Source organism: Mesoplodon bidens, assembly GCF_964165515.1.
Source record: "Mesoplodon bidens genome assembly, chromosome: 14".
In the NCBI taxonomy this organism is placed as follows: Eukaryota; Metazoa; Chordata; class Mammalia; order Artiodactyla; family Ziphiidae; genus Mesoplodon; species Mesoplodon bidens.
The window spans coordinates 41,467,375-41,539,463 of record NC_138170.1 but is presented as its reverse complement, the minus strand read 5'-3'; the positions used below and the strand labels follow the sequence as shown (position 1 = coordinate 41,539,463).

Here is a 72,089-nt window from a genome sequence, read left to right as displayed (position 1 = left end):
GAAGGGAAAAAAAAAGAGAAGAACCTTTAGGCAGAGGCAAGAGAATGTTCTAGAAAGTGTGAAAGGACACAGTGTATTTGAGGAAGTCAGTTAGGCTGGGGCATAGAACCTATCACTGAAGATATGTCATGATGCACCTTCCCTGACAAGACAAAGAATCTGAACATTGGCTCGTAGGCAGTGAGCAGCCAATACACATGACCATATTTAAAATTTATGTATTTATTTTTAAAAAGATAATTGACAGTAGTACCATGAGCTATGAGTGGAGAATGAACTATGAGAAGGAGAAGTAAGTGTCAGGAAGTTGGTAATGAGGCTGCTTCAAGACCAATAAAATCGAATTCAAAAGCCTGTTAGGTAGGGAGGAAGTAAAGAATCCAGGCTCCATTTCTGAGGTGGCAATTAATGATTGATTAGGCATGAATGAGAAAGAAAAAAGTTAGAGATTAAGATTCTAGTTTAGGTAAGGACAGTGGTACAAATTATCAAACTGAGGGCTATTATAGGAGAAGCTGATTGAGGAGGCTGGGATAGAGAATGAAAGTAGAAATAAATGAGATCTTTGTACCAGTGGTCATTTTGAAATTCCTAAAGGACGCTCATTAGACATACAGGTTTGGGTCTTGACCCATAAACCCATAAATTCAGTAGTTGATGTTCTGTCAGCTGAGGAGCTCACCCAGAAACAGTATAACAAATGAGAAGAGGAAAAGTCAAGAATAAAACTCTAAGGAGCCATGGAGCATTTGAAGGGGTATGAAGGAAGAGGATTCAAAGAGGAACACTAAGAAAAAGTCATACAACTGTAAGTTGTTGCTGGTGCTGATAGCGTTCTAAAAGCCAAAAGAGATCATTTTCAATGATCAGTGTCAACTCTGTCAAGGGACAGCACATGTATCACAATGTTGCCATGGTAGTACTTTCATGGATGATCTGTTAAATTTTTGTTATTTTTTCAAACAACCAGGTGAAGATTATGTACTTAAAATGCCATTATTTTCAAAATGCCTTTTTTTAAATCTTGAACACATAAAAAAATGAATGTTGCATTTAACATTTTTTGGGGTTTTTTGTTTTCAATTTAGTGCTGTGTCAATTTTAGACTGAATTTGACTGAGTAACAGAATACCAAAAAATTATGGTTTAATCATTCAAAGATTTAATTTCTCATGTTAAAAAAAATGAAGGTAGCCCTCTCTGGGCTCCTACCTTAGCTTTACAGCCTCTTGGATCTGTCTCTTCCATCTTCTACTTCACCTCTTACCATGTGGCATCCATTCTCAAGGTCAAGATGGCTGCTGAAGCTCTAGTTATCACATCTGAATTTCCAGTCTAATAAAAAAAAAAAAAAAGAGGGGTAAAAATGATGTTCCTCTCAGTTGAGTCAGATCCGTTGAAAGAACCTTCCCAGAATTCCTTCCCAACACATGTTTTCTGGACTACATCTAGGTTCAGCATTGTCGGAAATGTAGCATTCATTTCTAGCAACAATGGACCAAGATAAAATTTGGAGTCTGGTAAAGAGAATGGATGTTTGGTAGGTTATTAGCTATCTTCGCCATGAGCTCCTAATATATGGAAAGGTTTGGTGGATTTGAAAAAAATATATTAAAAAAATTTAAATATGGTCCCTTCCTTTCATCAAACAACTAATAGTGAAGTAAAAAATCATATATAAAAACAAAATATATAAACAGTATTTTTGCCATTAAGAAGATAGGTACCAAGTGCAATTGGTTATAGTGGAGATGTAATCCCTGATGGAATGTAAATTTTCCAGGTGGCTAAGACTGGGGCAGGACATAGGAGGAAGGAAGACTCAGGCGCAAAGAAAATAATATGTTTTGGTTAAAGTACCAAAAATAGCATGATGAGAATAACACTGGGCCTCAGAAATTGAAATAGCAAATTCAAACCGACATTGAAAACTTAGGAAGATTCACTTATAAGAGAAATTCAGGCACTTGGGTATATGGAAACTTCTAGGTCCTAAGTATCAACTACTGAGGAATTTTACATGAAAGCTACTCCCCAAAACTGCAAGACAAATTCTTTAGTAAAGGTGTGTCACCTCTACTCAATTTGTTATTTTTTTAGAAATCCTTATGCTTCTCTAAGGAATGAATTGCCATAAGTAGTGTACAAAAGAAGAAGAGAAAGAGGTATGCTGTTTTATAAATCTTCAAGTATTCAATTTAGATAAGTTTAATTTTTGAAGAAGGCAAACACAAAATGTATTTTAGGTGTATATTGAATTTCATCCCAAATGAAGATGCAAGGTTGTGTTTAGAGAAATTTAAACACCTGATTGAAACAATTGATGTTTAATCAGGAGGGTTTTTTCAAACAATGTGCAATTTGGTTTTCTGAATTATTTTTTTAGAGATACTTGCCCTTTGATAATTGTTACTATTTTAAGCATTTTATTAAATTAGTGGTTTTCTGATGTTTTTCATGTATTACTTATTTCGATCATATAATAATACTAGCATTTACATTTTCTAACTTGCTTAAGCTTACAACCCTCTGTAATAGATACCATTATGAATAAAATTTTACAGACAAGAAAATGTAAACATTGTATGTTCTAGCCTTTCCTTTCAAGGAATAGGGAGATATCACCTTCTAGATATGGTAATTATTAGCTATTCGTAAACCCTGTCACTCACCAGGGTATTCTATAGGAGTATGAAAGTTATTTCTTCCCATGAATTAGTTTGATTTATAAAACCAATTTCAATGATTCTTTCCAAATCCAAAGAAACAAAGAGTTATGTACTGATGAAATCAGCATGGTCTTTTAAACCTCAGAGTTAAAATAGTGCTCATATTCTCAGTTAAAATAGTACTTATCCAGACTGATTTATGGAATCCTTCTCTCTCCTATGTGTCTTTTTCCTAGAATGTTTGCCTGTTTGGGGCACACCTCTTTATTGGGGCAGATAGAGTCCTGAAGCCCTTTGCTTATAAAGTGGCACACGTTGGGTATCATACGTTGTTTTTGTCAATAACACACGAGCAGCCTCCAAGAAGCTGATGCAAGATCTAGAGAATGAAGATGCACGCGATACTCGCAATTGAACTGAGCAACTACTTGAGACATTGCAAGTAAAGGAGAAGAGAAAAAGCCACAGGATTAAAAAAAAAAAAAAAGCCACTTTTTTTGAAGCAAAGCATTTTGGGAACAACTCTCAGTCTCAAAGAGGCTATGGCCACGTTATTTGCAGCTGCCAATTCTACTTTCTCCCTTTCTTTTCTGATTCCTTTATAAATCCAGAGAGCTCTAATGCTTCAAAAGAAAATTGTATCACTTATTGGTCTTAGGTATTATGTGGCAGGAGAGTCAACAACAGATTTTTAATCTCCCACTGTTGGGACCATTAAAACATCAAAATCGAAACTGCTTTAAATAGAACATATCGATTTCCAAGATATAATTTTTCAAGTACGTTGGAACATTACTGAAAGAAGTTCCCTTAAGCCAGGGTATGCTAAAGAGTGTATTTTTCTTAAACACCATCCAAGAATGTTAGTTAATTAAGAACGTGAAAGGCAGTTAGGTGTAGAAAATTATTTTCGACTTGGATCACGAATGTTGGAGTCAGACAGGTGTGCAAATAAATTTTGCTCAACTGAATATTGTGTACTCTTAAACCCTTTCCATTTCTGGAGCTTGATAAAATGCAAATGACACTTTGCATGACAGTTAAGAGAATTAAAATAGGTCATGGGCAGAGAATGTTGATCACATTGAATCTCTGTAAATAATATTTATTGTGCCTCTTTGAAGTGCTATATTAGTGTGGTAATGCTAGATAGATCTTGAAATCTTCAAATTAGCATCTATGTACTCTATCAACCCTGTGTTAGGCATTGTATTACTTCCTGGAGTTTCAGAGAAAGCAAAGACCCAGCCCCCATTATTGTCTACTCTAATGGGGTAAACAAACAAATAAACAGGTTGTTTTACCATAATTTGGTAATTTGTACCCCTATACTTAAGATGTCATTTTTAAAATCTAGCTGCTTTCATGATGTTTTTTCTTGCATTTGTTTTTTAAACAGTTATATTTGATTATGATGTGTCTAAGCATTTTTTTCTTAGAATTTATCCTGTTTGGGCAACTTCTTGAATCTGTAAATTTTGTAAATTTATATATTTCACCTAATTTGATAAGTTTTCAGTCATTACTTCTTCAAACAGTTTTTTTTTTTCCTCCTCTACGTTTGGAACAGCAATTACCTATTTATTAGCTTTTAAAAATTCTCCTACAAGTTACTGAGGATCTGTCCATTTTTTAAAAAGTCATTTTTCCCTTCTATAAATCTGATTATTTCTATTGGTGTAATTTCAAGCCTACTGATTCTATCTTTTCTTTGGCTTTTCAGAGATTCTAGGAGTAAGGGCCAGAAATCTGTGGGGTTTACAGCTCTTTGAGATATAATTTACATATCATGAAATTCATCCATTTAACGTGTACAATAAATGTTTATGGGGTTGTGCAACTGTCACTTCATCAATTTTAGAAGATTTCATCACTCCAAAAAGAAACCTCATATCCTTTAGCCCCAATTTTATCTCCCAGTTATCCTATGTGCCCCAGACCTAGGTAACCACTCCTAACTGTCTGTCTCCATAGGGCTGCCTATTCTGGATATTTTACATAATATATGTGGTCATTTGTGATGACTTCTTTCACTTATCATAATGTTTTCAAGGTTCATTCCTGTTGTAGCATGTATAGGACTTCCTTCTTTTATGGTTATGCAGCACATTTTATTTATTCATCAGTTGACAGACACTATAGGAAATACTCTAGTTGTGTTGAGTTTCTTGCTATTTATTCACAGTAAGATTCCTGGGTTTTGTTATACATTCCCATTTGCTGGCATCCTTGGAGGAATCAGGCTATTTAATGTCATCCCTTTGTGCATCCATTGGGGGATGGGGGGTTGTACAGAAGTTTTGTTTGTCATATAAAGGAAAATCACAAGGGAGAACTCAGGCATAGGCCCTATACAACTGTTGCTCAAGCCCAGCCCACTTCCTGTTGAGTTTGTTGTTCTCACCACATTTGGAAAAACTCTGCTATGGGTCACCACGAAAACCACATGTGACTATAAGTCAGTCACATAAGAACATATACTATATGATTCCACTTATGAGGTATCTAAAATATTCAAATTCATAGAATCAAAGAGTAGAATGGTGGTTGTCCCTTCAATTTTCCCCACATCCTCCATCAGGACTTAAAAGATCTAACTTTACCTCTATTATTCAGTTCTGATACAATAGGTAGATGTTCCACATTATTCAGAGAACATATAAGCCTGTAGAAAAGATTCCACTTATTTTTTCTCAGTCTTATCAGAAAAGGGACATAAAGTCTCAAAAGATAAATTACAATTTTGTCAAAACACAGTTCATTATTTAGGGAATGACTTATCTAAGGAGAGAAAAGCACTCTCTCCCGACAGACTAAATACTATTTAAACTCATCACAGACCCTACACACACAAACACACACACACATACACACACATGCACACACAGTGTTAGCCCTTGCTCAAAAAATTACACTTTCCTTACCACCCAAAATCTTCTGGAAAGGTTGGAAGGATCAATAGCATACTTAAATTAAAATCAGCAAAACTTTCAGAAATCCTTGAGTTCCCTTGGCCAAAGGTACTAGCACTACACCTTATAGCCATTTGAGCCACAATTGAAGGAACATATCAGTTATCCACTAATGAATTGGTAGCTGGTAGGCCATGGCTTTAGGAAAGTTATCTCTGACACTAGACTCTGCCGTACTGCATGCAGACAGGGCAAAGTATTGAAAGGAGTTCATGTACTATATCCATGTACTGTACACATTAAGGCTGCCTTTCCACATCTTCCTAAACAGACTCTTCATGAATGTCAACTAAGAGATTTCATCTGTTGGAGGAGAGATCAGAGAAAATATGTTCTTGAATGTTTTCAGGAGAGACTTTACCAGGTATTGGGAAGAACAAATACAGGGAAACTCCAGGGAATCAAACCTTGGGTTTGAATTTCACAACTGAGAAGAAATTTCAATTTCTTCACAACTGGAAGTCTACTCCAACAGAGAACCTCAAGCTGAGAACTGACAGAGATCCCCTAGAAGCAGCTGATATTTGAAAGCAAACAGCTGATCCAAGATCTTTGGAACAAGTGAATGACTTCAAAGAGTAAACAGCTTCTTCCCAAGATGTGTGACCAACACTCATATCTAATTCTTTTTTCTCTTTCATACGCTTGATCATAATCATTCTTCTCATTTCCTATAGACCCTTGTTTGTCATCCACTCATAGTGACCCTTTTCCTCTTTTCTTCCCTCCTTACTATAACTGTTAATTTAGAACATTCTCATTCTAGTGCCACTGACTTCAGTCTTGCTGACAGCTGAATTTGCCATCTATTCACAAGGCCCTAATGATAAATTAAAAAAAAAACCTCTGGGCAATGCTGGACTCATCAAATGAGACCATAAGGAATTATAGCCAATGGTATTTCTATTTTCACTTAACATGAACAAATGTTGTTAAACTAATCAAACCATTGTTTTGTTAGTGTCTCTCTCTCTCCCAGAAAAAAAAAAGCTATTAACAATCTATTGGCCAGACAAGAAACAGCTCTAAATCTGAATTCAATAACGTTCAGAGAACAATGAGCAAATACTTGCCATCTGGAAAAATTTAACAGAAGTCCATACATGTAACCCAGCTAATGTAAGGCCTTCATTCCAGTCTGTGAACTGTGAACACTTTTTTTTTTTTCCTGTATCGCCACATGCCTCTATTGGATACTATTTCCTTTGATGCCATGGCACTTATCCTGTTTGCCCATAATAACACCTCATGCTCATTAGGAATAATATTCTAAGACTTGTCTATACACTAAGATCCTGATTTTATAAATCACCAAGCCTAGAAATTGCAGCTCAGATATAAGCTCCACAATGAGGCCACCCTTGATTACTCAGGCAGTCTACCTGGGGGAATTACTACCTTATTATTTATGCAAAGAATCAGAACAGTGTTGCCATCAGTAGTATTAATACAAACAGAAAAGACTGTCAGAAACTTATCACTAACTCTGGGAGAAGTTATTAATGATATCATCTCTGCCTCACCTGGAAAAATGATCAGTCTCATGCAACTCATTGGCATAAGTAATGATGGACAATCACATTTCTCCAGGTTTTTTTGTTGGCTAGGTGTGGTGGCATCTGTGCCTTTGCAATATTTCTTGCTGTGCTTGGATCAATGGAACAGACAAGGTAGAACAGGTTATGCATCACCTTAGGGAAAAGCTACTTGGTTGTCTAGGGTTTATCTTCATGGCCTGTGGTATTTGTTTTCTTCACCTGGATTGAGCAACTGGGGGTCCTTATTCTGAGGCATCTTACAGGGATTGTTATTATAATTTGCTTATTTTTTTTCATATTGCTCAAGTTGCTGGTCCAGTGAATTCTATCCAGAGTCTTAAATGTTTCTGCACAGAGGGCTTCTCCTCAGATGATTGCTATGATGATGCAACAACAAAAAGATCAAGGACATCTTGCGACAGAGTTGGCTATGGAGATGACTGAACAATCTCTGAGTGGTAAAGATCTGCATTACTGGCTTTTCCTGAATTGCTCGACTTCTCACAAGCTAGAGAATGACCCAAAAAGGTACTGAGAGACTGAATATACAAATGGAAAATTTTTAGATCATATATGAAAACAGAACTCTGACCCACAATTTCTGCAGCAACCAGTCCAGGAAACCAAACCATACTTTTGCAGCAGTTAACTCATACTCATACTGTTCAGAATTTGTTTAGTAACTGTCAGCTTCCCTAATTTTTGGCCCTATTTCTACTTTGGGACCAAGTAGAGAACTGAATATGCTTTTGAAACCAATCATATCAGATGCTTTGCTCCTACGCAGAATACGTCCAGCTTCCCCAGGCCAACAATCTTCAGAGCATACCTAAATCCTTCCCTTTTACACTCTAAAGTTTTTCCACTCCCCTGCCTAGACACAACTTCTGCCAGACACAAAAATAGTGACTGATTCTCTTGCTATAGAAAGCTCTAAACAAACAGCCTCAGCTTATCCTCATTTGAGTGGTCTTCATTTAATTACATAAGATCTTTATTTTAAAAATTTCAAAATTTAAACTGGATGAAAATAGTTGCTGACATTGTAAACTTGTATCTGGAAAAAGACACAAAAAATAAGAATTGGGCTTCCCTGGTGGCGCGGTGGTTGAGAGTCCGCCTGCCGATGCAGGGGACGCGGGTTCGTGCCCCCGTCCGGGAAAATCCCACATGCCGCAGAGAGGCTGGGCCCGTGAGCCATGGCTGCGGAGCCTGCGCATCCAGAGCCTGTGCTCCGCAATGGGAGAGGCCACAACAGTGAGAGGCCCGTGTACCGCAAAAAAAAAATAAAAATAAAATATAAGAATTAACTCTTTGAATGGACTTCTTAGAGAAATTTACTGTATAAAATTTATAGCACTTTACCTGTTAGAATTGTATACTTTTCTATAAATATTATACATTCATACATAAATCATATGTTGGACTCTCCTTACCAGTATTTTGAGGCCATACACACACACACACACACACACATACACACACACACAATATGTATTTTTATGTACACATCTATGTACTAAATGGTCACTTGGTAAAAGAACACCCTATTTGTTCATGGATTGCTTTTTCTTTCTTTTTTTTTTTTTTTTTTGCGGTATGCGGGCCTCTCACTGTTGTGGCCTCTCCCGTTGCGGAGTACAGGCTCCGGACGCACAGGCTCAGCGGCCATGGCTCTCGGGCCCAGCCGCTCTGCGGCATGTGGGATCTTCCCAGACCGGGGCACGAACCCGTGTCCCCTGCATCGGCAGGCGGATTCTCAACCACTGCGCCACCAGGGAAGCCCCCGCTTTTTCTAATTTGATTTAGCTTTTATCTCCCTTGTAAGGGTTTACAAAAATTACAAGTAGAAACAAAATTTAAAACTTTAAAAATAAAAACTTTAGAGATATATTATCTATTTCATGGGTTTGTTTATTCACTTAGCTTTTATTTATTCCCACCACTTTCTAAGAACTCTGTTTCCAAAAAAAAGAAAGGCAAAAAGACATGGCCCTTAATTCAATACCCCCAGACTTCATTGAGGGGCCTATATATGTAATAAAAATCAGGGTGAAAATTACACTTTATAAAAAGGGAGTACACACAATTCTAATAGAGCACATTGAAGGGAGGTATACTCTCCCCACAACATCAAAGATGGCTTTGTAAAAGGATTGATGTTTGAGTTCCATCCTTAAAGAGTTTCTAGGTGGAGAAAAAATGGAGGATATGACAGGTACACAAATTAGAGTGTGCACATTTGTGCAGGTAGGAAAAACCAGTGCTTTCAGTGGGAAGTAAGCATGTCAGTGTGGCTATACATAAAACATGGTGCAGAATGTGGAAAATCTAATCTAGGAAAATACACAGAGTCTCAATTATGAAGGGCCTCCCATGTTATGTTAACACTTTATCTTAAAGGAACATAGAGTCATTAATCAGGGGTACAACACAATCATATTTCTCTGTTAGAATGTACTGCTAAAATTGAATAGTGATTAGTAATGCAGAATCTGAGAGACCTCAATTTATATTTGCATTAGGCAAAATAATGGTCTCCTAAAGATGTATATGTTCCAATCCCTAGAACCTGTGACTATGTTAGGTTACATGGAAAGACGTCATTAAGGTTATTTATCAGCTGACCTTAAAATGAGAGCTTATTCTGTGTTACCCAGGTGGGCCCAACGTAATCACAAGGGTCCTTTAAATGTGGAAGAGGGAAGCAGAAGAGTTAGTGTCAGAATAAATGCAAGGTAAGAAAGATGTGACTGGCCATTACTGCCTTTCAAGATGGAAAGGAGTAAAGGCTAAGGGATGAGGGCAGTCTCTGCAGACTTGAAAGGCAATGAAATAGATTCTACTACAGATTCTCCAGAAAAGCTCAACATCATGATTTTAGTCCACTGAGACCCATTTTAGACTTTCTAACCTCCAAAACTATAAGAAAACACACGTGGTATTGTTTTAAGTCACTAAGTTTAGGGTAATTTGTTATATCAATAATAAGAAACTAATATAATATGTTAGCCCAACTACTAGATATGTGTGACCTAAAGTTGAGTAAATTACTCAATGTTCTATTTCCCCAACTGTAAATAAAAGATAAGAATATTATCCCATTTGTCTTCCAGGAAAACTGAAATAGTGTACATGAAGCACTTTGCCTATTGTTGGTGTTATATAGCAGCCGGCAGCAGAAGCAGGAGTAACTGTAGCATTATCTTTATCTGCTTTGTCATTATTGGACATTCTGTGAAATAAATGTTTCATTGGTAAAAGAAGACAAATTTCAAATTTTTTCAGTAGATCTTATGAGACGTGAGTTAGGTTCTAAACAAAGGTAGTAGTGATGGGGTTGGTGAGAAGAGGATGATCTGAGAAGTATTTTAGGGAAGAATCAAAGACTTTTGGCCATTAGAAATGGATAGAAACATAAAAGGAAGACTTTTATCTTCTATCTTGGATAACTGAACATATTTCACAAATAGCAATATGGTTTAATAAATCATGCCACACTCTGAATCATGAGAGCCTGTATAAGTCAGGCTGAGAGCCATATGAGAGGTTGTTTAAAATGCACAGCCTTTTCCTACTTTCTTAAAGTATTAAAGACATTAAATAACTCTGCTGAGCTGCAAGAAATGCTGATCCAGTATCAGATAAGCCCTGCTGTCCATTGCACATACTCTGCAAGATCTTCAATAGCATCTTAAAATCTACCTGATAACTCCATTAACACCTTTTTCTCTGTGGTAGCCTAATCTCCCACATCTTTAATAAAATGCTTGTCCACACAATGATCACACTGCCCTCTGCTAATTTTGGGTACCTGAATGTTCTACCCTAAAAATTATCTTCCTCAAATAGCTTCCTTTTTAACTTAGGGTTTGAACAGCAGAGCTTCTTTGTTGCTCTGGATTCTGGACATATATCATTTTGTCAACTCTTGGACATAATCCTCTCCTTCCCATCAACAGTTACCCAAGTAGACATTTTCCTTTACCTAATTTCCTTGTTAATAGACAAACACTTATATACTGAGAACGTATCTGGAGTCCTGCTGAAATTAGTCCTTGGACTTCTGCTGATTTTAATCTCTATAAATGATCTAGAGAAAGAAAATGACTGTGAACTAGCTGGAGTTACTTATCAGCCAAAATTGCAGGGGAGGAGAGAAGTAGAGGAAGCTACAACCAAACACAGGTGGGGTTCAATATGCCCTGTAGCTAAGTGGGTATGTGGTAAACAAAATATAAAAGGGAACCTCATGAAGAGCTTTACACATTGGGCCTCAATGATTAAGAAATAAGTAATGCCAATCAGTTGAAATGTGTGATGTTTGGGGCCTAATTATGGATCAGTAACTCCAAAAGGGTATGAACTGTGTGAAGCTTCAATTAGACCAGAAAAAAGGATACGACCCACTAATATGGCACACTTGGAAATAGATTTGCATTTCAATTTGTTTTAACTTTCATAAAAAAGTACTGCTGAGAAAAGGAACAGAAATGAGATATCAGGATTTGCTGTCAGATTCACCTAATAAACTGGAGTGTGTACATGTGTGAGCATGCATGTGTATGTTTGGAGTTAAGTGTACCATTTTGTAAGTTTTGATACATGTATACACCCACGTAACTAGCACCTCTGCCTATCTGTCTATCTATTTATCTATATATCTATCTATCTTTCCATCAGCCTAGAGCCTAGGAAGTGTTCTTGAGTCCACTTAAAAGCAATCTCTCTTTCTCCATAGGCAACCATGGTTCTTATTTCTATCTCTACAGATTAGTATGGAATGTTCCAGAATTTCATATACATGGAATCCTATAGTATACACTCTGTGTTTGGCCACTTCCATCCAGTTTTAGGCTTCTGAGATTCATGCACACTGTTGGGTTTATTAGTACTTCATATCAGAATTTGTTTATCCATTCTCTGATTGACGGACACTTAGACTGTTTCCAGTTTTGGGCTATTGTTTAAAAAATGAAAACCTTCTATGAACTTTCTTCCACAAATCTTTTTTTAAGGATATATGTTTTGGGCTTCCCTGGTGGCGCAGTGGTTGAGAATCTGCCTGCCAATGCAGGGGACACGGGTTCGAGCCCTGGTCTGGGAAGATCCCACATGCCGCGGAGCAACTAGCCCCGTGAGCCACAATTACTGAGCCTGCGTGTCTGGAGCCTGTGCTCCACAACAAGAGAGGCCGCGATAGTGAGAGGCCCGTGCACCGCGATGAGGAGTGGCCCCCACTTGCCACAACTAGAGAAAGCCCTCGCACAGAAACGAAGACCCAACACAGCCAAAAATAAATAAATAAATAAATAAATATTTTTAAAAAGTCAACTGATATTTTAAAAAAAAAGGATATATGTTTTAATTTATCTTACAATTGGGTCATAGGGTTGGTATATATTTAACACTATAAAAAATAGACCGAAAGGTTGGCAAAGTAATTGCATTAATTTACATTCCTATAAGCAAAGACTGAGAGTTTCAACTATTCCATATCCTTGCCAACATTTTGTATTGCACATTTTTACATTTTAACTATTCTATTTGATGTAAAATAATTTCTTATTTTAAACTTTAATTGTATGCCCATGAAGACTAAAGATGTTAATAAGCACCTTTTCCCATGCTTTGGGGCCACAAGTGTTTTGATCAATATAATTACGTTATTTGTGTTTTCATTATTTATTAAAAGGGAGAGAAAACATATATATAGTATTTTGTCAGATATAAATATTGCAAAATTTTTTGTAGTCTGTAATTTGCATTTTCATATTCCTAACAACGTTTTTAGATAGAAGGGATTTTATGTCCAATATACTTTTTTTCTTCTTCTAAACAGTGTTTTTTGTCTTCTAAGAAATCTTTGGTCTATCCAAGGTCACAAAGATATTCTCTTACAGAGACTTTCTTCTATAAGTTTTAGACTTAATTTGTGTTTATATCTATGATACATCTGGAATTAAATTTTCTTTGTGATATGATGATGGTTTTTTAAAATTTTCCCTTTATGTTTATTTAACTTTTCCATTCACATCTGTTGAACAGACTACCCTTCCTCTTTCAATTGGTTTGGCACTTAGCTAGAAAAAAAATCAATCAACAGGATACATGTTGGTCTATTTCTGGAGCCTCTATTCTGTTCTATTCATCACTTTGTCTATCCTTATACCAACAGCACACTGGATAAGCTTACCTGTTTAGTGTAAGCCCTCCAACTTTAATATTATTTTCAAATTTGCACATAAAATTTTGTTTTCTCTTTTTTCTTTTCTCTTTTATATATATTCTAGAAATAACTTGTCAAGTTCTGTTTTCAAAAAGCCTGTTTGGATTTTTATTGAGATTATGTTGAATCTACAGATCAATTTATAGAGACTGGCATCTTAATATTTAGTTCTCCAATCCACAAACATATCATAGCTCTCTATTTACTTATCTTCTTTAATTTCTCCTAGTAATGATTTATGTAGTTTTCCATATAGAAATTTCACACATTTAAAAACTTTATTTCTAAGTATTTTGCATTTTCTGATACTAGTGTACATAGAATGTTCTAATTTTATTTTAAAAATTTTACTCCTGGTATATAAGTTTCCTGGCAAAGTACTGCACACTAGGTGACTTAAATCACCAGAAATATATTCTCTTAGACTTTTGGAGCCTAGAAGTCTGAAATCAAGGTGTAAATAGGGCTGGACGCCCCTTGAAGGCTCTAAGGAAAAATCCTTCCTTGTCTCTTCAAGCTTCTGGGGGCAGTGGAGGTTCCTTGCTTGTGGCAGCCTAACTCCAATCTCTACCTCTATCTTCCTTCATATGGCCTTCTTCTCTGTGTGTCTCTCTGTGTCCTCTCATCTTCTTATAAGGAAACTAACTGTAGGATTTAGAGCCCACACTAATCCAGTATGACCATCTCTTAACCTAATTAACTGCAAAGGCCCTAATTCCAAATAAGGTCACATTCTGAGGTCCTGAGTGGCATGAATTTGGGGAGAGGGACACCATTCAATATGTACAATACACTGAGTATATGGAAATACAATTTATTTTGTTTAATAAGCTAGTGTCCTGTGACCTTGCTAAATTCATTGATTAGATGTAAAAGCTGTTTTACAGATTTTTAGGGTTTTCTTTTTACAGCCATGTGTGGTCATCTGTGCATAAAAACACTATTACATCTTTCACTTCAGTCTATTCCTTTCATTTCTTTTTCCTGCCTTGTTTTCTCAAGAAGACGTCCAGTACAATGCTAAATAGAAGTAATAAGCATAATCATCTTCTCCTTTATCCAATTTTAGGGAGAGAGTATTCCGGATCCTTTTTATCATATTAGGAAAGATTCTTTCTATTCCTACTTTGCTGAAGTTTTTTAAATGATGAATTAGATTCATCATTTAGATTTTGGCGGTTAGATTTTGCCAAATGTTTTCATTTAACACATTTATGAAGATGATCATACTTTTTCCTTTACTTTGTTAGCTAGGTAAAGTACACTGACTGATTTTGTTGTTATTAAAGCACCTTACATTTCTAAGATAAATCCCGCCTGCTCTATTGTGCTTTATCACTTGTTCTTTGCTGGATTCTTTTTAATAATATTTTATTGAAGACTTTTGTGTTCTGTCCATGAGAAATGTTGGTCTATAATTTTATTTTATTGTCCAGTTTTGGCTATCAGCGTTATGCTGGCCTTGTAAAACAAATTACTCTTCTATTTTCTAAAAGAGTTTGTGTATGATTGGAACTACTTATTCCTTAATAATAAAGAAATTCACCAATAAGATTGTATGTACCTGAAGTTTTCTCTGAGAGCTTGGAAAAAATTGAGAATATGCTAAAATCTATTAGGGAGGTGTAAAAGAAGAAAAATTTATTTGAACTTCACATGGCTCATTTTTCATTGAGTAAGAGTATTTGAATCATAAATAAATTAATATAATCATAGCACATGGTTTCCATAGCAAGGAAAAATATTTATAGTGCCAATATAATTTGAAATTGTTTTTTTATTTTGTAACTTTCATATTCAGACATTAGCAAATCACAGAAGAATGAACTACAGCTATAAAATAAAATAGAGTTCTCTATAAAGTTCTCTGTGGAAAGATTAATGAAATGAGTTGAATGTAAACCAGACTACTAGAACTAAAATAGAATGAGGAAGACGTAGGAGTTTCACTCAAATTCCTCAAAGAAAGAAGAGGTGGTTTCATTCCTAATATCTGAGTGGTTCAGAGAAGGGATATGAAAAGGCTAGGAGGGGAGGCATGTTCAAGGTTACATTATCAATATCCATAACTTTGTGAATACTTTAGAGACAATAATCTCCTGCTTTCAAGTGCAGTAACTTGAAAAGGAGAATCATCTTACTGAAGTTGCTCAAAATGAACTTTTAAAGGACATTTTAGCATGGCAATAGCAACAAGAGCTTTGATTGATTGACTGATTACTATGTTTGAAGCATATAGTGATTTCTTTTTAAATTTCAATTTTCCCTCACAATAACCCTATAAAATGAGTATTACTACTTTAATTTCATATGTGGATGAAACTAAAGCTTGGAGAGCAATACTTTACCCAAGATTACACAGTTAACAACAAACAGAGTCAACATGCAAATCTAGGTTTTTGTGATTCCTGAGATACTGAATATACAAACAGAAAATGGCTAGACCATAAACGAATGTATGCCAATAGAACTCGGACCATCAACCTCTGCAGCAATCATCCCAGAATGGTCAAGACTAGGTCATTGCCAGCTTCCCTATTTTTCCCACTTCCACTTTTGTCCAACTTAGGACCAACCAGAGAAAGTAAAATAAGCTCAACAACCCAATTACATAGCATATCCCACTTCTAGCTAGCCCACCTCCCTCTTCCCCATGCCAACAACCTCTAATCAGAGCCTGCCTGCAGTCTTCTCTTTTTTACTATAAATCTTTTCCACTACCCTGCCTAACTTTGAGTCTTTGCCAAAACAATTGATGGTAGTTGAATCCTTTGCTATAGCAAGCTCTGAATAAATATCCTTTGTCCTCATTTGGTGGGTTTTGTTTATTTCCACATACCAAATGCTATAATTTCAGTAGCTATACAGTAACGTTTAGACTTCCAACGCAACAACTAGTTGCTAGTATTCTTAAAACTTGCTTTTGGAAGGCAAAACTTTCTAGCCAAAGATAAAAATAGAAAACATTTACAGGAGCTCCTCACCTTAGATAATTTGGGGTGGTAAATGATGGTAAAATAAAAACTGCAAATTATTGTTCTAACCCTTAAATAGACTTGTGTTCTGAACTCACAGTTGGAGGAAAAGATCCAGAGCCAAATGACCTTTTATACTGTATTCCTTGGTTCCATTCTACAGCTAGTATTGTTACAGATCAAAACAACCAGCAGTGCCCAGATGTAAGCTGCAGATGGTGAGTTAAAGCAAAGTGTTTTCTGGCTGTCTGATGGCTTTCCCTCTGCAAACGGAGTGAAACACAGCAGGGACCAGAAGTAAGTACCTACATATTTCCAATTAAAGCAAGGTGTATTGGCAAATAAAAAAGTTGAGGGGAAATGTTTAAAATAGTATCAATGTATGAGGTATGACTCAGACAAACTAGGAGAGGTTCTACAGCCATCATTTCCAAGTACTTTGACTTCAGCATAGGATACCTTAAGCCACTCAGCACTTGATCTATTTCCAGAGGCCACCAGTATTTATTTCTCAACTGTTGTTTCTGGGAAAATCAATTTCTCCAGAGCTTATGAAGTGTTCTCCAAAAAGCAGAGGGTAGTCTCTTTTCAAATGAAATGTGAACAACTGGGTTATACAACATTGTACAAGTTTCTTTCTCATACTACTTCCATAAGCTTTAAATATATAGGAGGCTGTGACCTAAAAGTGTTTCTAAATATTTTCACAGTTCATTTCATGGGAGTAGTGTTCAAAGAAACATAACTGAACTGATATGATCTTCATTGGAAGCCATCTTAAAGCTTTAAATGCATTTCTATATGCCATTGCAATGAAGATATTACAGAATGCTGAGTCTGAGAAAGAGCCAATGAATTAACTTTAGAATTTTTGAACTAGGATAAGGTAAAAGAAGGAAAGCTCTTAAATGACAGTATAGAACAGTGATTAAAGGCTGAGGACATGGTACCAGCCTGCTAGGTTTGAATTGCTGGATTTGCTGCTTTGTGGCTTTAGGCATATTATTAATTACATTATGCCTTAGTTTCTTCTTCTATTGAAAGTTATTGAGAGGACTGAATAAGTTAGCATAAGTAAAGTGCTAAGAATGTTACCTAGTTCATACTTTTCATTATCATTGCCATAATTTATTTACCATTCTCTAGGAAATTTGAGCAGTAGACCTTGGACTATTCTGGCCACACCCTTTCCTCTGAGTTTACTGTAAACAAGTTAATTTTTGATGTTATGAAAAACTGGGGTCAGAAAATATTTTTTAAAATCTCAATCAGTTCTGTTTGGGGAAGGCTGTCAAAGGAGGTAGGGGGGCTCATATGCAAGTCATACATTTCAATGCCTTAGCATTCTTACGCCCAATAAAGAGACAGCTTAAATCCTCTGCCAAATGAATACCCACTACATTATACCTCCCTCCTCAAGATGTTTTTCTTCTGTAGACCTATGCTGAAAACTGCAGCAAGGTGCAAGGTGCTCTGAGGGTCACCTCCCTGGGGTACCTCTGACACCATTAAGCATACAGAGACTCTAGGAAGTCTAGGAGGTTCATTTCCCTACCGCTGTGTTTACAATTAGGTCCCTCTCTCAACTGAAGAGTGACTCAATTTTCTATTGAAAGACTATCTTGATTTACAAATGTCTAATGAAATGACTATATTTTAAATCTGCAAAACATTTCAAATATAATATTCTATTTTCCCCCCAAAGTTCCTCCTTCACACTGGTACTGCATCAGGATAAACATCACTTCCCAAAACTGAGAGTTCTTTTGTCTAGCACTCTATTTAAATCAGCACCGATTTCACAATCTGGCTTATTCAGTTCCAATTTTAGTTAATAGTATTAGAACTAATGAGCAACATTTGGATTACACGTTTGTACTGTACTATAAAAATTCTCATTCTCCTAACATATTGTAAGCTATTTTTCTGGCTATTTGGCTTTTAAATACCTTCTTCACTGCAAGGTAATCCATTATAGCTATTAGATTGTTGCTGTGTCAGGGTACAGAGACTAATAAACCTTGAAGGATTTAGAAAGCTACAGTTTCTGAAGTTCTTTCATCAGGTTTCTTTGGCAGGTTAAATCACTTATTCTTATTAATATCAGAGAGCCGTTCAACCCAATAGTGAAAGGTCACCTTAAGTGTCTCTGTAAATAATTACCTAATTCTAAAATCTTGCAGTTGAAATACCCGTTTTTAATCATCCTACTCACTTCTAAGAACATATGAAGGCAATAAAATAATTTCAAAGGTGATGTTTTTAATATAATCTGCAGCTTAATCATTGCTCATGATAGGAAATGGTCAGTGACCACATCCAAAACCATTTTTAAACTAGCAACTTAATTTACTAAACTCATCTCTTTTTCATCCTTTTTTTGTCAATTCTATTTTCTAAAGAAGATGTGGTGAGAGTTATCAACTGTCTCATAAATGGTTATGTGTAAAATGTGTATTTGTACTTAAATTTTAACGAACAATGAAGTTAACCCTCACTGAAGAGTCAACTACTAAGTTTATCTAACTTCCCCACCTTGGTTTGTGGGTACTATACTTCCTTTTCCATAGTTCAAAAATTTAATAAACCTAAACAGTTGAAAAACAATAATTCATGCTTCTTTATATCATAACCATATGATATTAGCAGGGTTATAACTTCACCCACAACTATAATTTTGTTTTTGTTTCTTTGGCTTAGGGGCAAAAAGCCAAAAAACAAACAAAAAAAACATATACAAGCACAGAGCACAATGCAGGAGTGTAACAATTTAGAAAATAATATCCATTTGCAAAATACAAATATTTCTCTATAAATCTATTTAAATTATTCAAGAAAAAAATTTAGGTATTTTTAGTCATTTCACTCTTTATTAGAAATTACTTTGAGGGCAAATAAAATAAATAAAATGAGATGTTATATGTATCCCATTTAGTTCTCTGTAACAATATGACAGGGAAGAAGATAGAATAAACAAGCAAATATATGTTTGCATTATCCCAGTCTCCACTAATATACATAGGCTGATCTTCATTAGCAGAACCCCCCCCCAGATTTCTGCACTATAAAAACTAGAATCCATGTTCTGCTGAGAACCACAACAGACAGTATTCTTGCCTTCACCTTAAAAGATCAACCTGATCAGATTTATCTTATGTCCCCTCTTGATTTTTTCTTTTTTACTATTACTCTTCTTCGAATTCCCACTTGATCTGGCAAATTTCTCTAGGTCTCAATATTCATGTTTATGTTCCTCCCACCCTTGGGCATTCTCCTCATATGCTAATGAATTTACCTAAAATTGTACTTTTCTTCACTGTAAAAAGGTCTGAGCTCACATGAAAAATGTTTAAAATAAAAGGCTGTAATTAATGAGCATATTATTAAATTAATTTTTAAATGCAGTATAATGATCTTAGGGATTCAAGCCTTATGAGAGGTGTTTGACCTCAGATCTAAAAAAAAAGCTTGAAAAAGACTTCTAGAAGGATAGACTACTTGGTTTGTAGTTAACAAATAATTTTACATTATACCTCTGAGGAATATGTATGGGAAAAACATAAAAAAGGTTATGGTACCAAGACCTTTACAGGGCTGAAAAATGCATCTATAACCTAAAATATTAATTTAATACACTCTGAACAATTGGATAGTAGTATAAATATAGAGAAGATTCCTGAAATTTTGAATAACCAGCTGTATAAACTTCCTTATAGCAAGCTCATTACTACTGGATTAAGTTGCATGTTTGAGAAAGGAATTCATACAATTGACAATTTTAAAAAACTATTTTTCAGAATTCAGCTCAAAATGTATTGATTATAGCTTACCCTTAAATAATGAATACAATCATAGTGGCATAATATTATCATAGCACTTCATTCATGACTGTAGAGTTTACATTCAGAAGTACCTAGAAAAAATTCTGCAGGATTCTGCACAAATTTTGATAAAACTAGTTATAAATCAGTCAGTACCACAGCAGCTTCTACTGGTAACAATTCAAAGTAATAGCAAGTGAAACCTAGGATCTCAAACTCATAGCATAGTAAAGCACCTAGAAACCATGATAGATAAAAGCATGTAATTCACATTCTCTCATTTAGGAGGATAATTCACATTCTCCTCCTAAATGAGAACTCTTGTTCACACATACCTGAGTGTTACCATCTCTGACCACCCATGCTACAATTTAAAAATAATGCCTTGGTCTTCACTGCCAAGTCTGCAAGGGCTAATCCAGTTTTATGATGTAATGAGTCATCTAGAATAAATGCCAATCTCATTCTTCCCAACATTTGCTTTGGCAAGATAGTAGAGACAATAAGGCACTTCTCCGAAAAATTCTGAGGCCAAAATGAAAACCAAAGTTTTTTTTGTTTTGTTTTGTTTTGTTTTAATTTGGCCGTGCTGCGCGGCTTGCAGGATCTTAGCTCGCCAACCAGGGTCAGAACCCAGACTCCGGCAGTGAAAGCGCCGAGTCCTAACCACTGGACTGCCAGGGAATTCCCAAAGAAAACCAGAGTTAAAGGACAATAAATGTGTCATCTTTGTAGTCACCTCAGAAATTATTTGCAAACCAAGTATAAACTTCATGAAATCCTTAAAATAGGACACAATACACAGAAAACCATCTTATACCAACAGAGCAAGGCCAAAGATAATCTGAGTAGGTAAAAAAGCTACTTTGTGCTACTATGCCCTAGTCACATACTATGAAACACCCAGGGACTGATGTTCAACTACAGTCAAGACCAAAATGAGAACCCATTAACCCCTTACAAAGCCTTCATTTGTTTTTCTTTGTCTATCAAGTTTGACCTTGGAAAGACAAAAATATTAGGTGACAAACTACCAAGTATAAAAAAAATAAAGGACTGAAATCTAAATAGTTAATTTGACTGATAAGGTCCACTGCCTGTTGCTTACTTATCTCTTCTATTCTAATTAATAGAAGAGATAAATAAGCAAATAGGGCTACTGTATCATGACTGCTCTTAACTGAAACTGTGTAAAGATCAAATAGAAGGCTAAAATTACAAGGACTGGAGAGGTATCAGTTTGGAATAAGAAGAGACATATTTGCTAAGTTTTAAGATATATTTTTTTCATATTTACTTGTTGGTTTGCTTATTCACTCAGTGAAGGTCTATTGAACATCTAATATGTGCCTCTTTTAAGCTCTGAAGATACAGTAGTGAACAAAACAGCCAAAACTAGCTATCTTCTTGGAACTTACATTCTGGTTGGGGGCTCTATCTAACTGTACTTGATATCTGGTCTTGGATATCTAATGGGCATATCAAACTTGACAAGTCCAAAAAATTCTCAATCCCCTTCCCCTTCAAATGTATTTCTCCTCCAGTCTTTCCTATCTCAGTAAATGGCATGTCCATTCACCCTGTTGCTTATGCCAAAAACTAGTTACTCTTGTTTTCTCTCATTCCCTCATTCTACACTTACAATCTATCCATCATCAAATGCTGCTGGTTCTACCTTCCGAATATATTCCAAATGTGACTGTTTTTCAACACCTGCTACCACCCTGGTCCACCATTTCTCAATTATACTGCCATAGTAAGTTTTCTAACTTTCCTCATTCTGTAAGAGGAAGCAGGGGAGAGGGAGAGAAAGAGAGAAAAAGAGAGACTACAAAATAGAACAAATAGAGAAAGACTGTTTCTAGTTGTTTACCTAAGGTATCCAGGAATTAGGTTGAAACAGATATATACATATGTATGTGCATATATATATATACACATTTTAATATAGTCTTACAAGCTTGATTTTTAATTGTATAATATTTTAGTAATAATAAAACACAATTAAATTGAAATGCAACCACTAAACATAAAATTTAAAAAGTACTTTTCCAATCCACATCCATTGGAAAGTTCTTAAAACACTGGCAACCTCGTAGCAAAGAATATTTCCAGTGCTCAGACTTTGGTCTTAATTATCATTTTCCTATAAAATGAACCAAAGTTCCTTAAAAATGGCAGGAACTGTGTAATGTCTGCATGGAAAAACAAGCTTTTACCTTAGATAGCAAAAAAAAAAAAAAAAAAATCTCAAACTCACTGCTAGAGTCATGCCAAAGGACTCAGTAGTAACTGATGAATCTCACACTGGGTGAGGATAGAAAAATTTGAGCATCAAAAATAATATAATTTAAATACCTAAAATACATTTAAATACACCAGTTCATCATGATGCTTAAAAAATGCTAATTGCTCATCATTTGAAGATGCTGGTAAATGGACTCATTATGTTGTGAAATAAATGTAAAAAATTAAATATGTATCCTACTGTTTTCTGCCATAACTGCTGTGGGTTTTGGGGGGGTTTTCTTGGCTAATGATATAGCACATGAGAAGTTTATTTTTAAGGGAGAATTTCAGATAATAAAATAATATGATAGATGTACTATCATTTTATATACTCTAATGAATTAATTAAGCTAGATATTGATCAACAACTACTGTTAACATCAGAGAACTAGAAAAAACAGGTATTATGTGCTTCATTTTAGATAAACACAACACTATGAAATAGCATTGCTACAAAAAGAGAAATGAATAAATCTAATCACATCAAGCCTCCAGTTCTAATGGAGAGAAAAATATATATGAGTGTTGGTTTGCAAACCTGGGAATTTACCAGGTGAAATCTGAAACTGGCCCCTATACATGGAAGGCAAGAAGAGATCCAAGAAAGAGGCAGACGACTCCAGATTGGTAGGTGGCAGGTTTCATAAGCAAGGGGACTTAATTACCAGGTTTGTTTTGGGCAACTTCAAGATAAGTAGATCTTCACACCTGCCCACCAGAATCTTAAAAGTTGACACAGAGACTTTAACTGGGTTTGGTCATGTACACTGTCCAGATGTCTCAACAGCACATTACTCTCTCAAGGTTGCATCCTTGAAAACAGCTCCAGCTGTGGGATCAGTGGGTGGAACATATATTCCAAGGACAGAGGAGCGGGTGAGGAGCTTCTGATTGCCCAGGCCCAACTCGCAGGTCAAGGGCTGGTCATGACCTCTCAAAAACCCCTCCAACAAAGAAAAAAGAATCTGTTAAAAGGACACACGAGGGGTGCAACCAGCAAAAGCTAAACTGTAGGAAACTGCTGAACAAAGAATCTTGTTTCTGATTCAACAGATACGTTGCAAGTAATCTTTTTATCTTTAGTTTTGGTATAAATTTATTTATTTATTTTTGGCTGTGTGTTGGGTCTTTGTTGCTGCACACGGGCTTTCTTTTTAGTTGTGGCAAGCAGGGGCTACTCTCCATTGTGATGCACGGGCTTCTCATTGCGGTGGCTTCCCTTGTTGTGGAGCACGGGCTGTAGGCACGCGGGTTTCAGTAGCTGTGGCTCAAGAGCTCTAGAGCACAGGCTCAGTAGTTGTGGCACATGGGCTTAGTTGCTATGTGGCATGTGGGATCTTCCCGGACCAGGGCTCGAACCCATGTGCCCTGCATTGGCAGGTGGATTCTCAACCAGTGTGCCACCAGGGAAGCCCTAAAAATGAGATAGATGGAGAGAAACAGAAACCATGCCCTCTAAATTAAAAGGCCCATAAGGTAGAAATAAAATGATACATTGAGAATACCAAGCTTGTTTTGCAGAGGACCAGAGAAACCACAGACAAGGAAACAACTTGCTGACAGACCCTGACTAAGCATCACACAGGCTCAGGCACATTGAAGGACTAGAATGACATAGTAAACTTTAGACCTCAAATGACTAAAATCTGCCACGTTACATAATGAACCCTGCACATACAACCCATGATGAGGTTTGAAGAACAGTCACACCTGCACAGAGAACTCTAGAAACTTACAATTTGCTTTCCACCAATCATTTCTTGGCCCCCTCCCCCTCTTGCTCCCTGCTTCCACTATAAGTACCCCAGTCAACAGCCTATCCAGGAGACAGATCTGAGCTTTGCCTCTTGTCTCCTTGCTTGGCCGCCCTGCAATAAAGCCTTTTCTTTCTGGAAAAGACTATTGCCTCAGTATTTGGTCTTTCCATTGTGCAGTGAGCAACAAGCTACTTGCTCTGTTACAAAATCTTTTATATTAAAAGGGAATTAAGAGATATGTCAACTAATTGAAATGTTTAGAATTTAGTTGGTTCCTGATTTTTAAAACAACATATAAAAATAATTGTGGCATTTGTGAGAAAGTTGGAAAAATTTAAACGATTGGATCTTTTCTGATATTAAGCATTTATTGTTAAATTTTTGGAATAATAATGATATCATGGGTATCTTTAAAAAGAAAACTATTAACTTTCAGAGAAACATACTGATATATTTGCAGATGGAATAATACATCTTATATCTGCTCCAGAAATGATAAGATAAAGGGAAGTATGTAGGAGTATATAACACAAGATGAGCCAGGTACTGATAATTGTTGATGATGGGTCATGGTGAAGTACTTTATTATGCTCTTCTATTTCTATATATGGTTAAAGTTTTATACAATAAATAATTGAAAATACATATGCAAAGCAACATGATATAAATATATATAAGTAAAGTTTTTGAGACAAGAAAACATAACTGTGTTCCTTTCATTGTCGTGTCATTTGCTAAGTGTTTTGAATCATTTCAAATCGGATAAAAATGTCATATTTGAGGCTTCATGCTTTTACTGTATCTTTTGTTGGTAGAGGTGTTTTCACAGCAGCAGAATTTATATTTTCTGGCAAAACTTCTCATGTGTCAGTACTTTTAATATTGTATACATCAAATTATAGTAAAAAGACAGCTATAAACAAGATGCAGTTCCTCTACTTTAATTAACCACACACCTCTATTATAGTAGGCCAAAATTATATTCCACCATCAAGTGGGGTTCTTTTATTACATCATTTTGTGATGGATCATTAAAAATATCTTGAAAACCAATAGCTTCATCATTACCCCTCAACATATCCAGTGAAAGATTTGAGCTAGGAAAAAATGGAAGATACTGAACATGATCCACTGCACTGAATCCATTTGTAATTCTATTAGAGCAAATAGACCCTGGATGTCTCTTAATGTGGATAAATTCATTTTATTTTCATTGAGCATTTTATTTTGGTATACTACTCATCTGGGGCTGCCATAACAAAATACCACCAACTAGGTGGCCTAAACAATAGACATTTATTTTCCCACATTCTGAAGGTTGAAATCAAGATGCTGGCAGGGTTGGTTTCTCCTAAGGTGTCTGTCCTTGGCTCACAGACAGCTGCCTTCTCATTGTGTCCTCACTTGGCCTTTGTGTAAATCTCTGGTGTCTGTTCCTCTTCTTCTAAGGATATCAATCATTGGGTTAGGGTCCTTATGACTTAATTTAATCTTAATTACCTTCTTAAAGGCCCTATCTCCAAATACAGTCACCTTGGGAGTTAGGGCTTCAATATATGAATTTGGGTAATACTGTTCAGTATGTAAAAAGCTGAAAAGTTTTTTTTCTAATAATTCAAGAGGATGACTGGGCAAAAGTTAATTTTTCACATAAGAAAAATATTTTGAAATAAGATCATGACTTTCAAAAGGTCCACTTGCTGAAAGTTCAGTAACTGGAATACTATCCATTAGCTGAGATCCAAGTCCTCTGGCATTCACTTTTAGCCTGCTCTGCACACAGCCACTCAGCCCCCTGATGTCAGCCAGCCCCTCACTTCTAATTTTGGGAGTTGATTCCTCACATCTGCTGGCACATGCTTTTTTTTTTTTTAATATGCACAGATTTGTGGTCAAAAAGATTTAAAAGTTACAGATAGCAAATAAACATACGAAAAGATGCTTCACATAATATATCATTAGGGAAATGCAAATTAAAACAACATTGAGATACCGCTACACACCTATCAGAATGGCTAAAATCCAGAACTGACAACGTCAGATGCTGATGAAGTATGGAGCACCAGGAATTCTTATTTATTTCCGGTAGAAGTGCAAAATGGTACAGTCACTTTGGAAGACAGTTTGGTGGCTTCTTACAAAACTAAACATACTCTTACCATACAACCCAGCAAATGCACTCTTTGGTATTTACCCAAAAGAGTTGAAAATGTATATCCACACAAAAACCTGCACATGGATGTTTACTGCAGCTTTATTCACAAACGCCAAAACCTGGAAGTGACCAAGATGCCCATCAGCATGAGAATGGATAAATAAACTGTGGTGCATCCAGGCAACAAAATATGATTTAGCACTAAAAAGAAATAGCTATCAAGCCATTAAAATACATGGAGTAAACTTAAATGCATATTACTAAGTGAAAGAAGCCAATCAGAAAAAGTTACGCAGTGGACTTCTCTGGTGGTGCAGCGGTTAAGAACCCTCCTGTCAATGCAGGGGACACAGGTTCAATCCCTGCTCCAGGAAGATCCCACATGCTGCGGAGCAACTAAGCCCTTGCTCCACAAGTACTGAGCCCGCGCTCTAGAGCCCGCGAGCCACAACTACTGAAGCCCGCACGCCTAGAGCCCATGCTCTGCAACAAGAGAAGCCACCACAATGAGAAGCCCATGCACCACAACAAAGAGTAGTCCCTGCTCGCTGCAACTAGAGAAAAAGCCAGTGCGCAGCAACAAAGACCCAACGCAGCCTAAATAAATAAATAAATACATTTAATTAAAAAAAGAAAAAGTTATTTACTGTATGATTCTAACTATATGATATTCAGAAAAGAGACAAACTATGGATATGTTCAGTAGTTGCTTAGAGGGAAAGGAGACATGAATAGGTGAAGCACAGAGGATTTTTAGGGCAGTGCAAATACTCTGTATGATGCCATAATGATGTATACATTTCATTATACATTTGCCAAAATCCATAGAATGCACAACACCAAGAGTGAATCTTTTTTTTTTCTTTCTTTTTGGCAGTACGCGGGCCTCTCACTGTTGTGGCCTCTCCCGTTGCGGAGCACAGGCTCCGGACGCGCAGGCTCAGCAGCCATGGCTCACGGGCCGAGTCGCTCGGTGGCATGTGGGATCTTCTCGGACAGGGGCACGAACCCGTGTCCACTGCATCGGCAGGTGGACTCTTAACCACTGCGCCACCAGGGAAGCCCCCAGAGTGAATCTTAATGTAAACTATGGACTTTGGGTTACTATGATATATCAATGTGGGTACATGAATTATAACAAACGTGCCATTCTGGTGAGGGGTGTTGATAATGGGGGAAGTTACACATGCCTGTGGACAAGGCATATGGGAAATCTCCATACTTCCTGCTCGATTTTGCAGTGAACATAAAGCTGTTCTAAAAAACAAAGGCTATTTTTTAAAAATAATAAAACTTTAGAAGTTGTAAAAATTTGAATCCCACCCCTTTTATTTACTGTGTTATTTTGAACAAATTAATTAGTATCTTTGAAGTCCACTATACCTATCTGGAAAATGGAATAATAAAAGTATTTGCTTTTCAGAATGATTAAGGATAATTTTAAATGAAAAAATAAGGATTTTACAAAATGCTTTCTGATACTGATTTGTACTAAATTGATGGGAGGCTTTCAACTGGGACATAAGTGAAAAACAGTTCAGATAGGGGGCCATTCATTCCTTTATACTACTTCTATAAGGAGAATCATAGAAATATTTCTTTCTAACGATTATTTTATAGATTCTCGAGATCTATATATAAGATTTATGTCTATAATAATCTTGCTTCATTAAAAACTCATCACTGTTTTCATGAAGCAATATATATTCATGGTACAAATTTTAAACTTAACTAAATCATACATGGTGAAAAGAAATTCCCCCTAGTCCCCTCTTCATCATATATATGTATATATTATATATATAATATATATATATTATATATATATATATTCCATATAGATGACATAGTTTTATTAGTAGGAACTTTGGTAAAATTTGTTTACTTAAAAATAAAAGATTTAGAGATGGCGGAAGAGTAACACGTGGAGATCACCTTCCTCCCCACAGATACACCAGAAATACAGCTACACGTGGAACAACTCCTACAGAACACCTACTGAACGCTGGCAGAAGACTTCAGACCTACCAAAAGGCAAGAAACTCCCCACGTAGCTGGGTAGGGCAAAGCGGAGAGATTTCCGCACAGAGGATCGGTGCCAACCGGTACTCACCAGCCCAAGAGGCTTGTCTGCTCGCCCGCCGGGGCGGGCGGCGGTGGGAGCTGAGGCTCGGGCTTCAGTCGGAGCGCAGGGAAAGAACTGACGCTGGCAGCGTGAACACAGCCTGAAGGAGCTAATGCACCACAGTTAGCCGGGAGGGAGTCCGGGAAAAAGTCTGGACCTGCCGAAGAGGCAAGAGACTTTTTCTTCCCTCTTTGTTTCCTGGTGCGTGAGGAGAGGGGATTAAGAGCGCTGCTTAAAGGAGCTCCAGAGACGGGCGTGAGCCACGGCTGAAAGCGCGGACCCCAGAGACGGGCGTGGGACGCTGGGGCTGCTGCCACCACCACGAGGCCTGTGTGGGAGTGCAGGTCACTGTCCACGCCCCGCTTCCGGGGAGCGGGTGCAGCCCGTCACTGCCGGGGTCCCAGGATCCAGGGATGGCTTCCCTGGGAGAACGCACGGCGCGCCTTGGGCTGGTGCAACGTCACGCCGGCCTCTGCAGCTGCAGGCTCGCGCCGCACTCCGTGCCCCTCCCTCCCCCCCCCGGCCTGAGTGAGCCACGGTCCTCAAAGCGGCTGCTCCTTTACCCCTGTCCTGTCTGAGCGAAGAACAGACACCCTCCGGCGACCTACACAGAGAGGCAGGGCCGGATCCAAAACTGAGACCAGGGAGCAGTGAGAACAAAGAGAAAGGGAAATCTCTCCAAGCAGCCTCAAAAGGAGCAGATTAAAGCTCCACAATCAACTTGATGTACCCTACATCTGTGGAATACATGAATAGACAACAAATCATCCCAAATTGAGGAGCCAGGAGTCAGTGCTGTGCCTCTGAGGTGGGAGAGCCAACTTCAGGACATTGGTCCACAAGAGACCTCCCAGCTCCACATAATAGCAAACGACGAAAATCTTCCAGAGATCTCCATCTCAACACCAGCACCCAGCGTCACTCAACGACCAGCAAGCTACAGTGTGGGACACCCTATGCCAAACAACTAGCAAGACAGGAACACAATGCCACCCATTAGCAGAGAGGCTGCCTAAAATCATAAAAAGTCCACAGACACCCCAAAACACACCACCAGACGTGGACCTGCACACCAGAAAGACAAGATCCAGCCTCATCCACCAGAACACAGGCACTAGTCCCCTCCACCAGGAAGCCTACACAACCCACTAAACCAACCTTAGCCACTGGGGATAGACACCAAAAACAACGGGAACTACGAACCTGCAGCCTGCAAAAAGGAGACCCCAAACACAGTAAGATAAGCAAAATGAGAAGACAGAAAAACACACAGCAGGAGAAGGAGCAAGATAAAAACCGACCAGACCTAACATGAAGAGGAAAGAGGCAGTCTACCTGAAAAATAATTCAGAATAATGATAGTAAAGATGATCCAAAATCTTGGAAATAGAATAGACTAAATGCAAGAAACAGTTAACAAGAACCTAGAAGAACTAAAGATGAATCAAGCAATGATTAAAAACACATTAAATGAAATGAAAAATACTCTAGATGGGATCAATAGCAGAATAACTGAGGCAGAAGAACGGATAAGTGATGTGGAAGATAAAATAGTGGAAATAACTACTGCAGAGCAAAAGAAAGAAAAAATGAAAAGAACTGAGGACAGTCTCAGAGACCTCTGGGACAACATTAAACACACCAACATTCGAATTATAGGGGTTCCAGAAGAAGAAGAGAAAAAGAAAGGGACTGAGAAAATATTTGAAGAGATTATAGTTGAAAACTTCCCTAATATGGGAAAGGAAATAGTCAGTCAAGTCCAGGAGGCACAGAGAGTCCTATACAGGATAAATCCAAGGAGAAATACGCCAAGACACATATTAATCAAACTGTCAAAAATTAAATACAAAGAAAACATATTAAAAGCAGCAAGGGAAAAACAACAAATAACACACAAGGGAATCCCCATAAGGTTAACAGCTGATCTTTCAGCAGAAATTCTACAAGCCAGAAGGGACTGGCAGGACATAATTAAAGTGCTGAAGGAGAAAAAACTGCAACCAAGATTACTCTATCCAGCAAGGATCTCATTCAGATTTGATGGAGAAATTAAAACGTTTACAGACAAGCAAAAGCTGAGAGAGTTCAGCACCACCAAACCAGCTTTACAACAAATGCTAAAGGAACTTCTCTAGGCAAGAAACACAACAGAAGGAAAAGACCCTACAATAAGGAACCCAAAACAATTAAGAAAATGGGAATAGGAACATACATATCGATAATTACCTTAAATGTAAATGGACTAAATGCTCCCACCAAAAGACACAGATTGGCTGAATGGATACAAAAACAAGACCCATATATATGCTTTCTACAAGAGACCCACTTCAGACCTACAGACATACAGACTGAAAGTAAGGGGATGGAAAAAGATATTCCATGCAAAAGGAAACCAAAAGAAAGCTGGAGTAGCACTTCTCATATCAGACAAAATAGACTTTAAAATAAAGACTAGAAGAGAAAAGAAGGACACTACATAATGATCAAGGGATCGATCCAAGAAGAAGATATAACAATTGTAAATACTTATGCACCCAACATAGGAGCACCTCAATACATAAGGCAAATACTAACAGCCATAAAAGGAGAAATCGACAGTAACACAATCATAGTAGGGGACTTTTTTTTTTTTTTTTTTTTTTTTGCGGTAGGCGGGCCTCTCACTGCTGTGGCCTCTCCCCTTGCAGAGCACAGGCTCCGGACGCGCAGGCTCAGCAGCCATGGCTCACGGGCCCAGCCGCTCTGCGGCATGTGGGATCTTCCCAGACCGGGGCACGAACCCGTGTCCCCTGCATCGGCAGGCGGACTCCCAACCACTGCGCCACCAGGGAAGCCCCATAGTAGGGGACTTTAACACCCCACTTTCACCAATGGACAGATCATCCAAAATGAAAATAAGTAAGGAAACACAAGCTTTAAATGATACATTAAACAAGATGGACTTAATTGATATTTATAGGACATTCCATCCAGAAACAACAGAATACACATTTTTCTCAAGTGCTCATGGAACATTCTCCAGGATAGATCATATCTTGGGTCAGAAATCAAGCCTTGGTAAATTTAAGAAACTTGAAATTGTATCAAGTATCTTTTCCGACCACAATGCTATGAGACTAGGTATCAATTACAGGAAAAGATCTGTAAAAAATACAAACACATGGAGGCTAAACAATACACTACTTAATAACGAAGTGATCACTGAAGAAATCAGAAAGGAAATTTAAAAATACCTAGAAACAAATGACAATGGAGACACGACGACCCAAAACCTATGGGATGCAGCAAAAGCAGTTCTAAGAGGGAAGTTTATAGCAATACAATCCCACCTTAAGAAACAGGAAACATCTCAAATAAACAACCTAACCTTGCACCTAAAGCAATTAGAGAAAGAAGAACAAAAACACGCCAAAGTTAGCAGAAGGAAAGAAATCATAAAAATCAGATCAGAAATAAATGAAAAAGAAATGAAGGAAATGATAGCAAAGATCAATAAAACTAAAAGCTGGTTCTTTGAGAAGATAAAAAAAATTGATAAACCATTAGCCAGACTCATCAAGAAAAAAAGGGAGAAGACTCAAATCAATAGAATTAGAAATGAAAAAGGAGAAGTAACAACTGACACTACAGAAATACAAAAGATCATGAGAGATTACTACAAGCAACTCTATGCCAATAAAATGGACAACCTGGAAGAAATGGACACATTCTTAGAAATGCACAACCTGCCAAGACTGACTCAGGAAGAAATAGAAAATATGAACAGACCAATCACAAGCACTGAATTTGAAACTGTGATAAAAAATCTTCCAACAAACAAAAGCCCAGGACTAGATGGCTTCACAGGCGAATTCTATCAAACATTTAGAGAAGAGCTAACATCTATCCTTCTCAAACTCTTCCAAATTATAGCAGAGGGAGGAACACTCCCAAACTCATTCTACGAGGCCACCATCACCTTGACACCAGAACCAGACAAGGATGTCACAAAGAAAGAAAACTACAGGCCAATATCACTGATGAACATAGATGCAAAAATCCTCAACAAAATACTAGCAAACAGAATCCAGCAGCATATTAAAAGGATCATACACCCTGATCAAGTGGGGTTTATTCCAGGAATGCAAGGATTCTTCAATATACGCAAATCAATCAACGTGATACACCATATTAACAAATTGAAGGAGAAAAACCATATGATCATCTCAATAGATGCAGAGAAATCTTTTGACAAAATTCAACACCCATTTATGATAAAAACCCTGCAGAAAGTAGGCATACAGGGAACTTTCCTCAACATAATAAAGGCCATATATGACAAACCCACAGCCAACATCGTCCTCAATGGTGAAAAACTGAAACCACTTCCACTAAGATCAGGAACAAGACAAGGTTGCCCACTCTCACCACTCTTATTCAACATAGTTTTGGAAGTTTTAGCCACAGCAATCAGAGAAGAAAAGGAAATAAAAGGAATCCAAATTGGAAAAGAAGAAGTAAAGCTGTCACTGTTTGCAGATGACATGATACTATACATAGAGAATCCTAAAGATGCTACCAGAAAACTACTAGAGCTAATCAATGAATTTGGTAAAGTAGCAAGATACAAAATTAATGCACAGAAATCTCTGGCATTCCTATATACTAATGATGAAAAATCTGAAAGTGAAATCAAGGAAACACTCCTATTTACCACTGCAACAAAAAGAATAAACTATCTAGGAATAAACCTACCTAAGGAGACAAAAGACCTGTATGCAGAAAATTATAAGACACTGATGAAAGAAATTAAAGATGATACAAATAGATGGAGAGATATACCATGTTCTTGGATTGGAAGAATCAACATTGTGAAAATGACTCTACTCCCCAAAGCAATCTGCAGATTCAATGCAATTCCTATCAAACCACCACTGGCATTTTTCACAGAACTAGAACAAAAAAATTCACAATTTGTATGGAAACACAAAAGACCCTGAAGAGCCAAAGCAATCTTGAGAAAGAAAAACAGAGCTGGAGGAATCAGGCTCCCTGACTTCAGACTATACTACAAAGCTACAGTAATCAAGACAGTATGGTACTGGCACAAAAACAGAAAGATACATCAATGGAACAGGATAGAAAGCCCAGAGATAAACCCACGCACATATGGTCACCTTATCTTTGATAAAGGAGGCAGGAATGTACAGTGGAGAAAGGACAATCTCTTCAATAAGTGGTGCTGGGAAAATTGGACAGGTACATGTAAAAGTATGAGATTAGATCACTCCCTAACACCATACACAAAAATTAGCTCAAAATGGATTAAAGACCTAAATGTAAGGCCAGACACTATCAAACTCTTAGAGGAAAACATAGGCAGAACACTCTATGACATAAATCACAGCAAGATCCTTTTTGACCCACCTCCTAGAGAAATGGAAATAAAGACAAAAATAAACACATGGGACCTAATGAAACTTAAAAGCTTTTGCACAGCAAAGGAAACCATAAACAAGACCAAAAGACAACCCTTAGAATGGGAGAAAATATTTGCAAATGAAGCAACTGACAAAGGGTTAATCTCCAAAATTTATAAGCAGCTCATGCAGCTCAATAACAAAAAAACAAACAACCCAATCCAAAAGTGGGCAGAAGACCTAAATAGACATTTCTCCACAGAAGATATACAGACTGCCAACAAACACACGAAAGGATGCTCAACATCTTTAATCATTAGAGAAATGCAAATCAAAACTACACTGAGATATCATCTCACATTAGTCAGAATGGTCATCATCAAAAAATCTAGAAAAAATAAATGCTGGAGAGGGTGTGGAAAAAAGGGAACACTCTTGCACTGTTGGTGGGAATGTGAATTGGTACAGCCACTATGGAGAACAGTATGGAGGTTCCTTAAAAAACTACAAATAGAACTACCATATGACCCAGCAATCCCACTACTGGGCATATACCCTGAGAAAACCATAATTCAAAAAGAGTCATGTACCAAAATGTTCATAGCAGCCCTATTTACAATAGCCCAGTGATGGAAACAACCTAAGTGTCCATCATCAGATGAATGGATAAAGATGTGGCACATATATACAATGGAATATTACTCAGCCATAAAAAGAAACAAAACTGAGCTATTTGTATCTGAGGTGGATGGACGTAGAGTCTGTCATACAGAGTGAAGTAACTCAGAAAGAGAAAGACAAATACTGTATGCTGACACATATGTATGGAATTTAAGAAAAAAATGTCATGAAGAACATAGGGGTAAGACAGGAATAAAGACACAGACCTACTAGAGAATGGACTTGAGGATATGGGGAGGGGGAAGGGTAAGCTGTGACAAAGCAAAAGAGAGGCACGGACATATGTACACTACCAAACATAAAATAGATAGCTAGTGGGAAGCAGCTGCGTAGCACAGGGAGATCAGCTCGTTGCTTTGTGACAGCCTGGAGGGGTGGGATAGGGAGGGTGGGAGGGAGACACAAGAGGGAGGGGAGGGCTTCCCTGGTGGCGCAGTGGTTGAGAGTCCGCCTGCCGATGCAGGGGACACGGGTTCGTGCCCCGGTCCGGGAAGATCCCACATGCCACGGAGCGGCTGGGTCCGTGAGCCATGGCCGCTGAGCCTGCGCGTCCGGAGCCTGCGCTCCGCAAGGGGAGAGGCCACAACAGTGAGAGGCCCGCATAACCCAAAAAATAAAAAAAAAATAAAAAAAAATAAAAAAAAGAGGGAGGGGATATGGGAACATATGTATATGTATAACTGATTTATTTTGTTATAAAGCAGAAACTAACACAAAAGAAAAAAAAATGAACAGTAAAAAAAATAAAATAAAGATATACTTCCTTTACATACCTTTCCCTTAATTTTCAAAACATCATTTCTAATAAACTCATATTCCCACTGTGTAAAGAAACCGATATTTAAAGTGATTAAGGAGCTGCTCAGAACTGTGAGTTAGGATTTATCCCATATCTATGTGAGTGTGATTCCAAAACCAAAGGCTTTTAATTTGACTAATCAGCTTTATTAATGCTGAGTCCCTGAGTAAAGATTTAATTTATTCTCTTACCTAAAATAACATTTTCTAATCTTTAAGAAGTTTTACTTTGATTTTCTTTGTTCCCCATACCCATCTTTCTCCCTTGCCACCTCCCTAAACCTCCTAGGAATTGTCATTTTCTAGGATTTCAGGATGAGACTCTGTACAATCACATTTTTCACTTTTTCTAACTTTAGAAATGTGGTAGTCAATGAAAAGTTTAGACAGCTTTTCTTCAGATTCAATTTTGGTCATATACAAGACTCATTCAGCCTTCTCAGGTCCTTTCATGAACAGTCTCAGAAGTAAGGCACCTTAGGTTTGATGTATTTCAAGTCTCATAAAATGCGCTGTTCACTTTCATGTATGTTCATTCATAGCCATTCTCTTTCTATACCTCAAAGTCAAGAGAGGTATTCCTATAAAAGAATTTCGAACCTACCACTGTTAATTCCATATGAATACTGCAAGGAGATGATAGAAATACCCAAAGGAAGCACAATTGTAGCACTGGGATAAAACAAAATAAAATGTCAAGTCATATTTGTCTCCCTCTTTTCTTCCATCTATTTATTATTAAGCACAGATATTAAAAAAACCCCAAAAAATCCTAAGAGCTAATACGTGATTTCAGAGCTTTCTGTCTTTCAAATAACTTACGCTAACTGGTGTGTCCGTAGACAGTGTGATATAATGGAAAGCATAGTAGCTGGATGAGCTCCAATTCTTACTAATGGAAGATCCTAGGCATCCATTCACTAGTCTTCAGCTTCAACTTCCATAAAATCATTCTAATATCTACTGGGGCTATTTAGAAGCTTCAGTGGTAGGTATTAAATGTTTTATAAACTGTAAAACACGTAAAGTGGAGGATATATTATCTCTGAAAAAGGTATTTTTTTTGGTAAGAGAGTTTTGTCACAAAACCTCATTCCTTTTTCACTGCACATAAGAATCCATACAAATATTTAAAATTAGTTTCAAATTTGGCATATGATTTTTATCCATGGCTGGGATGGTGGAAAGGTAACATAATGACAGAGTCATGCAAGTTCCAGGAAGAATGACTCTGTGAATTTTAGCAGCATCTTCTAGAGTGCTAGGGGTAGAGTGATAAAACTCAAAGAAACTTTTTCAGAAGGGGAATGGAGAATAAGAGACATAAAGTTCCATGCCTAAAGCAACCAAAATAATCAACTATACGCCAATATAAAATAAAGATTTTTTAAAAAGCAACAAAAATAATTATTGGTGAAAACTCTACAACCCAAAACCCAAGGCTGCCAGATAAGCTTTTCCTTTTCTCAACATTGATATGTACTATCTCCAAAACTCTCATGCTGGAGTCTCAGGTAATGGACAACCCAGCAGTGGGAAATATATGGGAACAGACAGCTCTGACCAGCCTAACTCAATTCATACCATAAATGTAACTCTCAAGAGTAGTTCTGATGCTAACTAACCTTCTGAGATTTTCAGCTTGGAGACAGATGCCCAACAACCTGTGTCTATAAATAATCAGAATACACGTGGGAGCTAATCACTTTTTCTTGCTTCCACCTTTAACATTTTTGATATTTTATTTTATTGTTTTTGTTAATTGCTACTTTGAAAGCACATATGCAGAATAATACCTTTCAATAAAGAAATTTCAGAAAATCAGTATCAGGCCTGAATGTAATGTTCATTCACTGAGTGAGTGCTAAACTGGACTATTAATGAATGAGGAATGAAGATAGCTTTATAAGGTAAATAGTTCTTTCCTCTTTTCTAAAGATAAATGAGAGTTCTTTAAGTCTTAGCTGATGTCTTGGGACCAAAGAAAAATACAAATACAAACCTGTCTTTATTTTTTAAATAGATGTACTCCTAGCATGTGCAACTTACTACTTTATAAATCTAACATATTTTTCTGAGTTAATAGGTGCTTGATATTCACATTTCAAAAGTTGAATACTCTCTTAAAATTTTTTTTTTTATTTTTTAGCCACATTGCACAGCATGTGGGATCTTAGTTCCCCCACCAGGGATCAAACCCGCGCCCCCTGCATTGGGAGCTCAGAGTTTTAACCACTGGACCACCAGGGAAGTCCCTGAACACTCTTTTAATGTGTATAAATATTATTAAATATATCTTGTTTATAAATTTAGGGTTTTTTTTCTTAAATTGATAAAGTCTGGTAGTTTTACTAACTCTTCAACATAGACAAACAAGACTACTTGAGATAAAGCATTTTTGTCACTGGCACATTTATTCAGCATACTGTAAACTGTCAGTATGACAAGAGATAGTGAAAACAATTTTGGCATTCATCTTCACATTGCATAAACACTGAGGGAGTTGAAACCGGGAAGCTCTAATTTAGACAAGCTGACCAGCAGTTACCAATTTCTGAGGAATAAAGCTCCATTTTCATGTGTTGGACCAGAGGAAAGAAGTTCCCAGAAAACTTGACAACACCCTTAGATCTCATCTTAACTTCCCCCAAACTCTGTGCTGTGGATAAATCCTTTAATATTTGGGGGCCTCTAATGTGCCAAATGAGGAGGTTGAAGACATTGGTCCCCAAGTTCTTTACTACAAAGCTCCTTTTAAAATTTTATTTAACTACTTTAAAAGCTAATTTTAGACTTACATAAGTGTTCAAGAGTAGTACAAAGAGTTTTCTTCTACCTCTCACGCTGCTTCTTCTAATGTTATGTGACACAACCATAGTAAAATGATAGAGAACAGGAAATCAACATTGACACAATGTTATTAAGTAAACTATACCAACTTTCCACTAATGCAATTTTTCTTTTCCAGCATTCTATACAGGATCTTGTATTATATTTAGTTGTTATTTATACTTGTTATACAATCTGTAGCAGTTCTTCAGCTTTCCTTGCCTTTCGTGCTTATGACACTTTTGAAGAGTATTCATCAACAGTTTTGTAGAATGCCCATAAGTTGGGGATCATCTGGTGTTTTCACAGATTGAGGTTATACATTATTGTCAAAAATACTACAAACAATGTTGTACCCTTCTCAGCGCTTCACATCAAGGGCTTCGTAATGTCAATATGTCTTATTCCTAGTGATGTTTACCTGGATTGCTAGGTTAAGATGGTATCCGCTAGGTTTCTCCAATATAAAGTTACCGTCCTTTCCTTTGTAGTTGGTAAGTATCTTGGGGGACATACCTGAGACTATGTAACTCTTTTCCTCCTCAAACCTTTTCCCAAGATTTCCCTAATTTTAGTATTCATTGGTGGATTTTTGTCTGTAACAATTATGACTGTAGTTATTGCCTCATGATGATCCTTTATTTCCCTTCTTCCTTCTATACATTTTCATTAGAATGCTACTGTAAGGAAGGTTTGTCATGTTTCCCCCATTTTTTAGTTAATCTGATTATTTATTTACATTAGTAAGGATCCATGAATATGTATTTTATTCTATGAGTTATATTCCAATACTATCACTTTTTATTCTGTTGGGAAACATTCCAGTTTTGTCCATTAGGGCTCCTTCAGGGTGGCTCTTGTGTTGCTTTTCTTTTCTTTTTTTTTCCTTTGTAACACTTTCTTACTTTCTGGGATGAGAAGAAGTTTCAGACTCCTCTTGTATTGTCCTGCCCCAGTTCTGGAATCAAACAGTTATTCAAGGAGCCCTAGTTCCTTTAACTGGAGAATGGGATTTACAAACCAAGATCTGGATCCTTGGCATGCTAATTGCTACTGGGATGTCATGGCTTCTAGGCCATATTAATAGACAGAACTAGGAAATATGTGTTTGTGTACATACTAACCCCTGCATGGGTGGATGCACACAAACACACACCATGTCTATTGTTCTGCCTATTAATCTATCGAAAACCATGAGTTTATACTGACACCTCCAATTCGAATGCAACACCACATGGTTCATTCTAGCCTCCCTTCTTTCCATATTTAGAAATTCTTTCTCCAAAAGTGAGAAATGAGAAATCTGGCTTTCATTACATCTACACTACATTTTCTTACTTGTAAGTTTTAGCATACACATAAAATAGTTTCAGAATTGCTAAATCATACCCCTATGAAAAACATTTTTACTGACCAGAGTTTATCTTTACTTTACAGTATTTTCCACAGTTACTTATATTAGTTCTTGACTTCTCCACTCCATTCAATGTGGGTGTGTTATTCATTTGTAATGCAGTTAAGTTCACTTGTTAGTATCTGTATTCAATTTTTGTTTCCTACCACATCACGGTTGGTTTTAAATGTTTGTTTATTTTAGGGCACATGTGTATACTACCAGGGCCTTTTAAAATTATTATTATTTCCCCCAAAGCATTCATGTTTTAAAATTGTTGTCTATGAAAAAATTTCATTTATAAAGTGGTCATTTTCCGTTTCCCTGATTATTTTTTGTTTTAATTAAAGTCATAGAAAATTACAAAGAGAGTTTCCAATGTTATCGCTGAGTTGATTTAAATTCTGACCAAAAGAAGACAAATAATTAACAATCAGCTGTCTCATACAGCATTACAATTTCTCATAATTATAACTGTTAAGCATAATCTTATGACTATAATTAAAATGCATAATTTTAATTGTTTTTCAAAAAGTACAAACAGTTCACTTTACTACTTCCAAAGGCACGTAGACTAAAACACTGGATTAAAGGATTTCTAAGATTATATGCCCGTTTATGATTCAATCCTGAGTCAGAAGAAGAGGCCTGATTTTCTGCACCACACCTGACTCACAAAACCACTCTCCAGTGATAAACAGGGAAAGGAGGAATAGATGTAAATGACTAGGCTGGACAAATAATTTTCCTATCTGTCAAAGGTCAAAGTTGATTAAAGTATACCATGAAATTAAAAACACTGTATTTTGGTATGTGAAATGGAAATCACAATGATGCAAGTTATACAATACCTACAATTACACAAACTATTAAATTCTTAAAGTTAGAATTCCTCAGATTTAACAATATGAAGAGACTCTTAGAATGAAGCTGATGAGTTTGACAAGAAATTCTCTAAAAAATATGATTCATGTGTTACAGTTATTTTTAAGCAGAATATCCTCCCAAAAAATTCATTTCCACCTCATTTTTTAAAACATTTTGTGTACTTTCCTTTAAAATCTTTATTTGAATTTTACATCTTAACATTAGTCATGGGACAGTAATATAAAGAGAATACATTATCCTGATTGATAGCTGGAGATTGACAAGTCTCATTGTCAGTTTGGTAGAATTGTACATGTATCCTAGCTCAGAATTTGAAATCTCCCTCAGAGATTGTGTGCTAATTAAAAAGGAACTGCAATATATTTTCATAATTTTGTCATTTGGTTGAACTCAGGTGAATCTAAGGTGCCAAATAAAGTTGCGAGTTGTGTTGAATACAAGCCCTGGCATCTTAGATGTCACATGCCCATTAGAGAACACTCAACCAATAGATACAATGGTGTCATTTTGGAGCATTCTCAGTTGGTACACAAAACTAGCAGTGATTACAGCAGGTTTCCTGAGAGTAAAATATCATGATATTCCTAACAACACTGATAATAAATACACTCCTAGAAAAGATGAGTTACCTCAAGTCTGAGAATTGTGTTATATAGGAGAATATTAGTAGGATTTGAACTTAAGTACAAATAATTCAGGAAATATTTCCACTAAAATTCAAAGTCCCACAATAATTTTTGTTTTCTTTGAGTTTAGGTAGTCTGTATTTTTTCAGAAATAGATCTTAAATGAGTAAAATGTCTCACTTTCTTATAAGTTATATATATTATATATATATTGCCAGAGAGAGGTAAAATACTTGCAAAGCTCTAAAAATGGTAATTATCTAAAATTTTTACTTGCCCTGACTTATCATAATTTCTAAATAATGTCTAATATCTATGATTATTCACAGTTTTCTAATATACCTATTGTTACTCAATGAGTTCATTAATTCAGAGAGTCGTGAAAATAGTCTTGACACTATTTTATTCTTCTTATATTGATGTAAAGAATGTTCATCAACTAGCATTTTAGTGTTAGGGACCACAATATTAAAAGCCTTTGGTACTTGCATATTCACAGTAATACCACGTTCTCTATTTTCTCACTGAAAGGATGAGAACCCTAAACTTTCAGTGACTAATAGAGTCTCTTACATTAACCTATAATTACATTCTAATTAAGAATGTGCCCTGTTTTAGGTCTTACCCATCTCCTATCCTCTGATACATCAGAAGTTCAGTGACCTTTTCTTCCTTTACAAATGAAGTTAAATAGTTCCCGTAATGGATTTCTACTACCTTTTTGAGTTTTATTTGCCACTGTAAATTTCTCACACTGAGTCACATTCACACACTCATTTAGTGTTTTTGTAAAGTTTCTAAGGTTTTAATTCTAGAAAGTATTATTCTGAAGATGACTCACATCAAGGACCACATGTTTCTGACTTGAAGTCTCAACAATAAAGTCTCTAAAAGGACTACTTAGCCCAGACCTTGGCTTCTCAATACTATTCTCCAATAAAAGGAACTAGGTCTCCCTGGAAAATGGCTGATGTCAGAGATGGGGCACAGAAATGTACAACATGCCCCTGGAACATCTTGAATTGGCAATAAAAAAGTACATACGCAAAAAGAAATGGGGGGCATGTTGAAAGAACACAGGGGCCAACTCAAAGGAGCTGCCAATGGATAAATCTGGCACACAGCAACAAAATAAACAATGATAATATTGGATTACAAGAAATAAAGTAAAATAAATATGCATTTATCCATATTAGTATAAATGAATGGATGAATAAAATAAATAGATAGTTACATAAATGCAGGAGGAAAACTGCTCTTTTTTAAATAGGAAATTCCAATTAACAAATGTAGGAGGAATAAACAAAATAGAAATTTACCATTAGACAAATACCACAATAATAGTGGCAGGCAAGAACTATCCATGGATGATAAAATAACTGGATAGAAGTATTATGAGAAACAGGACATTTGGATAGTCTTAAAGTATCTCCTCAAGAGAGACTTGTCAATTACAAAAGAAGAATTATAACTTTACAGTGGAGAAAACTGACACCACCTTAACCATGTGATCAAGATTAATACTACCAGAAATAAGACATATTGACTTTATGGCCTTCCTGAAATGATGTGCTGAGAAGGGTATATCATTTCTGTGGTATTCTTGCCAAAAATGCATAACTTAATTATGAGAAAATATTGCACAAGCCTGAATTGAGAGGTATTCTACAAATAATAGGCCTAGAGTCTTCAAAAGTGTCAAGGTCATTAAAGACAAAAAAACAAAAAACAAAAACTGAGGAAATGAGGAACTGTCCTAGACTTAAGGAAGAGATCATGACAACTAAACAGAATGTGAGGTCCAGAATGGGATTCTGAGTCAGAAAAAGCACAATAATGGGAAAAGTGGAAATATTCAAATAGGATCAGTAGATTATTTAATAGAATTGTATCAAAGTTAATTTCTCCTTTTGATAGCTTTAAATGGTTTCTAAGACATTAACATTAGGGAAAACTGGGTGAACAATATACATATGGAAATTCCCTTTATTATGTGTGTAACTATTCTGTAAGTCTAAAATTATTTCAGAATAATTTTTTTAAAAGGTCTACGATGGTTTCTCTCCCAAGCTTCTGGAGTTCAGCTAGGATATTGAAAGATACCTTAAGAAAGTAAATCCACTGAGATAATATTTTCAATCTCAAGTAATATGAGGAGAACCTTGTAAATGAGAAAACAAAATCTGAAATTTTATTAATACATTATTGCTCCCTATTTCTGAAATGCTGTACTAAGATTGTTCAATAAAGTCTTTGGGAACCAGACTTTGAATCATTACTCTGCTAGTTGTCTCTTTAGCTCCTAACAGAAGCTGCAAGTCCATTGAGTCTCCATGGCTCAGGGGACATTCTTATACTGCCTAGTGGTGCCCTTGCAGCATGTCTCTCTCTCTCCCCTTGTATCTACATTTAGTCTCTGGAATATCTTTGTATGTAAAATGTTCCCCAAAGGAGAGGTGCAAATAAAATGGTAATTGTGTCCCCATGTCATATTAGCATTGTGCTTCAGCTTATCATTCCCATAACACATTTAGATATACTTTCCGCACATGTAGTTTTCTGAGTAAGATACATATTGGAATCTTTAAAAGCTTTAAAGGTCAGAAATATCTCATAGAATCCTGTATTTAAATAAATTACATTTGTTTGCTCTTTCTTTCCAGGAATTCCTAAAGAAGACATGTTCAGTAATAGTATACTCTCTGCTTTACATCCTTATCTTTGCTTAACAACCAACTACTTCAGAAAGCACTTGCGAGAATAAAGTATTTGATACCTATAGTGCCTGGTGGCTTGACTCCTACAAGCATATCTCAAAGTTCTGTTACAGCATTTTATTAGTGATGTTGAGCATCCTTTCATGTGTTTGTTGGCAATCTGTATAGATTCCTTCATTTAAATAAGGGCTGTGAATATGTTGATAACACTGTATAGTATAACTGAAATTTGCTAAGAGATTAGAACTTAAATCTACTTGCAAAAAAAAAGAGATAAATATGTGAAGTGATAGATGTATTAATTAACTAGATGGGAGGAATCTTTACAAAATGTATATGCATATCAAGTCACCGTGATGTATACTTTAAATATCTTACAATTTATTTGTCAATTATACCCCAATAAAGCTGAAAAAAAACAAACAGGGCTTTAAGAGAAAATGGCTGTAGAAAAGAAGAAACTTTAAAAATAAATAAATACTGTTAATACTATATGTCATTAAATCTAAGACCCCATTAATTGTAATTAGATGCAAATAGATGGAACACTATTTATAAGTGAATAAAATATACTGACACAATTTAACCGTGGTACGAAGCTTTCATCACATTTAGTATTTTTGCTTTGCACACATTTAAAGAGTTCTCTTAGACTTATTTACATTTACATTTTTATCATATATCACTCTCATGCATACATAAAACTCAAAAATAATTAAGATATTACTAAAACACTGTCACTTTCAATGTCCAATTTTTCTGAACCATTTTATAACTCTGCATCATAAATGTGCATGCTTTATCAGAAATATTGTCCTTTCTGCCATCAAGAGCATTTATAATGTGGCCTTACTTCAATAGGCTTTAAGATTTTCTTCTAATCCACTGGCACCCATATACAAGTTTTAATGTGCATGTGCAGGCAAGTAAGGATTGCCATTTGATCAAAGGGGATTGCAAAATGTAAACTGATTTGGAGATTTTTTTTTAACTTCTTCTTAGAATGAATAAAATGTGGCATAATATAAATGATCTAAACACAAAGGTATAAATACTTCAGATTTTTTAATATATTTCTTTTTCTAATTACATGTATAGTGTATTTTCCTTATAATTATGCTTTTCTTAGGTTCATGCACTCAACAGTTTAATAGTCAAAAAAGGAAGCCTGGAGAAGAAAGTTAATTTTTAATTTTTGAAAGTGGCTAAAAATAATTAATGGAGGTAGAGAACCAAAATTATAATTGTTTTATATCTATATTTTTATCTATCTTTTATATATACACACACATATATACCTCTTTATCTATATACATACATGTATACCTATATGTAAAGTACACACATATATACCTCTTTATCTATATACATACATGTATACCTATATGTAAAGTATTATATTTATGTATATATATATCAATAGATAATATAGATATAGATGATAGATATATTGATATCAGGGATATTTTTGTTCTCTTTCCATGCAAAAGCAATGAAAAATGAAGAGACATACTTGAAGATAAGTAGTATTTGACAGTCAATTGCTATCTTTTAAACAATTTGATAACTATGTCATTTAGCCATATTGTAGTGTTCTTAAATTTTTTTTCAAGGTCAATATTGAATCAGATGTGTACAGACAGTAAGACATATGAATTTATGAAGAAACATTTTGATTGAAGTTGGCTAGTGTGTCAGAACAGAGGAACACTTTTTGAAAATGGTTATCTAGAAAAAAAAATTGAATTAAAAAAAGCTGTATATGTATGTACTTTCTTTCTTCTTTTTTATCACCTCTAGGTTTTGTGGGCTTATATAAAATGATGGTCATATTAGGGATATACATTTTCTCCAAATAGAAATCATGGTTCCAACTAAGGAGGAGTTGAAAATTAGTTTATATAGATATTTGTGATAGAAAGTTAGTTCCAAAGAGTTTTTTCTTCTCACATAAACAAAATTTGAGAATTGGTGAATTATGAAGTATAATTGGGATACTGATTAAAATCAGTTTAAATTCATAAAAACTATCTTGTTTTACCTGTATCAGTATGAAATCGTAAAAAGAATTACACAGTTAACTTTCTCAAAATTAGTTTCTCATTCACTCAGCCAGCTAGGGTTATGGTTAACTCATCTAAGAAGACAAAATAAACTGTAAAGAGTCAGTAGATGTTTAAAAAAGTTAAACAAAGTTAAAAAAGTCAGTAGATGTTTAAAAATTGGAGGAAATCTACACTTATCTGAGTACATGTTCACAAGGCTTTCAGTAAGTAAAATCAATTTTAATTAAACAAAGAGAAGTTTAAATAAGAATTCCAGTAAATCTTGCAGCTTACTTCCTAGATAATCTCCTAAAAGATTAAAATATTTTCCACAAAGGATGTAACTCTTCAATGGTAATTATGTGTCATTTAAAAATAAGTACCTCTACAAAAAAAAGAACAGGAACAAGTAAGCAACACATAAAATACAGAAGATAAATGTAGATATAGATTTAAAATATGGTTCATTTTGACTTGGGCATTTATTGAAGTTTGACGACATGCTAATATTCTGTACCAATCTACCATTTGGCTTTGATTTGTAAGAAATTAACAGAAATCTCAATTAAATGAAGTCAGGAGACCAGAAGGGGGCGCTCTTATAGACTTTGATGATAGCAGATCCCAACAGGAAAAAGAAAGACTCCTTTTCCTGGCAACAGCTCAGCCCAAGAAAAGCCATGGACTCTGTTTACCATAGCTCTTCCAGCCCCCTATTCCTCTCTATAAAAGGTTACACCTCCCTTGCCCTGTAGGGATTTGCACATGGCTCACCATGGTTGCAAACCCCGAATTGCAATTCTCTGCTGCTGCCAAATAAACCCATCTTTTCTGGAGAAATGTCTCGCAGACTATTTATTTCAAGTCAACAGATTTTATCTTTTAATGATGAATGTCTCCTTCAACACTGTTAATGGCAGGTATAGAGTTTGCATAATAAATGTATAATCTGATAGGCTATAGCATCATATCTAACCACTGTAACAATATCAGTAATAAAATTAAGGCATACCATTCAGAATTATTATTAATATCTGAATATTCATTTTCCAAAATAGGTAAGCCTCTGGGTATCACGTACAGAAAAGTTCTTATATATTTTAATTGTTGATTTCTGTATATAATTTGAAGTATAAACTTAAATTTATCATTGCTTGGGTAAAATTCTGCAACAATTATGATCTTGAAAGCTGCTAATTATATATAATAAAACATTATTAACTTTTAAATAGTTATAGAAAAATGAATTAGCAGACTATACAAACGTTGAGAAAATGTGTTAACTAGATAATATTTGAAAGAATGTTAGATATATTTTTGAGCCAATAAATATAAAAAATATGTAGAAAATCATATTTATAAAATGTGAAAAACTACATGGCAGAATATGAGTACTACATTACTTTAATAAAAACTCTGCAGAATCTCTGGTATGCTATCATTCAAAATATCAAAAAATAATTTTAAAGACCTCCATTTTATATTAAGATACTGAATCTCATTTAGGTTATCAGCCTTTCTAAATAAAATCTTATATGAGAATTCTACATTTTAAAAAATCCTAAATGTATGTAACAGTTTATAATAAAAATATTTAAATAAGAAAAAATAAATATATAAACAGTATGAGGGAAAAACTACTTCTTAAAAATGAGATGCCAACAAAAATATCCTGCACTCCATTTATTTTGGTGAAATGGAGGCATCATTGTCTTACAGCAGAAGTGCAGTATACTTAATTTAGCAGCAGAAGATGCTGAATTTTTATTGTTCCTGCATAGTAATGCAACATTTTAAAAGTTGACTACAAAATTTTTAGTAATAAAGTCGTAAAAATTATAATTATTTTGATACACATTTTGATAACATTTTATTCTTTCATTTCAGAGTTCATTCTATGGGTGGATGATACTTGATTTCACACTAAACTTAAGCCAGATGTTATTTTTAACTATGAGCTTTCAGTGTTTGACCAACATGTATATTTGGTGAATCTCAAATATACAGTAAATTTTCTTTTAAAAAAATGAAGTTGTTGAGGGAGATGAGCAAAGATGCTCTGATACTTTGAGGCAGGAAGTTAAAATTTGCTCTACCTTCTTTGAAGAGTAGTTTGCGGAAGTGTGCTTTAAAAAATTTTAAATATGAGTACAAGTTGAAAGAAGAATGCAATGTGACATAAGTTATGCAGATAATTACTCATCTAGGAATTTGCCTAAACATAATATTACTTGATTGGTGCAAACATATGACTATAAGAAAATATTAAAAGGTACATTGCAAGGTTAGTCTTTAGAGTCCGAAAAACAAACAAAAATGAAAACAATTTTAAAACGCAACCATACTAAATAGCCAAGAAAACAATACTGTGCAGTCATTAAAAATGGAAGAATTTTCATTAAATAAAATAACGTTTCCAATATACTAAGGTGACAAAATACATTAAAAATAATATATACAGCACAATGTCATTTTTGTAGCTCTATATCTATTATTCTGACATTATTAATAATACCTCATTTCACTTAAACTGTTTCTTATTGGATGAATCTTTACTTATAAGGAAGTGATAGTTCTACTGGCCTCTGAGAAAAATCTTAAGATATTTCCTTACTTCAATCTAGACTCTAATTTATACAGCACCACTGATGACATTCATTCTGCACTGAAAAACGTTGCCTCCAAAAAACCAGAAAACAATATCTCTGTGTTATTGGTGCTGCATTTCTGCAACAATAAGGTCTTGAACACAGCATTTTCTCATATAAAATTTTCAATTACAGTATGTGCTGCATTTGGTGACCATATATCTAGTATTGTCAACATGATCACCAAGGGTACACTGAATCACATAGCTGAATGACTTTATAAAGCTTCTCATATCTTGGTGAAAAGAAAAAGAAAATCTGCAGGCTGTATGGTAAGGGTCAGGAACTTTCAAAGATAAATAAAAACTACTTTAGTATTGTCTTTATAAAGAAGAAAAATCAAACACTTTATTCTAATTCAGCCAAGACTAGGAACCTATGTGATATTTTATAAAGTTAGAGCAATTTCTCTAACACCATGTTTTCACCTCATGAAGTACAGAAGTTCCACGTGAATCAAAGACTTTATCCAAATGTAATACAATGACAGATGAAGATTATAAACATTTTTATATACATTATATACCTTATTAACCGTTTAAGTCAAAATGGCAGTTGGGAAAATTTACCCATTTAGAATAAAAAGGTGACATCCTAAATCCACAAAATGCAGACCAGACTTAGACAAGTAGGATCTTTTGCCCATATGTTCCCCAAAGGACTGATCTTGCTACATACAGTTTATTTATTTATTTATTTGCAACTTGTGTTACCTTCAGAATAGTTCTTTTAGTCATTATATTAGTTGAACAAAAGAAACGGAATAATTTCCAAACCTACACCGCACACTTTATTTACGTATAAATCACTTCCATTTTCAAAATTTTATTGGAATAGAAACCCTCTGGTAAAGTAGTTGAGTTTCTTATAAGGCACCTCTTCAGCCCCAGAACATTAATGAAAAACCTTTTGTGAGTGTTCAGGGAAAATAATTTCTAATGTGTACTCTAGGCTATTAGAAACTTGAAAAAGTCTTTTATTTTAAGAGAGTAGAAAAATTCTAACAGAGACTAAACTGTGCCTATTTATTCTCACAGCCATAGAATTTAACAAAAGATCCCTTTTCTTGGTTTTATATGCAAAAGAACCGCTTTAACTTTATCCCTTCTTGGAAATTTCCTGACAGTCCAGGGGTTAGAATTCGGCACTGCCGTGGCCCAGGTTAAGTCCCTGGTCAGGGAACTAAGATCCCGCAAGCCATGCAGTGCGGTCTAATTAATTAATTAATTAATCAATTAATCAATTAAATAATTTTAAAATTGAAAAACTTTATCCCTTCTCAATGAATAAACTAGTAGTTTAATCACCAGGCTGATAATTCAGACCTCAGGGAAAACTTACAAAAACACTTAATACAGTAAGTCCCCAACATATGAACGAGTTCGTAAGTCCAGTTTGTTCGTAAGTCCAACAAAGTTAGCCTAGGTACCCAACTAGCACAATCGGCTATATACCACTGCTTTTATGCTTGCTTCTGGATATCCTGGGCTTGAAATAAAGATACTGCACTACTGTACTCTATACAGTACTGTACAGTAAAGTATACAAAAGCACAACCACTTGTAGAGGATGCATGCACATGACAATGTATACCAGACGTGTGAACTAACTTAACATGATTGGACATGCGAACACACGTTTTCCTCTTTGAAAGTTTGCAACTTGAATGTTTGTATGTAGGGGAATTACTGTTAAGTAGTTCTATTAAACTAAATGAATGTTCATATTTTAGTGGTATTTTTCCTAATACAGTATTATAACACACAGACATTTCAACCTCTATGCCAAAGCTAAATAGGAGGAAATATGCCTAGAATAATGACTTTCTTTATAGAACAAAAAGCTCAGATTTCTTTAATTATTTGTGAAAAGGTAAGAGTTTTAAAAAAACTAAATTGAAATTACACTTACAATGAAAATTTCAAATATTAAATTTTTGTTAGAATTTTCTGAGATTACTAGTATCTTTAAAATGTAAAAGATTCAGGAAGGTGGCAGGGTAGTGCATCACCACATCATCATTTAAGTCTCCTGATGGTCAGAAAGATCTTGGAAAATGACTGTGGATTAATGTAAACTTACATGGTGGTGCCGATTAGAAATAGAACCTAGTACCTAGAACAGAGGTTAGCAAACTGCACCCTGTGGACTGTTTTTGTATAGCCCAAGAACTAAGAACGCTTTTACACTGTCAAAGTTCTACTAAAGGCAAACAAGACCAATATATGACAGAGATTCTATGTAACTCACAAAACCTAAAATATTTATGTCTAGCCCTTTACAGAAAAAGCTTGCCAACTTCCACTCCCCAAAATGCTTTCATTTCAATTCTTATCAAGTAAGATAATCTAAAAGAGTTTTCATATACGTCATAGGGACAGAAATGTACCTTCGCTGCTTTGCCTCCTGTTCTTTGACATAGTACAATAGTTCCCCCTTATCCACCGGGGATATGTTCCAAGACCCTCAGTGGATGCCTGAAACCACTGATAGTACCAAACCCTATACACACACACACACTCTCACACTCACTCGCACACGCACACACACTATGTTTTTTCCTGTACATACAAACCTATGATAAGGTTTAATTTATAAATTACGCACAGTAATAGATCAACAGTAATAACTAATAATAGAACAATTATAACAAATATATGGTAATAAACGTTACATGAATATGGTCTTTTTTCCTCTCTCTCAGAATACCTTATTGTACAAATGTAACGCCTTCTCCATGATAACTAAGCACCAATCACACAGTGTGGCTGTAACTTCTGCAGTTTGAAGAGTGGCAGCACCTCTTTACAATTTCACGGATAGAAGATTCATTCTTATTGTAAATCTTAGCAACTTCAGCATACAATTTCTTTTCCTTTCCTTATTAAATCAAGAACTTCCACCTTGTCACTTAAAGGAAGCATTTTACAGCTTCTTTTTGGCATATCTGAATGGCCAGCATCACTACTCTCGTGTTTTGGGGCTATTATTAAGTAAAATAAGGGTTACTTGAACACAAGCACTGCAATACAAGGCAGTCGATCTGATAACTGAGATGCTCCTAAGTGACTAATGGATGAGATATGCTGGAGAAAGGGATGGTTCATGTCCTAGGCAGGACAGAGCCAGAGTGCATGAGATTTCAGCACACCACTCAGAACAGTGCAAATTTAAGGCTTATGAATTTTTAACTTCTGGAATTTTTCATTTAATATTTTTGGACTGCAGTTGACCATAGGTAACTGAAGCTGTGGAAAGCAAAACTGCAGGTAACAGGGGACTACTGTATGTTCTTTGACATAGTGTCAGCGAAGTCTCTAGAAGTTTAGTGACCTGGGGTATAAGACACCCCTTAAAAGCAAAGAAAAATTGTTCCACTTGCACAGTCCACAGCTAAGAAGAGACGTAAGTACTTGTTGGGCCTTTAAGGATTTTGAAAGCAGCATCTACCAACTTAGGTGTGATGCTCTGGCCCAGCTGCCCATTATGAATGAGACCCAGCGTAGAAACCACTCTGCACAATCCCCAAGCTCAGATGCAAGGTACCTTGCTCTTCTGGCCTTATGACTAAATGACCAAATGCTATTCAAACTGTCTGTGGCAGAATGATTGTTATATAGAATTAAGTACTACAGTACCATAAGAAATATTAAAGAAATTAAAATTTTAACACTAAAGAATGTTTAAGCCATTAAGTAGATTGAAGATTGGCCTCCAAAATATTAAATGACCCATTTTCTATTTTGAAGCAAGTATGTATCTAAATGACCCATATCAAATTATTATCTATTTATTTAACTTAGCAATTTTGTTCAAATTTCACAGGGGTGGACTATCTGAGTTTTTTATTTTGCATACCAGATTCATGTATCTCTGGAATAAGTGAATATAATCTTATGACCTAAAAAGATAATCATAAGTAGCACATGTTCATTAAAGAGTTGCAGATAATATGTAGTCTACAGATCAGCTTGATTTAAAATGAGAATTTAATTAGACTATGAATTAAAACCAAAATTATAAAGCAGAGTAGGCGATGGAATGGAGATTGAAATGTTTACCTCCATTCTAAGTACCTCCATTCTAAGTGGCAGCTTTATCATACCACCACCAGCAAGATCTTATTCTTCATAATAAGAGAAAGTCTAGGCAAGCAATACTTGAACTTCCCAACATAATTTCTCTATGCAAGAAAGTACTGTGAAACAATAAAAACACGGAAACCAATCTAGAGTATGGTTCAGTAAACTGCAGCAATGATTGTGAACTAAAAACAAGTGAAGAGCCAAATATGGATTGAGTGATAAGAAAATTTGCTTGAGCCACATATCAGTGATGGTCTGCATATCTTACAATGACTTCTTTGCCCCATTGACAAATGGTTGACTACTGTCGGATTTAAAATTTTGCGTCTTTTTTTATTTTTTGGTTATAAGTATAGCATTATAAGAAAAGTTATCAATTCTAGGTAATATTTCACTTATTCACTGGAGAGCTTTTTTTTTCCAAAAAAATGTATTCTGACCCCAAAACCTTCACATTCTAAAAGATGGTTTCATAGAAACTATTTGCCAGCACTCACTGTGTTTTGTTCTCCAAACTTATCCGGATGGAGATAGGGTACCTATAAAAAATTTTCACTTGTTGATCATAAGTGTGATTATAAAATTCCATGAGCAAAATAAAATTCTGGGAAAATATTTATTTTAGAAAACTATCTGTCCTTATGTATTTGGAAAATGACAAATATGTCTGAATAAATTGATAACCCTTTTCTTTGGCAAATTTAATTCTTGTAAGTCTCAGGAAAAGTTGAAAAAAGGAACAAAAATGTCTTTAATTTGTAGACATATGTATCAGTCAGGTTTTGCTATATGATAAGACTCTATAACAAAAACCCTAACATCACAGCGGCTTATAATACCACATTTATTTCACATTTATATGTCTTCTGGTTAGCTACAAGTCAATTGATTTTGTCTGAGCTTGGATAAGCTGGGTGACATTATTAGTTTGGGTTTGGGTTCTGCTTCACATGCAGTCATTCTAAGATCTGACCTAAAGGTGCAATGGATATGTGGGGTGTGCTCTTCTCCCGCTGCCATGCCTCCCAAAGTCTCAGCTCAGAACTGGCACACTGTCACTGCCATTCACACCCACTGGCCACAGCCAGTCACGTGGCCAAATTCTGAGTCCATGAGGTGATAAATTACACTTCTTCCATGAAGAGAAGGCTGTGAGTATTTGATGAACAGTAATCTAAGCTATACAATGTGGATGAGCTAGTTCAAACTCTCTACGAGAGGAAGATAATATAATAGATTCTACTTCAGTGACCAACACTCAACAAGTCTGAGAGGAAATGACACTATTGGACACTTTGCCTGTTCAAAGACTTACACTTTGGGTGCAAAAACAGCATTAAACCACATAGTCATCTCTTTTATTAGCCAAGAGGTGTTGGAAATTTAAAGTGATATTAATGATAGAAAAGTCAGGGCCAAAATATTGTGCAACGTTCTTCTTAATTAGAACATCGTCTGGCATAATTTCATTGTCAAAATGCAAAATGAATAAAATTGTAGAGGCTAGCATACCTTCTCTGTTCTCCAATCTAAACATTTTTTCCATCAAACTCTTTTTGTAAAAAGAGAAAAATGATACCTATATTATGATATTTGTTAATTCAAGTTTAATTAACTATATAACCTTTCTGGTTTATGCAGAAGTGCAACATTTTTCTTTTTTTCCATTAGAGAGATCAAACACTTGGCCCTTTTGCATGGTCCAAGTGCAATTCTTTTTTTTTTTTCCTGTCATTAGGTCAATGTGGTCTAATATGATTTAAGGTAAAATGATAATTCCAAATAGAGAATGACTTAAAGTTGTTTACTAACTTCTTTATTCATAATTCTTTTAATATTTCATCCAAAACAAATAATTAAAATATTGCTTACTCAGAAACAGACTCACAGACATAGAAAACAATCTTATGGTTACCAAAAGGGAAAGGGGGTGGGGAGGGATAAATTAGGAATTTGGGATTAACAGATACACATTACTGTATATAAAACAGATAAACAAGAACCTACTGTATAGCACAGGGAACTATATTCAATATCTTGTAATAACCTATAATGGAAAAAAATATGAGAAAGAATATATATATATATATTTTTGAATCACTTTGTTGTACACCTGAAACTAAACCATTGTAAATTAACTAATTTCAATAACAATTGAAAAAAATGTTTTCTATTTAGAATGCTAATCCACCTTCTATTGCATGCTACTTGATTTTATTAATTGATACATATCTTGTTGAATGGATTTTATATTTAATCCTCCTTCTATATCCAGCTAATATTCCACTTCCTCCACTAAGCTTTTTCCAGATACAGTGACCTACAGTGATCTCACCTGTTTCCGATATCTTTTGGTTTTTGTAAACACTGTTATTTTTCTCTGATGCTTACGTGTATATGTGTTATTCTTTCAGGTAGAAAAGCTTTGGTTATCTAGTGCTACTTAACAAATGACAAATTACTAGCAAAAACAGTAACAACTATTTATTAGTCTTATTCTCTATCTTTCTGGCTTGGCAGTTGACCTATGGGGTTTTTCAGGCAGTTGCAATCTGACAGCACCTGGGGCTGAAGTCATCTCAAAGTCCACCTCTGTTAAGTGTCTGGAGGCTGCTGCTTCCTGCAAGCTAAGATCGCACTGGGAGCTCTCAGTTAGAATACCTCCATGTGGTTTCTTCATGTGTCTGAGACTACCACACATCACAGCAGCTGGATTCCAAGGGTGGGTGTCTCAGACAGAAAGGCAGATGGAAGCTGTGTTATGTTTATGAATTAGTCTCAGAAGTCACACACCTGGACCTCATTTTAAAATGACATTCTAACCATACCTCCTTGCTCTAGATTCCTTATGCTTCCTCCATGTCCCACTATCAAAAAAGGGCTCGGCAAATAAACATTTTGATTAATAAATAAATGAACTCAATGTTTTGATTCCTGTAATTATACTTGCCTAAGGCTTATGTTACTCTTTCAATATCTATAATTTTCCATCGTAATCTTTTTAATTTAAAAAGATACATTACAAAATGAAGTTTAATTGGGTATTTTACTTTACTTAGCTTTAATAATTAAAAAAGAGAAGTTGAAAAAAACAGAGTTGAATCCCATTATGAAGCAGATACCCGGCCCATGATTAACAAGGCCATATAGAATTTGTCAGGATATAACGGAAGGCTGTACTCTGCACTATACCTGGAAATAAAATTTAATATTGGGAATAATCAAATTCTCTGGAAAAACTAAGGACTTATTTTGGTTTCATTGCAGTTCAACTTATTAATTGGCTTTCAAATATTAAGTAGACATTTTAATTTAGATCACTTGTTTACATAATGTACTTTCCATCATGTTCAAGGTCCTCAGATGTGGTTGTATCTGTTGTTCACAGCTCTAGGGTCCTGGTTGAGGGAGTGAGTGGGGACTGAAGTTCAGCCTGTCCTCTGTCTACCAAGGCACATACCTTTAGCACCAGGGTGCTCAGAGCACGTTCATGAGCTGCTCTTTTGAATTTGCATAAAAATGATGCCATATGGTTTAGTAGAGTCCCTGGTATGAGACATGATGTTACAGTAATTTCCTTCAAAGAAAATGGTATAATAAGAAGGCCACTAGGGTCTCGGCATAAAAAACAGATGCAGTGTGAATCTTGGCTCTGCCACGTACAGTACTGTGACTTTGTGAAAGTGATGCAACCTCTCTGAGCTTCAGGTTCCTCACAAATAAAATGAAAATATCAATTCCTATTTTTCAGAGCTGATATGAAGAACCAAGCTAATACATGAGAAGCATGAAATACAGTGTCTTACAGAGTAGAAATTATTTAAATAGATAATAAACTCTAAGAGAAGTTCTGTCATTGAGCTTTAATCCTTGGTTCTGTGTTTGTTTTTTGATAGATACAGTTCTATTTTAGGTATGTAATTACATAAATCACTGGTTAAAGTCACAATAGGAAGAATAAAAGAAAGTAGTATGTTATAATTCAGTTCAGGAAAAACACTTCTGAACAAAATATTCCTAAGGATTTGTGTAAGAACTGTTCAGTTTGATCTTTCAAAACTTAGTTTTCTAAATCCCTCAGCAGTTTGGGGGATTGGTTTCAGGACCCTCCCCCTCAAAATACCAAAATCCATGGACACTCAAGTCCTTTATATAAAACGGCATAATAACTGAATATAGCCTATGCACATCCTCCTGTATACTTTAAATCAACTCTAGATTACTTATAATAGCTAATGCAATGTAAATACTATGTAAATAGTTGTCAGAGCATGGAAAATTCAAGTTTTGCTTTTTAGAACTTTCCTGAACTTTTTTTAAAAAATATTTTTGATCCGTAGTTGGTTGAACCTGCTGATGCTACACCTGTGGATATTGGAGGCTGGCTGTAGTTCTCAAAATCTAGCTTCCTGGCACAGAAGGAATTGTCTTGTAAGATATCACATCCTGTGATAACTTCTGTTAGGCAAGAGCCTAGCCCAGTGGCAAGATCCAGGTAGCTCCTGGTTCAACCCCACTTTTGATTAGCCATACCTTGCTCGAAATGCAACAGATTCATCAGAATGATAAGACTCATGGTTAAAAATAAAGATTAAGTTAAAATAACAGCATCAATAAGATATGTGCTTCTATTGCATACAGGCAAAAAAAACTCTCAAATGTGTGTTTAGAACATAATCTGACTGAATCGTTGCCTCTTTCAATGATGTACCTCCAATTATCTTCACTGGCTTCAAATCTTAAATAATTAGAACTATCTCACAATGGAAATTACATGGCTATCTATTTCTTAATAAACAAGAGGTGATTTAAAATCTTCCTCAAACAAATTACGAGTATGTCTCATAGATGACAATTTAAATAGCTGCACAGTGCAACCCCCAAAACACAAAGTCCTTACCAAAGCATTTAAAGTGCTGTTTTGTCTCTCCTAGCTCATCTTGTGTACCTGCTTCCCTTGCTTATATGATCTGGCCATGCCAGTCTTTCAGGTCTTCAAAAATATGTAGCCATAGGACCCTTGTACAGCTGTTCCCTCTCTCACTAATGTGTTTCCTCCTGCACTTTGCCTATATCATGTCTCAGCATAAATCTCCATTCACAAAGATGCCGTCTCTGACACAGGATTAACAACTTAATCACTGTGAGCTTTTGTCATAACTCTCATTGCAAATAGAATCATGTATTTACTCTCTGATTACTGGTGTTTCTCCATGCCTCTTCCCACTAAGCCATATTTATTACCTTTATATGTCTAGTGCCAAGCAAATAGCAGGTCCCTCTTAAATATTTGTTAAATGAATAAACAATTATATAAGGAGATACAAAACTGTAAAAGTTTGAACATTTACAAATCAACACAAAGGGTCTGAAGAAAATCTTCACAAATAAATACAGCATTCATATGGAAGAAAAATAAGAAAATAGATGAATTTTTCAAAAATAATGAAGCATGATCTCATCAAAGTAAATAAAGTAATAAACACCCTATAACCAACTATGTATATGCATGGCTGCTCATTACATCATTGCTTAAAGCAATAAAAAATAACAATTTACTTAAATGGCTAATTTAATCTGAAAAAATTTAATGCAAAGAATCATGCCTCACCATTAAGAATAGGTGTAGACTTGGGTTTATTACCAAGGAGAGTTGTTCAGGATATATTTATAACCGAAAAGCTAGTATAACCATTGTGCCTCATATAATTCCATTGCAAGGGGTAGAGGCAGGAGTGACAAAATACAAATAGGAAACATGTTTGAACAACAGAACTACAGGTGATTTTTCACTCTTTACTGATATTTTTTGCCTATGGTTTCTATAATTTTCTATGAATACTGGATAGAGAGAGAAAGATTGATTTTAGCCATGTATGTCTTTGGCACATTTCTCTTTTTGCTGCATGTTTTTCTGCACAATTTGATCTCTTTAGATGCATGTCTTCTCTCCTGAAGCACTTTACCAAGTATACTGAGACACAATGTTTACCCTCAAGGATTTCACAGTCATACCGATGATAAAGCTATCTATATAAGGGATTTTTGTTGTGTGCAATGAATCCAAGATATCTGATACAGAGGCAGTGAGAGAAAGGAGTCTCTCCGGAGAACAGTGCTTAGTTTCTCAGATAACTTCCTTCCTCCTCTGCTTCTTACCCTACAGTGGTGCCTGCATATAGAGAGGGAGGGTGTAGTTTATGTGACTTTGGCGGGGACAAAAGTAGGTCTTCTGATCACTGGGTGATGAATTTTGTACACCTATGAGACTTTATATCTCTAGCAGAAGTCTGCAGCTGGTATAACTCAAAGACATTTCCTTTGGCTCAGAAATACCTCCAGATTTGCCACTAAAGGACCTCAACCACATCTCCCTCATTTGGTATCACAGACTTCTCTGTGTTCCCAGTATCCACTCCCTCCCCTTGGCTTTGCTCAGGTGACTACTTCTTTGCCTTCAACCCAGAGTCATTTTATTGTTAATGGGTCCCCTTAGCAGGTTCTTCATTAAGATACTAGCTACTTCTGCAAGATTGCCACAGGGAAACCAAGGGTAGCTGAGAAAGCTGAGCCTCACAGCTCCACCTGTAAAAGCATGTAGCACTGACACATTTGATTTAACGAAGCAGAGCCCCTGATTGGGCAGCTTTTCAGGAGGCCACATCCCAGACTCACAAATGAGAAGGCAAGAAAGCCCTTATTTATCAGATATGCCTCTCCCCATCTTTAGTCTTTACAATCAACATTTTAAGCTTTAAAATGTGAATATTCTTTTTTAAAAATTAAAAGAAATTGTAGATCACAGTGCTATTTGTTGAAAAGATATTAAGAGGACATAATCTTGCTGTTATACAAGCTTCCTCATTGCAAGTACTAAGCTAATTACTGTCCCTTTCTGTGAGATACAAAAGAGAAAGTTGCTATAATACAATAAGTAGTGTCCAAAACATGAAGATGCAGAATTGCAGTACTGTGAAGTTACTGAAATAATATCACTGCAGACCTGGGCAATTAGTTGACCTTGGATTCTAAATGCTCTTCACAATCCAAATCCAACTTTGTTCTGGCTGCAGTTTAGAATGACCTGGTGGCTTTTTTTTTTTTTTTTTTTGAGAAATGTTGGCTGACATCTATGTTGCTCTGGGGGGCAGGGAGGGAGGGTTGTGTTCAAGAGCTCTTGGTGGGGCACGTCTGCCTCCTCTTCACAGTCACAGGCGTCTGCTGTGCAGGATGGCGCTGGCTCTGTGGTTGGAGACTATGCTCAGATGCCAAAGGTACTTGATTTTGCAGATTATGTTCTGGATACTGCTGAGGGTGGCAGGGGAGTTCTTGTTGATGGTGGTCTGCATGTAGGAGGTGGCGGGCTTTGTAGGGCCAGATCTCCATTTCACCACCTCCAGGCCACTGCTGCCGGCTCCACACCACAGTCTTGTGGTCCATCAGCCGGTTGTAATGGAAAGAAGTGGACCTTCAGATTATTGGGGTGGGTGCCCTATATCTGTTTGTTCTTCTTGATCAGAAAATTGGAGCAGTTCCACAGGACCATTCATTGCAAATGCGTGGACTTGGAGGCAGCTCCTCTCCAAGCGGCAGCCAGAAAAGGAAAGTGATCAAACATTCCATGAGGGTATTTATGGGGCTTGTGGCCGGCCAGTGTAATTTGAAGAACAGGGACAATGATCCTAAGAATCTTCTGGTCAGTTAGCATCCAATTAGGGTTGACAGAAAAATACCAGATGCCCAATTAAATTTGAACTTCAGATAAGTGACAAATAAGTTTTGTATTTGTATGTTGTATTTGTATTTGTATGTACATAAGTTTTGTATGTCCAAATACTGCATGGACATACTTACACTAAGTAATTATTTGTTATTTATCTGAAATTCAAGTTTAACAGGTTATGCTGTGATTGTGTTAAATCTTCAACCTATATCCAATTCATTAGCCTTGTCAAGGAAACTGAGCCTAGAGAATACTGGAGATCCCTCTTCAAAGACAGAGTTGCCTGCTTTTTCTCCTTCTCACATCCTACCTGCCTCACAAAATAAGAACATTAGCCTACTCCCAGCCCTCATTTTCAGGAGGTGGCAGGGGACTGGAACCAATGACAATACATCTTAATCCATGTTCCTGTTATGAAAGTCATAGCAGAGTTTTCTGGTATAAACAATCTGATGATCTCAGAAGCACAGGGAACAAAGGGTACTGCTGAAAGAAAGGCTTCATTTAAAATTAAAGCTAAGCATGCTCCATTTCTTTTTATGGTGATTATAGTTCCTTACATATTCTGTCATTCAAAAATAAAAGGGGTGGGCTTCCCTGGTGGCACAGTGGTTGAGAGTCCACCTGCCGATGCAGGGGACACGGGTTCGTGCCCCAGTCCAGGAAGATCCCACATGCCGCTGAGAGGCTAGGCCCGTGAGCCATGGCTGCTGGGCCTGTGCTTCCGGAGCCTGTGCTCCACAATGGGAGAGGCCACAGCAGTGAGAGGCCCGCATACCGCAAAAAAAAAAAAAAAAAAAAAAAAAAAAAAAAAAATCTATGTTTTATATAAATACTTAAATTTTAAATATTTTAAAAGCTATTTTTTTTTTCTTTTTGCGGTATGCGGGCCTCTCACTCTTGTGGCCTCTCCCGCTGCGGAGCACAGGCTCCGGACGCGCAGGCCCAGCGGCCATGGCTCACGGGCCCAGCCGCTCCGCGGCATATGGGATCCTCCCAGACCGGGGCACGAACCCGTATCCCCTGCATCGGCAGGCGGACTCTCAACCACTGCGCCACCAGGGAGGCCCTAAAAGCTATTTTTTAAAGAGACAACAGACTTCCTAATTGGCATCAGTATACCCATGAACTGCAAACTTAACTCCCTGTCTCCCCTGCTTTGGACATTATGTGGACTTAAAAATGAAAAGTATTTGCAAACTGTCTTTTAGAACTTAACCACTTTGTAAGTAGATGGACTTCTGTATTTAATAATGTACACAATCTTTAAAGCAAATCCAACGTATATATTCCTATCAAGGCTACTTTGAGAACTTGTGGGCTTACTCTGATGAAAATGAGTCAAAGTTATGATCTACTCAAAAGAAAATAAAACAGAAAAAAAGACAGAAGTAACAGTTTAATAGTGTTTCACTGAACAGCTGGACCAATTCCGAAACTTTTCTCAATATATTCAAATGAGAATCTCATTAACAAGGCAAAGAATTCTGGGAAGATAAGTGGATCTTAAAACAATTTCAAGAAACAATATACAATTAATCTGCCATATGTGTTTCCCCTGTATGAGTGATACACAATATATAATGAGGTAGGGGCTACAACATTTCACAGACTTTTAATTTTTACCATGAAAGTCTTCCAGACATTCTAAGGGATGTTAAAATTAGTCTGGAAGAATATCTACTTCTCTTGAAAGTTGCCATTGTTGGCTATGAGAAAGATATTCCGTCACTACTAGGCACTGAAGCATATACCATCAGTCATGATGAATTACTATCTCATCTGTTGTCCCTTTTTAGGTTCAAGCAAAGGAAAAGAGTGACAAATTCTAATTGGTGAAACAAGTGATCAGATTTAACCCAAGTATTTCAAATTTGTGCCTAGATGACTTTTGACTACAAACGAAAGTAAACTTTTGCAAATAGAGAGTCTTGCTGTGCTTCTATCCACTCCACAAGTGTTACCATATATTCATTTACTCAACAGATATATATATTAAGTGCTTACTGTGAGTCAGGAATGCTTATAGAAACAAGGAATGCAAGAGTAATGTTTCACTTTATGAAACAATCCACCCAACAATATCAGAATACACATTCTTTTTAAACATATGGAAAAAAGAGCAAAAATTACAAGTTATAATGGAGATCACAAATCACTGGAGGGGGAGGGTGGATAGACAAACTGACAAGTACATAAATTCTCTGGGAAAATTAAAGAAGTAAGGGAGATAGTGTTGTTGGTGGGTGGCTGGGTGGGTGCGCTGAGTGCAATTTTAAGTATGATAGAAAAGGAAGGCTGCACTGAGAAAAAGACTTCCAAAAGTCTGAAGTATGTGAGTGAACAACCCACAGTGAAGAAAGTACCTAACAGAGGATACAGGAAGTACAGAATCCTTGAGATGGTGTGCACCAAATGTTGAAGAGGAAGTGAAAAATGGGAATTCTTGTACATTGTTGAGGGAATGTGTTATAACCACTTTGACAAAAGTCTTCCGTTTCCTTATAAAACTAGGTATATATCTACCCTGTAACCCAGCAATTCTCATCCTAGATGTGACCAAGAGAAACAAAAACATACATCCACAAAAGGATATATACAAGAATGTTCAAAGCAGCTGTATCCATAGTAAAGCAAAACTGGAGAAAACACATATGTCCATCAACTGGTGAATAGATAAAAAATAATCTGTGGTATAGTCATATAATGAAATACCATGTAGCAACAAAAATGAACATGAAAAACATGCAAAAACATGAATGAAACTTGAATGAAACTCAAGTCACATAATAATGAAATACTATAGTATTTCATATAATGAAATAATATGCAGCAATAAAAGTGAACATGCAAAACATGCAAAAACATGAATGAAACTCAAAACCTATGCTGAGTAAAAGAAGCCTTGTTCAAATTATTTCATTTATTTTAAGTTCTAGAACAATAAAACTAATCTATGAGGGGGTAATGGGAATTATTATCAGGGAATAGGGTTAAAGGTTGACTAGGAACATTTCTGTGGTGATAGTAACATTTTATGTCTTGATAGGGGTTTAGTTACCCAGTTACTGTCAAAACTCATTGAAAGGCATAATAAATTTAATATTTCCTTGTAGGTTTTCTTTAACATCAAAAGAAAAGATTTTTTAAATGCTAATCAGATACTGACATCAAGCTAATGATATTCATGCTGAAGTGTTTAGGAGCGAAGGGTGCTGGTGTCTGCAACTTGCTTTGAAATATATGTAAAACTAGATGAATGATGGATCAATAACCTGATGAACTGAGTATGTGGTATGTCTAGAAATGTTAATAAAAGAATCTAGCTAGTGGATGTATGGATTTTCAAGGTAAAAATTCTTTCAATTTTTACATAAGTCCAATATTTTCATAATAAAGTACTGAAGCACCTATGGTGTGCCCTGCTGGGGGGGTGTCCTTGGTCCAGCTGGGCTAGAAGCTAGCTCTGCTGAGCTTTCCAGCTACTCTGTAATCAATGCACATGCACACAGGGGCTAGGAATAGGGGAGCTGCTGGCCCAGAAGAGGATGGGGAAGAAACTCAGAAGTTTGGGCTCAGGGAAAACTATCCCAAAGCTGTATTCACCCTGTTCATCTATTCCATTAAGCAACGTTGGGCATTAGTGGGCTGGCACCAGAACCAGTGCCAGGAGCTGTTAATTACTAGCATCCTTCATACTTCCTTGATGCCTCCAGGAAGACCGAGCAGGTTTATCAAACACTTTTAGACTATTTACAGCTGCTAGTCATTTTTCTGAGACTTCTACATGTACTAAGGCATCTAATTCCCACAGTAAGTCTATATAGTAAGTTCAGATATTTATAGACAGACAAACTGAGGCACAGAGAGGTAAAAAGATGTAAAGCTAGGAAGTAGTAAAGTCAGAATTCAAACTCAAGTGGTCTGACCCCAGATTCTCAGCCTTTCACTGCAACTCTAAGCTCCCTCGCAGTTGAGATACTTTTAAGTATTAATCACTGCTCCAGGCCCATTTTACAAGGCTTTTCTTCCTGAAATTTTCAGTATAAACTTGCTGGAGTGATATGGTATTCTCACTCAATTTTTTCAGTGAGGGAAAAAATATCTGTTCTACATTGTTCAAGTGAAGGAACTGGAAATCCAATGAACACCATATTTATTTATTTATTATTGCTATTTTATTTTCTCCATCTGTCATTCAGTTATTCAACAAATATTTTTTGTACATATATTCTGAGTTGAAAATATCAGGATGAACAATCGGATATGGTCTCTGCTCTTGGAGCTCAGAGTCCAACAGGGGAAAAGGATAACGTAGAAGTGATGGGATAAAAGAATTTCAGCACATATGTACCACAGCAAATGAAATGGGATTAGTTACTGGATGGTATTTGGAGGGTGGGCAGCTTTAGCTGGGCTGGACAGGCAAATCCTCTCGGAAGCAATTGCTTTAAAGCTGAGGCCTGAGAGGTGAAAAGGAACTGGCCTATATGAAGAAATGAGAGGAAAATGTTCCAGGTAGAGGGAACAGCAAGGACAAAGTCATGGGGGCAGGAAAGTACTTGGTGTGTTCAAGTAATGAGAAGAAGTTCAGGGTGGCTGGGACATTGTGTGTGTGTGTGTGTGTGTGTGTGTGTGTGTGTGTGTGTGTGTGACAGAGACAGAGACAGAGAGAGAGACAGAGAGAGAGAGAGAGAGAGAGACAGGCAGCAGGGGGGGATGAGGGAATGAGGTCACAGAGGTAAACAAAAGTCACATCAGGTAGAGCCTTTACAGATAAGCATTTTTTAAATTTTACTCTAAGCTGGTAGGAAGCCCTTGAAGGTATAAATACAAGAAAAAAAATGGAAAAAGAAAAGAAACCTCAAGGAGACAAAATTAATAAGAGACAAGAAAGGAAGGAGTAGTAAAAAATAGGTTGGATAAACAATGATGAGACACGTTCTACTGGCCTCTTTGGACCTTCATCATTTTAACTGTGAGAGTAACAAGAAATCATTGACTATTTCTGAAAATAGCAATAATATGATCTGACATACATCTCACAAGGTCCATTCAAGATGCTGTTTGACTAAAATTGTGGAGTGGGATAGGGTGTGTAGGGGAAGTACAAGAAACAGAAAGAGCAGAGCGAAGGCTATTACAAAGATGTAAGCAAAAATGACAGCTTAGACTAGCATGGTAGTAGTGGGTTGGTGAGAAGTAGTAGAATTTTGTATTAATCAGAAGATTGAACCAACAGGATTGCAGATGCATTTTTCTAAAGTTTTTAGTTACAATTATCCCAGCTTAGCTGGAATAAGAATCTTGTTTTTCTATTTTTATTCACTTCAAAATGTTTTCTGATTTCCCTTTTGATTTCTTCTTTGGCCCATGAATTATTTAGAGGTGTGGTTTAATTTCCAAATATGTAGATATTTTCCAGATAGCTGTCTATTATTTTTAATTCTGTGCTACTGTGATTTATGAACATATTGTTTATGATTTTAATCTCCTTGCATTTATTCAGATTTGATTTATATCTCAGTATAGGCTTTATCTTTATATGTTCTGTGCATGTTTAAAAAGAAGCTGTAAAAACAGATAGATAAATAAATAACTAATTAGGTTTCTACCTAACATTAAAAAATAGTAATAATAAAAACTAAAAAGAAGGTGTATTCTGATATTGTTGGGGGACTGCTCTATAATGTAAGTTAGGTAAATTTCTTTGAAATGCTTTCTGTCTTCTATATCCTTACTAACAATTTGTCTACTTATTTTATCAATTATCCAACACAATTTTAATTTATACATTTGTTTTATTCCTGTCAGGTTTTGCCTTCACTTATGCTCTGAACATCATCTAATTTGACCTTCTCAAGTAATCCATCCATTTATATATTCCTTCTAAACCTTGCATGATGAATTTTTCGTCTATACTTCATCAGTTCCAACATGCTCTGGGATCTGCCATCTTGAAATACATACACTCCCTTTATTTCACATTTATAATCAAAAGACTTCCCCATCTTCTATTGCCCTTTGATAACTAAGCATCTCGAAAAGAGTTGTCTATATACAATGGCTCAAGTTCTTCTGCTTCTATTCCCACTACAACATACTCTAATGTAATTTTATCAGCACTTTGGGCAGAATGTGCTCTTACCAAGTTCACCAAGTATCTGAGAAGGCCAAATCCAATAAGCACTTCTCTATTTTTGTCTTAGACTCTTAGCTACGTTTGACACTATCAGGCACTCTTTCTTTTTTGTTAAACTGAGGTAAATTTACATAGAGTCAAATGCACAAATCTTAAGTGTACAGTTCAATGAGTTTTGACAAATATAAACAAAGACACTGAACTACTGATATTTCTATACACTAGAGAAAGTCATCTTGTATTCCTTTCTAGTCAATCTTTCCATTTCTGGAAACAACCACTGTACTCATTTCTATCATTAGAAATCGGCTTTACCCATCCTTGAAACTTACATAAATGAAATAATATAATAGGTAATCTATTGTGTCTTATTTCATTCACTAATGTTTTTGAGACTTATGCTTTGTCTATAAGTCATAATTTTTTATTGCAAAGTATATTCATTTTCTATTGCTGTGTAACAAATGACCACAAACTTAATGGCACAAGACAGCATTCATTTTTCATTTCACAGTCTCCATGGGTCAGGAGTTGAGTCACAACTTAGCTGAGTACTCTGCTCAGTTTCACAAGGCTGAAATCTAGATGTGCCAGCTGGGCTACATTTCCTTCTGAAGCCAGGGTCCTCTTCCAAGCTCAACTGACTGCTGGCTAAACTCAGTTCTCTGTGGTTGTAGGACTGAGTTTCCATTTTCCCACTGACTGTCAGCCAGGGTCTGCTATCAGCTCCTAGAGGATCTTGCAATTGCTTGCCACATGGATCTCTCACAAATCTCATAATATGGAAGCTTACTTCTTCAAAGCCAACAGGAGAACATCTCTATATCTTCAAAAAGAGCCCAGTCCTACTTTTAAGTGTTTTGAACTGATTAAAGCTGGGATACCTGGGAAGATTTCCTTTTTAACTCAAAATCAGCTAATATGAAATATTAATTACACCTACAAAAATCCCTTCACCTATCCACAAAATACAATCTAATCACAAATGTGAGATCCCATCATATTCACCTGAGCTGCATACTCAAGGGGAGGGGACTATTCAGCACATGTGTATCAGTAGGTGGGAATCTTGGAGTTCATCTTAGAACTCTGCCTACCACATTAAATATTTTGTATACCACAAATTTATATTTTTTTCCTGTTGGTGGTTACCTCAACTTTAATTTTTTGGCTACTATGAATAAACTTGCTATGAACATCTAAGTATAAGTTTTCTGTGGACATATTTTTCATTTCTCTTGGGTAAATATCTAGGAGTAGAATCACTGGGTCATAGAATAAGCATATGTTTAACTTTACAAGAAAGTTCCTATCAGTTCTCCAAAGTAACTGAATCACTTTATGTCCTGTCCAGGAATGTATGAGAGTTCTGGTTCCATGTTTTCACCAGCATTTGGTATTGTCAATCACAAAATTTTGCCATTCTAATGAGTATGAAGTGGTTGTGGTTTTAGTATGTTTTTCCCTAGTGATTAATGATATTAAGTATCTTATTATATGCTCATTGGTCATTAGAACATTTTTGTGAAGTATCTTGTGCCAATATTATGAAGTCTTCCCAATATTTTAAATTGGACTGTTTGCCTTCTAATTACCAAGTGTAGAGCTTGTTTTTATTCTGCAAGTTCTTTGTCAAGTATATAAATGTTTAATGTTTTTTCCTGGTCTGTGGTTTGCTTATTCAATTGTTAATGGTGTCTTTTGAAGAACAAATGCTTTAATTTTAATTAAGTCCAACTTATCAGTTTCTTTTACTTATAAATGTATTGTATTATGTATGCAGGCTAAAAAATATTACCTAAGCCAAAGTTGTAAAGATATATTCTTCTATATGTTTAGAGCTTTAGCTTTTTTCTTTTGGTCTGTGATCTTGTTTGAATTAATTTTTATATAATGAGAGCTAGAAATCAAAGTTCCTTTAATTTACTTTTTGCAGTATGGCTATCTGGATGTTTCAGCATCCTTTGTTGAAATTATTTCCTACTTTGTCTTTCTCGAAACTCTTATTCTTATTTCTAAATATATATATTTATATATATATATATTTTCAGGAATCAGCCAAAACCTCTCTTTTATAACACTCTCTTCTTATATGATTTTGCCTTTTCCATGACTATCAATGAAATCTAAATACTGATGATATCTAAATGTATATCTGCATTTGAGTACTTACCCCTGGGTATCCAGATAAATCAATTCAACTGTCTGTTTGACATTGTCTCTCGAATGTTTCAAAGGCATCTTAAATTCAACATAGCGAAAAACACTCTTAATTTCCCCAATAATGGAACTGTTCCATCCATATAACTTTTCCTCATTTCCACAAATATTATTACTTCGCTCTCTGACATCTAAAATTATGTTTAACTCATTTCTTTCCTTATTGTCCTCAGCCAATAAGAGTAAACCTTCAATTTTTTTCCCCAAATCATCTGAAATCCAGCTAATTTTTCAGATCTGCTCTATCTCTTCAATACCCACCCACAACTATCTCTCACCTGGACTGCTACAGCAGCCTATTAACAAGCTCTCTTCTTCACTTATGCCCATCTCTAGTCTATTCTTCTCAAAGCAGCCAAAATGATAATTTAAAAATATACATTGTATTATATAACTCCCCTGCCTAAAAAACTTCAATAACATTTACTCAATGAACTATATAAATATGTATTAATCATTTACTGTGTCTCAAGCATTGTTCAAAGCACTGGGGATATACTGGTAATTACAAAAAGACATGGTTCCAGGACATATTTAAAGTGATGAAAGGGGAAAAACCTACAGCCAAGATTACTCTACCTAGCAAGGATCTCATTCAGATTCGACAGAGAAATTAAAACCTTTACAGACAAGCAAAAGTTAAGAGAATTCAGCACTACCAAACAAGCTTTACACAAATGCTAAAGGAACTTCTCTAGGCAGGAAACACAAGAGAAGGAAGAGACTTACAATAAAAAACCCCAAACAATTAAGAAAATGGTAATAGGAACATACATATAGATGATTACCTTAAATGTAAATGGATTAAATGCTCCCACAAAAAGACATAGACTGGCTGAATGGATACAAAAACAAGACCTGTATATATGCCATCTACAACAGACCCACTTCAGACCTAGGGACACATAGAGACTGAAAGTGAGGGGATGGAAAAAGATATTCCATGCAAATGGAAATCAAAAGAAAGCTAGAGTAGCAACTCTCATATCAAACAAAATAGACTTTAAAATAAAGACTATTACAAGAGACAAAGAAGGACACTACATAATGATCAAGGGATCAATCCAAGAAGAAGATATAACAACTGTAAATATTTATGCACCCAACACAGGAATCCTCAATATATAAGGCAAATGCTAACAGCCATAAAAGGGGAAATCTACAGTAACACAATCATAGTAGGGGACTTGAACACCCCACTTTCACCAATGGACAGATCAACCAAAATGAAAATAAATAAGGAAACACAAGCTTTAAAAGACATATTAAACAAGATGGACTTAATTGATATTTCTAGGACATTCCATCCAAAAACAACAGAATACACTTTCTTCTCAAATGCTCATGGAACATTCTCCAAGAAAGATAATATCTTGTGTAACAAATCAAGCCTTGGTGAATTTAAGAAAATTGAAATTGTATCAAGTACCTTTTCCAACCACAATGCTATGAGACTAGATATCAATTATAGGAAAAAAGTTGTAAAAAATACAAACACATGGAGGCTAAACAATATGCTACTAAGTAGAGATCACTGAAGATATCAAAGAGGAAATCAAAAAATACCTAGAAACAAATGACAATGAAAATATGACAACCCAAAACCTATGGGATGCAGCAAAAGCAGTTCTAAGAGGGAAGTTTATAGCAATACAATCCTACCTCAAGAGACAAGAAAAATCTCAAATAAACAACCTAACTTTACACCTAGAGCAATTAGAGAAAGAACCAAAAAAACCCACAGTTAGCAGAAGGAAAGAAATCATAAAGATCAGATCAGAAATAAATGGAAAAGAAATGAAGGAAACGATAGCAAAGATCAATAATATTAAAGCTGGTTCTTTGAGAAGATAAACAAAATTGATAACCCATTAGCCATACTCATCAAGAAAAAGAGGGAGAAGCCTCAAATCAACAGAATCAGAAATGGAAAAGAGACGTAACAATTGACACTGCAGAAATACAAAGGGTCATGAGATATTACTACAAGCAACTATATGCCAACAAAATGGACAACCTGGAAGAAATGGACAAATTCTTAGAAAAGCCCAACCTTCTCAGACTGAACCAGGAAAAACTGGAAAATATAAACAGGCCAATCACAAGCACTGAAATTGAAACTGTGAATAAAAATCTTCCAACAAATAAAAGCCCAGGACCAGTTGGCTTCACAGGCAAATTCTATTCAAACATTTAGAAAAGAGCTAACACCTATCCTTCTCAAACTCTTCCAAAATATTGCAGAGGGAGGAACACTCCCAAACTCATTCTACGAGGACACCATTACCCTGATACCAAAACGAGACAAAGATGTCACAAAAAAAGAAAACTACAGAACAATATCACTAATGAAAATAGATGCAAAAATCCTCAACAAAATACTAGCAAACAGAATCCAACAGCACATTAAAAGGGTCATACACCATGATCAAGTGGGGTTTATCCAGGGAATGAAAGGATTCTTCAATATATGCAAATCAATCAGTGTGATACACCATATTAACAAATTGAAGGAGAAAAACCATATGATCATCTCAATAGATGCAGAAAAAGCTTTTGACAAAATTCAACACCAACTTATGATAAAAACTCTCCAGAAAATAGGCATAGAGGGAAGTTACCTCAACATAATAAAAGCCATATATGACAAAGCCACAGCCAACATCATTCTCAATGGTGAAAAACTGAAAGCATTTCCACTAAGATCAGGAACAAGACAAGGTTGCCCAGTCTCACACTATTATTCAACATACTTTTGGAAGTTTTAGACACAGCAATCAGAGAAGAAAAAGAAATAAAAGGAATCCAAATCAGAAAAGAAGAAGTAAAACTATCACTGTTTGCAGATGACATGATACTACACATAGAGAATCCTAAAGATGCCACTAGAAAACTACTAGAGCTAATCAATTAATTTGGTAAAGTAACAGGATACAAAATTAATGCACAGAAATCTCTTGCATTCCTATACACTAATGATGAAAAATCTGAAAGAGAAATTAAGGAAACACTCCCATTTACCACTGCAACAAAAAGAATAAAATATCTAGGAATAAACCTACCTAAGGAGACAAAAGACCTGTATGCAGAAAACTATAAAACACTGATGAAAGAAATTAGAGATGATACAAATAGATGGAGAGATATACCATGTTCTTGGATTGGAAGAATCAACATTGTGAAAATGACTATACTACCCAAAGCAATCTACAGATTCAATGCAATCCTTATCAAACTACCAATGGCATTTTTCACAGAACTAGAACCAAAAAATTTCACAATTTGTATGGAAACACAAAAGACCTCGAATAGCCAGAGCAATCTTAAGAAAGAAAAATGGAGCTGGAGGAATCAGGCTCCCT

The 72,089-nt window shown here is 35.8% G+C and overlaps 1 pseudogene across 1 annotated transcript; it reads right to left on the bottom strand.

The window, feature by feature from the left end:
• Window positions 1-25,211: 25,211 nt before the first annotated feature.
• Window positions 25,212-55,322, bottom strand: LOC308627583 (proteasome maturation protein-like; annotated as a pseudogene). Its single transcript has 3 exons — window positions 55,205-55,322; window positions 25,861-26,109; window positions 25,212-25,485 (listed from the first exon to the last, which is right to left on the bottom strand). The product of its transcript is annotated as a proteasome maturation protein-like (transcript).
• Between the last annotated feature and the right edge of the window lie 16,767 nt (window positions 55,323-72,089).